General features: G+C 38.2%; 3 protein-coding genes and 1 non-coding gene across 5 annotated transcripts in view; 1 reads left to right on the top strand and 3 right to left on the bottom strand.

The window, feature by feature from the left end:
• Nucleotides 1-6,178: 6,178 nt before the first annotated feature.
• Nucleotides 6,179-6,252, bottom strand: TRNAT-AGU (transfer RNA threonine (anticodon AGU)). Its single transcript has one exon. It is a non-coding gene; the product is annotated as a tRNA-Thr (tRNA).
• A 1,299-nt stretch (nt 6,253-7,551) lies between these two features.
• Nucleotides 7,552-22,466, bottom strand: WDR88 (WD repeat domain 88). Its single transcript, XM_074839696.1, is given in 11 exon segments — nt 7,552-9,157; nt 10,586-10,678; nt 11,066-11,134; nt 13,253-13,335; nt 14,694-14,878; nt 14,968-15,097; nt 16,012-16,150; nt 16,642-16,705; nt 18,562-18,591; nt 18,593-18,645; nt 21,829-22,466. Coding segments are annotated over 11 exon segments (1,203 nt in total). The 5' UTR covers nt 22,048-22,466; the 3' UTR covers nt 7,552-9,019.
• A 299-nt stretch (nt 22,467-22,765) lies between these two features.
• Nucleotides 22,766-39,060, bottom strand: GPATCH1 (G-patch domain containing 1). Its single transcript, XM_074839478.1, has 20 exons — nt 38,922-39,060; nt 37,754-37,888; nt 37,378-37,463; nt 36,791-36,951; nt 36,343-36,440; nt 36,121-36,179; nt 35,534-35,779; nt 34,587-34,734; nt 33,752-33,831; nt 32,511-32,715; nt 31,621-31,908; nt 29,606-29,787; nt 29,206-29,333; nt 28,811-28,944; nt 28,334-28,503; nt 27,454-27,658; nt 26,307-26,417; nt 25,736-25,860; nt 25,063-25,208; nt 22,766-23,859 (listed from the first exon to the last, which is right to left on the bottom strand). The coding sequence occupies exons 1-20, from the start codon at nt 38,998-39,000 to the stop codon at nt 23,838-23,840; spliced, it is 2,808 nt and encodes a 935-aa protein (XP_074695579.1). The 5' UTR covers nt 39,001-39,060; the 3' UTR covers nt 22,766-23,837.
• Nucleotides 39,061-45,778: 6,718 nt separating this feature from the next.
• Nucleotides 45,779-72,089, top strand: part of RHPN2 (rhophilin Rho GTPase binding protein 2) — a 30,228-nt gene continuing 3,917 nt past the window's right edge. Inside the window, exons 1-12 of one of the 2 annotated variants that reach the window (XM_074839840.1) lie at nt 45,779-45,872; nt 56,387-56,502; nt 59,754-59,882; nt 62,832-62,907; nt 63,908-63,985; nt 64,651-64,775; nt 65,711-65,877; nt 68,153-68,340; nt 69,651-69,807; nt 70,277-70,396; nt 70,494-70,688; nt 71,444-71,520. In XM_074839840.1, coding sequence (XP_074695941.1) covers nt 45,804-45,872; nt 56,387-56,502; nt 59,754-59,882; nt 62,832-62,907; nt 63,908-63,985; nt 64,651-64,775; nt 65,711-65,877; nt 68,153-68,340; nt 69,651-69,807; nt 70,277-70,396; nt 70,494-70,688; nt 71,444-71,520 — 1,497 coding nt within the window. In that variant the 5' untranslated portion in view covers nt 45,779-45,803. Of the gene's footprint in view, nt 45,873-46,481; nt 46,487-56,386; nt 56,503-59,753; nt 59,883-62,831; nt 62,908-63,907; nt 63,986-64,650; nt 64,776-65,710; nt 65,878-68,152; nt 68,341-69,650; nt 69,808-70,276; nt 70,397-70,493; nt 70,689-71,443; nt 71,521-72,089 lie in introns of those variants that run through there. The other variant, XM_074839841.1, reaches the window with a different exon arrangement.

Raw genomic sequence — 72,089 nt, forward strand, 5'->3', positions numbered from 1 at the left:
GATCAGGTCTGTATGCAAGAGTTCAAGACCCTGAGCTGGAAATCACCAGAGGCTGGTATTCTGGCAAAATATCACTGCATGTTTGCCCTATGCTTAGTTCTGCCCTAGCCATGTGCTATTACCTATGGTTATACAGAGGACACTAGGCTAGATGTACCTTTGGTCCAATTCGAGTATAGTTATTTTCTTATGTTAAGTGATACTTAACATACTCAACTTCATTAAGTCAGCTGCGCAGAGTCACCATGACTGTGTAAGTTCTGGATACAATTTTACAGAACAAGCTGGTTATGAAACTCCTAAGAAAATTATTAGTCACAACAGCACAGGAGTTAAAGATCTTCTGGAGCAATTCCTGCCACTTTGAGAATTCTTTAACATGTCAGACACTGGCTTTTTATTTCACCATTTCACATTATTTTTATATAAATGCCAAGCTGCTGAGATATTACTTCACATGTTACTCTTCTATAGCACCTTGATAGAATCTCAGCAGCTGATTCTCAAGAACAGGTTAGTTTTGTGCTCCTAATTCAGTTATAAATAAATAACAGGTACAAATTACGGAGTTTTTGGCAACTGCCTAAGGTAAAAGCTTATTAAAAATACGCTTAGCAGGATAACTTAAATTTATTACCCTACAGCTCCTTAGAGGTACTGTATATCCTGTAGTTAAGTCAAATAAAGTATGCCAATATATAATTTTTTTCCACCACTGGTGTACACCTTACACATGCAAGTCAAATATCAAGTGTTCAAATTATGTCAGTCAGATACCAACAGAGAGAACCTGCAGCAGCAGCTGAGAATAAAGCTAGAATCTAAGCTGACACCTCTCAAAATGTAGTTCCTGGGCTTTAAAAGTCACTTGGCCCAATCCAAAGTTCTATAAAGCAGTGTTATTTCAGTAGTTTAGTCTTCTATTTAAAAAATAAATATTCTCATTAGAACACATTTTCCAGTGATGTAGCTGCTGTTAGAAAACAGAAGGAAACACACTGAATTTGTGAATACACAGGCAGTCAGAGTCCTTGTTTCTCTCTTTCTCACCTCAGTAAATTCACCACCACTGGGATAAAGCATGAAAAGCTGCTAGGACACAAAATTATCTTCCAATTACATACATAAAAAGATATTTTATTTATTCATCCAAAGTTAGTTTTTAAGGCTTTCATAAAAGCCTGGAACTATGGTCCTTTCTATTCTGGATGGAAAGTGTTTTATTAGACTAGTTCAAGCCAACGTTTTACTTCCAACTCAAAACATATAAGAATGTCATGTGAAAACCATTAAGCAGGTTCAGGCCAGAGCACTGGTATACCTAGTTCATGCTGGAGTCACCTGACCCAAGATCTTTTGGCTTGTATTTTGCAGATTTTGCATTTAAACCATACAAGAGCAAGTCAAAGGCAGGTGTCATATAAACAGCCAATGAATATACAAAGGCAACATATTTAATTATAAAAATTCTGCCTTTCTAAACTGAAAATCTTTTTGCTAAGATTGAGACTGCACTGTACGACTTACATGGGGCTTTGGTCACAGAATACACATGAACAATACAGAGCCTCCTGACCTGTTCATGAATCCACAACTCACATATTTTGTCCTTGCCTCTACACACTAGAAAATTAAGGTAAACATGAGTAATGACTAAGGAAACACAGTGAATTTTAGGAACCATTAGAGAAAATCATGGTTAAATTACCTATATGTAATGTCCACAGAGAGGACCCGAACAGTTACTGCTCAAGAATTTATACTGTTTACTTCGTCCCAAATTTTCAAAGGCAGGGAGTTTTCTCTTCCAGTTTAAATAATTAAACAGTATACTTGCTTTTGGCAATTAAATTATTCTTCAGTTCCACCTTAATATGATTTCAGAGATTCATTACAGCTCTCAAACTGCTGAACACTGTATGGTCTGTGGATAAAAGGACCAGAGCACAATTAACAATTCTAGGGATTTATGTCTATTGCATGAATTGGTCAGGGTCGTATGTGAGCTCCTATAATACGCATTTACAAAAGGTTGTAGTTTATCATACTTAACTTGCAAGTATTCCCTGTCTTCACCAGGTGTTAATTTGTTCCATCTGAAGGAGGCAGCCATTATGGGAACAGGTCATAAGAAATATGGTATGCATCCTCCTTTCTTACACAGTGTGGTTATTTGGTTTAGGCTTGGCTTTTTTTACAATTAGAGAGATGTTAAAGTCTTTTCTGAATACTCATCATAAGACACCTCTTCTCAGACAATATCAATCATATATTGACATAATAATGACACACCTTCATGTAAAATATTGCAATATTTTGAGAGATTAAAATTGGAAAAGTATCTTGACAGAAAAATACTAGCTTGTAAAAACATGTATTACGTATATTTCTGTAGGTAAGCATAAAATAACCTGAACAGCTAATAAGCACCTTTAACAAGAACATTAAAACAGTCCTACACACTAAATTTTCAAGGAACACCTTTATTTAAAACCTTCAGAAGTTTTATTTGCAAGTTGGTTTTCTACCCCATCAATGAGATGAAGTCAGTCAGGCCCCTTTTCCCAGAAACAATCCAAATGCATCTGTGAACTTTGCCAGCACTATTGAAGAGGCTTAGTACCAGCATGACCTAACTGAAGAAAGACTGAGCTCACTGAGAAGAAATAATAAAAACATGGCTTTAATAATATTGATTTTATCCAAAAGCTCAAAGTGCTTCATACAACATTAACTAACTCTCCCAGCAACCCTGTGAGCTCAGTATTATTGTAATTTTGCAGATGGCAAAAGAGATCAAAAGTTAAGAGCAGTGTGTCCAAAGACAAACAGCAGCTGAGGAGCACTGAACAGGTCTCTTGATGCACAAGGCCCGTCTGACCAGACACTCTCTCTCTTGTTGGGAATTAACAGATCACGCTTGACTGTATGTGTATTTTAAAATATAAAACTGAAAATACTAGTAGCATAAAGGCCAGGGGTCGATAAGCACCACTTGCTGTATTTCAGAACAGTTGATTACATGATTATATACAGAGTACAACTGCTTTACTTCGCTGGTTATTGATGTAATGGTGTAACATTTGGTGAGGAGTGGGAGAAGGAAGTTTATTCAGCTCACATTAAAACTAAAAATGCAAATATTTATGCAAAGACAGCTGTTACTACCTGCTACCTGGCAAACCACGTATAAGCTTTAATGCAGTTTTAACATTATTAACAAATCTGTAACTACAATCTTACTTTAGATGTAAGTGGACTTCATCTGGCCTATTCCCACATGTAAATATAAAGACAAAGAAAAAACAAAACCAAAAAACCACGCACACTCAACATGCACATTCAGTTTAAGTGTTAGTGATTTGTCTAGTTGTTTTAAACTACTTCAGAAACCTTTGTAGAATCTCACATGATAAATAATACAGAATCTTTTTGGCATGACTAGTATTCTGACATTTTAACAGAGGTTTTTTTACCACATGTATTAAAACACAATCCCACTGATAAGTATGCTTTCTCACTCTACCTCCCAATCGTTGGATTTCTTATTAATGTTGTTACCTAAATAAGAAATACAGCAAATAGTTCAGCACAGCAGGTCCTTCACCCATACTCTCTGGGCAGTCAGTGAAAGGTCAGCGCTCAGATGAAGGGATTTCCTGAACACATATTTGAAACATGCAAGTATGAGCCAAAACAAGCAACCTATATGATGTATTTATATATCATTAAATCTATGCCAAAAAAAGTCCACAGTTCACTCGATTTGCTTAAATATTGCCTTAAAATATTACTTCCCGCATAAGTATGCGGATCACCCTAGAAATCTGTTACAGAAGCCACGGCTCCATGTTTGTGACTAATACATAAAAATACAGAGTCACTCTTACAGAATCCAGATGAATCAAGTCTGTGCTTATGAATCGATTATGATTCTGATTTTGTCCTTCCTCAGATGTTTTGAGGCTTTTTTTTAGGGTGCCCATGTTGAAGTACAGAGTGACCAACCCACTTCGGTGCCATCCTGGCTGGCTCATTGTGCCATTCCTGATGATGCATCAAAAAAGTGTTTAACAATTTTGATACAAACACCTAGATACTCACTAACATTGGGGTTCTCATCCACAAGCTAAAGAACAGAAACTAGATGAAAACTATCAGAGTAACAGCACATACAAATATCCAGAAGAACCCCTAAGTCATCTCTCTCTACTGTGCAAGAGCTGAGAACAAGCCTGTTTGGTTCCAAACAGCATGTGCAAAACTACCAGAGTATTTGTTTTTCTCTGTTCTTCATTTAAGGCACTACTCTCCTAATACACAAAAAAGCTGCAAGTGGAGGAAGCGGGGCCCTAACAGGGAAGAGAGAGGTGTCCAGAGAGCGCTATCCCAAGAGCCAAATCCAGAGGAGACTCTGGGGGTTCCACGCACAGGTAGGCAGGGAGGACATGACATGCCTTTCCCTTATACACCACCCAGCGCAGCAGCAGGTGCCCCAGCCAACCCCTTCCTCCAGATGGGAGTTTGGTTCCTTGGTGTCACTGTTCACAACTGCAGGATTTATTTGACACTAAATCACTGGTTTTTCTTGATACTAAAATTTCACAGGTGCATCGACTCTGCACTTCACCTGTGGCTCAAAATCAGTGCTAGAAGGTACATGATTTTGTACCAGCTACAAAGGTCAGAGGAACAGAAACATCCTCACAAGATTTTTATTTTCAAAATTCTTGTTTCCTGCAGGATTCAAACTGCCGCTGGCTGAGGAGCAGTAGGGGACGTGGCTGACATTTGCTGCAGCTTCTTTCCTCCAAATCTTCCTTAATTTGCACGTTCCAATTGTTTTAAACTCTAGTTATTTTTGTTTTCTTTTACACAATGCCAATCTATGGGAGGTTAATCCCAAGATACTCCTAATTTTTAACAAACATCTTGCAATTTGCAATTACAGTTTACTTTTATTTATCACATATCAAATACTATCTATGTTGCATTTTTACAGTAAATACTACTCAAAGATTCCTGCAGGTAACTGTTGTAACCAAAGATGGTCATCCTGGACATTAAGACTTATACACTGCATTTAGGGCTACTGTCAGCTGTGATTTGGCCGCAGATCTGAGTTCTGAAAACCTGACCTTCCAAATATGCCATTTACTCCCATCACGGCTGTGTGGGCCAAAAAAAATGCCTGAAGATATGGCTGCTAGACTGGGACTTGTATTAATGGGTTTTAAGACTTTTATCTTTGGATCTGAGGGCCGATTCTGCCTTTGTTTACAGTAACACAAATTTGGAATAATTTCATTGAACCTCATTCACAAGGCTAATGGGGCAGGATTTCGCCTTTGATCTTTAAAGATGTCCAGGAAAACCGGTCCCTCTGCTGTGTCACTAATTACCTGGAGAACAGCACAGAGCACTTACTATGACTTTCACTTGGAAAAGCCAGACTTTATGTACCACGAGGAAGTAATGAGAGGTGAAAGCTAGGTCTTGGTACTGTTGGGTGACAAAGGCCTCAGCAGCAGACACCTAGTCAACATGCACTCAAACTGTAAGAGGAAAAAAAAAAACCAAAACGAAAGAGTAGCTCCATTTACCGTACTGAGAAGCTATTGAAGATCTGGAGACAAGAAAAAAAATAACTTTGAGAGGCATTTTCTTGGCTCTATATGAATGACAGTCGGGGGGCGGGGCTGTAACCTCGGCTGTGAGGCGCGGAGGGGGTGCTGAGCCCGGGGCGTGCACTGTGCATGGTCCGAATTGAGACGTCTTGATTTAATGGCTTTAAACTTCAACAGGGGAGGTTCAGACTGGACATTAGGAAAAAAAATTTCTCAGAAAGAGTGGTCAGACAGTGGAACAGGCTGCCCAGGGAGGTGGTGGAGTCACCATCCCTGGATGTGTTTAAGGGTCGTTTAGGTGAGATGCTGGGGGATACGGTGTAGGGGAGAACTTTGTAGAGCGGGTTGGATGGACTCGATGATCCCAACGGTTTTCCCAACGTGAATGATTCTATGATTATATATATATACACCCCGGATTTTTTCGTCCTAATCGCAGCGGAGCTGCGGCCCGGCGCCCCCTCCCGTCGCGGCGACATGGGCGGCCCCGTCCCGTCCGCGCCGTCGATAAAACAGCGCCCGCGGAGCAAAAGGCGAGCTCTACCCCTCGCAGGCACCGCTGGGATTCGAACCCAGGATCTCCTGTTTACTAGACAGGCGCTTTAACCAACTAAGCCACGGCGCCGGGCGATAGGCTTAGCTTGCGCGCGGCCCCAACACAGCGGCCCGGCCCCGCGCGGCCGCGCTCGCGCTGACCCGGTGCCTCAGGCAGCGCTGCGGCCCGGCCCGGCCCGGCTCAGCCCACGCCCGCTGCCCGCGGCGCTGCCCGCGCAGGCCGGCAGGATCGCTCAGCTCCTGCCGAGGCTCTGACAGGCGGCGGCGGCTCGGGGGGGGGGGCGCGGACGGCGCCTGGTGCCGCAGCTGTGAGCAGGCGGGACAAGAAGGGCAGCGAGCGCCCTGCCGGACTGGGCGGCTCGGGGCGCCACTGGGAACTGCACGCGCGCGTTAGCGTTTGTTTCGGCACAACACGTGGAGAGACCGAGGGGAAACACGTAAATGGCAGCATTTCTAAAAAATACTTGCTTACGGTTAGGCTCCAGTCCCGCCGTAGCCCACAGCGTCTCGATTGCCCCGGGCTCACAGCAGAAGATACCACGGGAAGCTCGGACCCCGATTACATGCTGCAATCATCTATAATGATGCAAAAAATGGAACTGCAACATCACATGCACACACTGCTTATGTGCTTTATGATCTGTGCACACACTGAACACTAGGCTGCCTGACCAAACCCGCACACGTTCACACAAGCTTAATAACTAGAAAAAGTGAAGTGGGTAGTTTTCTACAGAGCTACTTCGAATTCTTAACACAGAACTGATGCCACCAGTAAAACGCCCTCCCTCAGGGCCCCGGCCCTTCACCCCGTACCTGTGCAGGGCAGAGAACGAGGGTGCGCCAGGCCAAGAAACGGACAGTGCTACCGGGCAGGAACGAGCCACGAGCGAACACGGAGCCTGGCCCACAAGCCAAGGGTAGCGGGAAGGATCAGCTCAGCAACAGGCCTCATTACAGGCCTGGAGCGTAATCAGAATCTGCAAAGCACAGAAATGGCTTTGGCAATTTAACAGGCATCTGAGGCATATTTACAATCAAATTATAGATGTTACTCTTCAAACAACCCCTACGGAAGGGCAGCCACGCTGACTTGGTCTAAAACAGTTTTACAACTTTCTCATCAAGTTAGAACAGGGACTGAGTGAATTAGTCAAACTACTGGGGGTACAAGATCCAGAAAAAATGCAGATAAATCTCCATCTTATGAATTGTCTGTAACTATCCCATTCTCCACAAAACCTATACTGCATACAAATACAAGCCTACAGCTGCAGGTGAGATCAGGTCAGGGCTGAGGACAAGCTGACTCATGTGGCACTAAGCACTAAACAGGTGATGATAATGGACAGAAAAGAGCAATAAGTAATAAAACTTACTGATTTTATTAAAGCCAGAATGCAAGAATTATTTTTTTCCTTGTTTTTCTCCATTTGTGAAATAAAAGATTCATTCAGAAGAAAATTTCCAACCTATTCACATTACTAATGCAAAATGAACCAAGCCTCTACAGAGCAACTGCTTTTTTTTCCTGTTTCAGCAGAAAAAATTGGAGCTTTGATTTTTCCAGCTGAAAAGGATAAAGAAAGAAACAAATAACACCTTCAATTCTAATATAACATTAATTCTTCTAGGACTAATCTTTTCTAACATAGAGAAATTAGATCAGTATTACTAACTACATTAAAGCCAAATTAATTCAGCTATAAACCATGCGTATTTTATGTGATCTGTTTAAAAAAACAAACAAACAAACAAACATGAGGAGCATAGACACAGCATTTTGTTTTAGCTCCCGTAACAAAACAGTAGTATTTAATTAAGGAGTAAAGAGGGGGAAAGAATGCTGGAAAATAATACAATTTATCACCTAATAATTCAAAGCTATAAATCTGTACAAAACATCCTATTCCCTAGAAATATTTTTCATTTAACCTTGGATTCAAGTGTAATTGTTGCTACACAATTCACATAATTTAAACAAGAGAAAAAAATCTACCTACTTAGATTTCTTTGTGTTCTACAGCTTGACTGCATTCCAGGCTGTCACATGCCCTGTCCCACCTATTTTCCCCACTTTAAGTTCCTTTTAGAAAGACATGTTGAATAGGTTGAAAACACTATTTTTAGGAATAAGGCTTCCAAACATTTTGAAACAGTTAATCTTTTATTAATTGACATTTTCACATATACTGAATAGATATAATCCTCTCAGGGTTGCTCCTAAGAGAGGGTAGAAAAAAATACCGTGTTTCTTGCTGGAGGAAGCCTTTATTATACAGAACTAATTTGTGCTGGAACATGTCAGACATGAAACACAACTTACTCTCGATGCCTGAAAGCTCCTTTACAAAACTGTTCTAAGTGGTATGGCAACAAGTTAGAAAAAAGTTCACGGTCTCATTCAAAAACCTTTTTCTGATGTCCACTGACAGCAAAGATTTTTTGCTTGCCATGGTAAAGAAGAATGGTTTATCTAAAGAATGGAAAGAAACCTCTCAATAATTTACATATCCATATATTTTCTTTAGTAAATTGAACTTGGAACGAGTATATTCATTTAAAATTGTTTAAAATTTTCCAAAGGACAAGTAATTTTATTATCTAGTACCGTGCAGCATAAATATAGTTTCTACTCCTGGGGATTTTTATTCTTTACTTGATATGTCACAGCTATTTAATGGATTAGAACAGTGTATTTTATTATTCTTCATACACAATACTATAGTAGAGCAAGGTTAGATGAAAGTCTTAGCTTTATATGTGTATTACATAAAGATGAACAGACACTCCATTTATACTTAAATGTGTTAACATCCCAGGACTGCTAGATTAATTTAAAGGTCAGGAGGAACAGAAGGTGGCAATGGCAAAATTTTTCTCACTGGAGAAGACAGACAACAGAATACACACTTGGTTATCACTTCTGAGTCACTACACTGCAGGCGTAAGAAAGGTTTTTCACATTCTTCACACTGGCGTAAATATAATAAAAATGGCATTTCAGTTAATCATCTGGGACAGATGTGCATTATTTCACTCATGAAGGTACAGCTCTGTATACACACATGTATCTTGCCTGATTTTTGGGATGCACTGAGTGCATATAGCTGTCATAAACTTGACACAGATAGTGCTGCTCAAAATTCATTCCTGTAATGGAGTTTTTTCCTGAATAAAACTGTATTTTATGTGAACTTTTGATTTTTTTTTTTTTTCAAATAATACAGTATCATACTTTTTGGGTGGCTTGATGGGTATCCAGTTTTTAGCTGTTCTGTCTTGATGATAATCACTATGTGGTTTCTGGCTTTTTTTGTTTACTTTTTTTTTTTACCTGATCATTGTCTGACTAAAGGAGAAATGTAGAAAGAAAAATTTTAAAAAGAAAGGAAAACTGATACATAACAATGATTTCAGATGAAATATTAACACACTGTAGTCAGTACAAAGAAGTTTTTCTGCTCGCTACACTCATACTCTTGAAGTTTAATCCACTGCTATCAGAGTCAGCATAACATGGATTCCCAATTCACTACTTGTGAAACTATTTACAAAAAATTTGAGACATTTTTCTAATTGTTTGGTATGCTTTAAGTATTGCTAAAATGCACCAAAAGATCCTTTCCTGTACCAATTTTAACCAAATTCTCAAACTTCTGTTAATTGATACTTTAGGAATGTACACATTTTTACTGCTGGCACATTTATAAAACTTATTTAAAAGCTTAAAAGCTGCACACTGCTTTTGAATAACTGCTATTCAACAAGAAAGTCTGATAAATATTACAGAAATAGTAAAAAAAGTTAGTCTTTTTCATGCAGTTTCACTTAATGGTTATTAACAATGAGAAAAATATATACAAGGTCTTGCAAATCCACCACCAAAACAAATTGAAGGACTGTAACAAAAAGCATGTTTCAATAGCATTAAGCTTGTCAGTGTTCTTCTTTCTTATCTTTTTATAATTCATGTTTTAGAAGTCAGAATACTTACAGTCTCAGCTTTGAAAAGACATTCCTCAGAATTCATATAAGCTGATTTATGTCCAGGAGCACATGAGTATTACCTGCCTTGGTTTGGTAATACTCCTATATAAGCAGCCAATTACTCTGCAGAAGCATTAGGTATAGAAAACCAAAACATATTTCATTTTAGAAGTACACATAGGAGGCTTTGTTTTCTAAAACCAAAAATGCACTTGCATATGAAAACTGGTGTCCTTACCAAAATCAGTTTTAAAAAGAACTGTTATTACTACATCCAACTCACAAGAAACAACTTGACAATCTTTGCAATCAGTTTGTGTTTTTAGCGTAGATATCTGACAGCTCTCCTTTAACATTCAATTTTTCTTTCTGAATAAAGTATGAGGTGTAATTAAAAAACAAAGTGATAGAACCTGAGCAATTTTTGAACCTCTTGATTTTCTACTTTCTATCACTGAAGGAATATGATCCATTTTTTCAATATTCCACAATCTCAAAGTAGAATCCTGAGAAAAAGATACAATTATTTTGATGTATTTGCATATTAGCAAAACAGTGATTTCCAAAGGGATGAAATCTCATCTCATTAGAGGAACCCTCTCAATTTGAGAGCTAAACTCTCTCACATTTAAGTATCATGTCTTTGGAAACAATCTTTATCAATCTTAAAACTGCCTGCACATTTTTAAATAACCAAAAATAAACATACTTATCAAATTCTTTTAAAGATTTTCTCTAATTACTGCTGGTAAATACTGACTACAACTTAGCACTTTTATGAACAACTACACCATTGTTAAATTTAAGCCAAAAAAAAGCTGAAAATAACAGATGAAGTCTTCACATCCATTTGTAAGTTAGCTCCTGAAACCACATCAGGAATTAGTGATTACCTTTGAGGCTGAAAGAATCCATTTCTTGTTTTTGCTAATTGCAACATCTGTCACCCAGTCCCAATGACCCTACAGTAAAGCAAAATGTAACTATAACACATGAAAAAAACTTTATTATTTTTATTATAATAAAAAAACCTATTTGTACCATAAATCCATTTTGAAATGCAGTAAGAAAATTCTTATTTAGACTGCCTCATGTCCAGTCAAGAAAAGAAGTTGTTATGAAGTTCATCCTTTCCTACGTATACCTGAAAATGGTGACCATTACTATCTCTGGTAACCAGACCACCAGTTGTAGCACTTCGAACAATGACAGCTACACAGTTACCATGGGTTTAAGCTCCATTTAAGCACAGGTCTTTTCTATTTTTTAAACAGTTTAATAAAGAATTGTGAAGAGAGAGTTGACTTCTAATACTTATTACCTAAAAAAATCTTGAGGCTGTTTATCATGTGGTAATGGAGGGGCAGAGCTGTGGGAACAGGCAGCAGCTTCTCCCCATTTAAGGGAAGGAAACCAATTCTGAAAGCAGGCCAAGTCAAGCAGCTGTATTGGATATCCTTGTTCTGACAACAGCAGCACAGCTGATTTGAGGTTAACAACATTGAGTTGGCATAAGAATAGAAACAGGTTAAAATCTAAAATTATTTATTCCAGCTAGGGAGGTTATTCAAACATGAATGCTATTGACAGATAAAATTCCTAGAGTTTAGGAAGGCATGGTGTCGTTTTGATAGACAAATGACACATCTGAGAAATACAATAAAAAGATGAACATATATTTTTCCAGCACAGAGTAGTCATCAAACATGCATACATAAAATGTGGTTTTTATAGCAGAATCTTTAAAACATGTTTTTAAATTTCGTTATGAGCCCAGAATATAATTATACCAAAGCACACATACTGAACTGGAATTCTCCATAGTTACAAAGACATTAGCATTTAAACAGATGCCTTCTTTTTTATGGGAAACTGAGTTACTTACAGTGATTGTTGTGAACTGGGAAATTTGCAGTAGCTGCATTATGTAAAGCACTGATGCTAGTGGAGAATGTGTACTGTTAGGGCTCAGAAGGTTTGATCGGTACAATTCCGGTTCCAGAGGGTAGGTAAGCTTACATTTAAGGTAACAAGTGTGAGGCACAGGCTTCTGATCTCTGGTTTAACTAAGCCTTGAATAGTGTATGCAGTAAGTAAAAAAAAAAAAAGTCCATTAAAATCATAAAATTCATAAGATAGGAAAGTCCATAAAATTCGTAAGACAGGAAGGAACCACAGTTGCAGATCTGAACTCTGACAAAGCAAAACGCATGCACGTAACTTTATGAATCCTGTTAATCCTTTTCTTTGATCCACATGTCTGAACATTAGTTCAAGTCTTGTGCATCGTTTCCACTAAAATAAGAAATGAATGAAAGGTATCGTAATACAATATGGTATGTTTGCAAAAAATAAAGTCATGATGGCACAAAAAAACCTGGTGAGAGTTGGACCTTTTTTAAATTTTATGCAGGTATTACTTACTGCCTCAAATTTTGGGCAGTATTACCATGGATATGGAAGAAAAGAGGAGGCCTAGCTCTAAGCAGGGATAGCTAAATACTGAACAGCTACCTCATTTACAGAATTGTCCATCCTAAAAAATATTGTAAGATGGTGGACCACATCCCTGTCACTATAAGCAGTAACGTAAACTATGTAACCTAGGGACTGACCTAAGCTTGACAACCTCAACACTGGTATTTACATTTTTTTGAATGCATCCCTTTTAAATGTACTGTTTTCTGTGGACATAAGCAAGCATGTAAACATACAGATATACAGGAGTGTGATGTTTCAAAATGAATATACGCAATATGCAGGCCCTTGTTACTTGCTGGAAGAAACTCTCTCCTAAAACATAGGCATAACTCCATCTAATGTAATCCTTAAATGAGCTTGTTCATAAAAAGATAAATGTAATAGTTTATTAACAACTGACTTGACAAAGGTACTATCTTTGTAGCTAACTGTATAAGAATATACTGTTCTAGGAAATTAAATTGCACAAGTCCTGGATATATTCCTGCCTGTATCTAAAAAGGATGGGCAAGAGTATTTGTCAGATAATATACAATGCTTTTAAACTACCAATACATTTGACACCTTCTCATCAAACTAGTGACCAAGTAAGAGGTCACCTTTAAGCTTAGCTTTTTATAGCCTGCATCTGTATCCCATACAGCTATAGTTTCGTCATATCCGCCAGACACAACAAGTGATGCTGAAATATAAAATCAGAATATATTTTATCTTTGCTTTGTCATACACACTAATAAAAGAGGCTCTTTCTAACAGTGAGTCAGACTTTATAAAAAATTTTAAATAATGTGGTATTAGTCATGCCTTAACAAGATAGTAGAAGTTCATTTAGGCTACCTGTTGATAATGTTCTTAATTTTGTAAATATTAATGCATAAATTTAGCAAACAGTGGAAAAAACCATACATGACAATTCTGTTGACTTAGAAAATTAAGGAGATAACTTGTTTAAAAATTAAAACATAGAGAATACTTCCAGAATTATTAGGTCAACTGTGAATAAAACTGTGGAAAGCATACTTTCAGATTCCAATATTCACAGGCTTATCTGCATCTGCACATCTTGATGCCACAGACACCTTTTTCCCCATAGAGCTGCTATTTATTTATTTGAGTTGCCTAAGTCAAAAGGCACTGTTTGGGTATGACTGCAGATTAACCCACTGTCAGCAGTTCAGGAGTAATTTTTACTGGAGTATTCAAATGTGAAATTGCATAAGAAAAACAGCCAATTAGATTACAAAGTACAGAAATTCATATTAGTCTGTTGCAGTGAAGAGAAGACAAGCTGTTTCAGTGCAGCAGCAGTTTGAAGTAACACCAGTTTCATGTTGTGGAGGGACTCAGAGTTGTCTATGATCTAGTGAAAATAACGGAACTAGGGTGGTAAGAAACAGCTCCCCACTACCTCCACTCAGATACAGGTAAACTGGGGAGTCTGTTTCTTCCTCCTATTCATCCAAGCATCAAGGAGACATTGAGTTCCAGGTGCCAGATTGTCTTGCTGTAAGTCATAGATATCATCTACTTTGAACATGGTAGTTTATGTGCTCCATCAGGGTAGCTGAGAACATCCATGAAGTTTTTCAGAAGTACATTACTAGCATATGTTATTTGGGCTGTGAAGTAACATTACTGTTGGGGGTACTAAGAGAGACACACACATTTTCCTAATTATTACAGATCAGTACTGTATTTACTGAACATGTTTTTTCAACTAATGTTAGGAGAATATCCACAAGTGCTAAGTTAATCTTTTAACATAGTATTGTGCTTTTACTCCATTATGATCTTTTCATTGTACCTCTGGATGGGTATATCAATTAAGCAAATGTTCCAGTTGCCTGGTTAAGACAGAACACAGGCCATCAACTTCAATTTAGTTATTTACATGGACATCATTTTCTCATAATTAAACGCGTTATCTCAGAAACAATGAATTCATTACCTACATGATTAGATTGGTCACTCATGGTTTATCTGAGATGTCCTATACATAGGCATTGAGACACGTCATGCACTAGTATTAAGATAACTCACCATCCTGGCTAAAAAGGCAGGAACTAACAGAACCCTCATGTCCTTGATCCAAGGAAACTGGTTCATGACACTGAAATTGTTCTACCTTTATATCCCATATTTTTAAGCTTTTGTCCCAGGACGCTGTGCACAAGTAATGACCATCAGAGGTAAAGCAGCAATCTGAGATAGCATTGCTGTGTCCCCTGAAACACAGACAAAAACACAGGAAGTGTGATAATTGTGGAAGATGCAAATGCTGCCATGGATAATTAACTATAGTATTGTTTCTTACTCATTAATTGCAATTGAGGCAGATCATGTTATCATATCCCATAGCTTTATGGTCTTATCATGTGATACAGAAGTCACTCTTTGGTTATCAGGGTCAAGACAACATCTTGTGATTGTACTTTTATGATGACCTATACAAAAAACATCAAGTGAGACTATTAGTAATTTTGAATAATTACATCTGGAGCTCAGAACACAGATCTGAAAGGCAGAACTACCCATAGCATCTATGCATCAGTCTATTTCCAAACCACAGTAATTTCAAAATTGCTATTTCATTGGCTAGGACACCTCCTCACCTACCTCTCCATGAAGAGAGGCCTCAGAGTTACTGCAGTCAGTATGAAATACGAACCTGTACCCAGGCACTCAACATAAATTCACATGCTGCCCTGTAGTAACTTATTTCTCTGCTCCATTTCTGAAAATAAGTCCAGAAGCGTGGCCCCATAATGCCAATGACAGTTAACTGCTCAGACTCTTAGGAAGCACTTAAGCAGGTAATTATACTTTAAGAATGCAAATAACTCCATTAAATTAATGTAAACAAAATATGTCTTGATAGTGTCACCTAACAGAGACAGTTCTAATAAAAGTTACATCCATTCGTTGCACTTTTTATTTTTAAATCTAAATGATTTTACCATCAGGCTCTGGTTCACAGGAGCACATTAACCAGATGCTAATTTAACATTTGTAAGACTGCTCATATCTTTTGAAGCTGATTCTGCAGGACTGGCAGACTCCCTGACCTGCAGTCCTGAGTGGAAGCCTCATGGGACTGAGGTATCACTAGTGAAATTACCTTCAAAGGGAAATTATCATTCAGAAAAGAATCACTGTTCGTCTAATTTGGGCTATTATCTCTTTTTCATAAGCCTATTCTGAAAAATATTGGGTTCAGTGTCTTACAGATAAGTTTCTTTTGCCTTTCTCAAGTAAGGATATTTGAACTGAACTGAATTAATTAATCTTCTCCAATTTCATAAGAAATAAAAAAAATTCAAGAGCTGCATAAACAAGATGTAAAAGTCTTAAGTCTTACCTTGGATATGTGCCACAACTGCTGCACTTATTGAATCAAAAATATATATGGCATTTTCTTTGTCTGAACCAGATACCACATATCTGCCATCACAAGAAATATTACATGAAGTTACAATGCCTTCATGTTCTACTGTCCACTAAAGAGAAAATAAAAGGTTTTAGAAGCATGCTTGAGGGTTAGAGAGAATTTTACAGCAGACTTTCTGTAATCTGTAAGCAGATTCAGAAAGAAGGCTTTTGATATTACTTTGTTTAGGTAAAAGCTGAAAGATGTCATTATATCCAATTTTTCTATTTTTGCATTAGCAATAAACTTAAAATTAGACAAGGCCACCCTGTTCAAATCCTAAAATGTTAATTTGATCAATCTTAAATGTATCTTCTGAGACAGGTTGTTATCATACCCATTATCTGAAATAACTAAGACATGTTCATTGAAAAACTTCATGAACCCAAGATGAAGCAATTATCAGTACCAGAACTAGGACTAAAAATCAAGCCCACCTACCCTAACTATATTGCATTGTGCTAACAAAGAATGCTGTGTTTTCTTATTTATCAATAACAAAGCAATAAATCTGAATTTTGCAGTTATACTTTTGCAAGATGCATTCTAAAGGATACATACAAGTATTTTTCCTGTTTCCATATCCCAAGCCTTGACAGTGTTATCATATGATGATGTTACCACTCTAAAAATGATGTTAATGAAAACAGCAATCAATGTTTTCACTTAAAAGAAGGTATTTAAAAAATAAATGACAACATTTAAATCTGACAATGATTGACATCTTCACACCCACTAATTCAAAATAGATTTTAAAAGGCTACAGCAAAAATTATTGCATAGCTTAGTTGAAAAAAGGATTGTTTATATTTCAGAGATAAACTAATAATAAAAAAGTCACATATGCAATTTTCAGCGCAAGCACTCAATTTAATTTCATCCATTACAAGATATTTAATTATTTCTAACGTTAGAATAATTTTAAAGCCATTATGATGTCTTTTCTTTAATGAATGTGAAGTGCTCTTGTCAGTAGGGGTTTTTTTGATTTTTTAGTGGTTATGTTGCTGGGTAACCCTCTACCACAAACGCTGCTCTGCACAAACAAAGTCACATTAGACAACAAAGCTATTCAATAAAGTTTAGTAAAACTGGCAGGTTTCCATTAAATAGGCGGTCAAAAATGTTCACTCACACAGTTTTGTTAAATATTCCCACATATTTATGTAATATTTATATTGAAATGTTTTTAGTAGCATTGTGGCTTTTTATTTTGATAAAGTTCATAAACTGTCACTTTTATACATTTCGCCCAAGAAAGTCAATGCATTAACATTCTAACAACTACAATTATACTACAATTATACATATACATTCTAACAACAATTACACAATTATATTATTAAAATATTTTTATCTTCTCCGTATGTGTATACTTCCTGCAACCAACACAATCTCTGCTCCTAAACAGAAACACATAAAGCAAATGACGACATGAAGTTTATGAACTGGCAGCATTTTTAATTGAAAAGTGGTTTCTAGGGCTGGACACAATGGTATTTTACTTGCTGTTTAACAATTTTCAAAGATACACACAACTGCAATAGGCAGTGTAGCACATGTACTATTCAGTGATCAAAAACCTAATCAGTCAACTCTACAGTCTGATAAAAATTGATTTAAAGTATGACTTAAAGATAAAATATGCCAGAAATAGTACCCCTGGAGGCATTGTGTGACCTACTTAGCTGAATGTTAATGTATGCTGCAGTTGTTTTAATTATTATGTCCACAGATTGACACTGGATTAAGGTGCATTTCCTCTTTAATTGACAAGACAGGCTTAATAGAAAGGCTACAGAATATTAATAAACAATACAGACAGACAAGAACTTTTATGAAGGTATAAATCTCTGACAGATGAACCCCTGAACCTTGGCTAATTCAATGCTGTTCTCTTATACAAGTGATATATATTTATATACCCCTTTCAGAACATATAGCAAAGACAGTCTTCCAGCCCTGTATAGCTCAGAAACAGAATGAGACAAGTCCTTTGCCCTAAAAGAGCCCATAATCTATCAGACTATTCCAACATGCATTTAAGATAATAAAAAGATTCCTGTTTAATTCAGCAAACATCATATGCAAAACAGAAAATATTAAGAGCTCCTGTACAAATTGTAGGTGAGAACAAGGTGAGATTTATGGTAGTTCATGGGAATGAAGGAGTCTGGCAGTAAACACTCTGCTAGCAGAGTATGGGCAGCACAAGTGAAAGTGCAAGGATGAAGAGGGAAGAGTATATGGAGGAAGGGAGATGCAAACCAAAATTATAACAGCATGATTTATGAAGCACAAAAGTAAGCAAAAGAAGTTTGACTTCAATGTAGTACAAGTTAGGAAACCATAGGAAGGATTGAAAAAGTAACTTACTTGTCCTACATTTTGTAATAAGTGTTTCCACATGCACTGAAATTGAACCTTGAAATCACAAAACCCATCACTTTTTTAAAATAAATTAAGATAGAAATTGGCCACCTTCTGTCATCAGGAGTCAAGTTACACTCAAATTGGGGCAGTATGTTCTTCAAAAACTTGAATAGGAAAACCTTTCTCAACAACCTTGAATAAATCCAAATGAGTTTGATTATGAAGTGCTTTGCTAAATTGTAAAAAAATACAAAGCATCACAAAAGAAAACAAAAGTTGTGATAATCACTAAAGTTAGTCTTACTTTAGTTACTCTTACAATCTCAGACTCTCTACTCCTTTTCAAGACTGACTGAGTAGTTCATCTATCACACCCAGACTTCTATTTACCTCCTTCCCATCACAATAGTTTTCACCAGAAATTTCTTGAAGAGAGTTCTCCTTAGACTCTCACATCTATGTACCTAAATTCTGGCAAGTCTTTCGTCATAAATTAATATATGGCTTTCCATTTTCATTCACGTAGTTAAAACACTCTCTCAAGGCCTGCCATCCCTGTATCAATTACTGCAACACAATTTTCTTTACAAATGCAGTCTCCCCTGCTTGTACTCATGCGCAATGATCTTCCACACATTTCCCTTTACTGTCTGTATTATGTCTTTCCCTCTGTGTTTCTTCATTTATTCCTCATTCTCAGCCACAAATACAAGCCTCTTGTCTTCAAATACAAAGCTCTGTGTGATTTATCCCCAGACATCATCTCCCTTCTGCCCTACCTCTGATGCCAGCCTTTGTCACTTGGTTATTACATTTCCAAAATTTATGAGTTCCCCTTTGCTGTCCTTCATGTTTTGAAGGAGTCACCTATAAATAACTGGAAATCTCTCTCCTAATACAAAATCCCACTTAAATGTCTGGTTTGTGATTTCTGCAACAGCAATCAACAGATTGTTGAATTGCTGAGATGTTGACCCATACTGCATTATTGGTTCATTTATCATAGAATCATTTAGGTTGGAAAAGACCTTCAAGATCATTGACTCAAACCAAAAACCTAACACTGCCAAGTCCACTGCTAAACTGTGTCCCTAAGTGCCACATCTACAGTCTTTTAAATACCTCCAGGAATGGTGACTCAACCACTTCCCTGGGCAGCCTGTTCCAATGCTTGACAACCCTTTCAGTAAAGTAATTTTTCCTAATATCCAATCTAAACCTCCCTTGGCACAGCTTGAGGCTGTTACATTTCTCTGTCATCTTCTATCTACTTAGTCTGTTACACAGAGTTTTAAGTGATTTCAGGAAGGGACTACCTTTTAGTCATACACATATAATGTTCAAAGCATAGTGCAGTCCTAACCCCTCAGTAAAGCCTTGAACTTCTTTAGTAATACAAATAAAAATATGAATCAAGTTTTACAAATGGATCACGGTGCCTGACTGTAAACATCAAAACAAAAAAACCCAGGACTGTTGACATGCAAAGGAATTCACAGATCAAAGTATCACAGGATCAGTCATCATACCTTCATCTAGGTAAATAATCTTCTATTTCCATGATTAACCCAATTACTTCAATTAGACTTTTGTTTGCATAAGCACCAAGAGGTTTCAGAATCAGTCTGGAAGCAGGCAACATAAACTCCCTTCATTGTGTTCTTTCAGTTGTCTTCACTATGAGAGTAAAACCTTGCACCTCTGACTACTGACTACTACTCCCCTTTTTAACATCAACTGTCAAGTCTCAGATCTAGAGCTGCTTCCTTACAAGGCCTTGAAGGAGCTATCCTGCTAACTTGGCAGCTCTCGGTAACAGACAAAACTGGAGTGAAAGTAAATTTATTTTTCACTTTTTCACTTATTTTCTGAACATGCATCAGTGCACTACAGGACTAACAACTGACACTAGAATCATTAGGAATGTCTCTAAGACCAAGGGAAAAAAAAAATATCAAAGTTACCATATGTTCTTCTATTTTTCTGAGTCAAAAACCTTGCAGTCACAACTGCCCTTCTAGGCTTATCTAGTCTTTGTCTGCTGTGTGCCCTATTAATCTTTGTTTTCCAAAAGATGTGTGGACTGTCAGTGAGACACTGTCTGTTCTCAAGAGGAACTTCAAATACTTTCTCAGTACACTCAATCATTTGATATCTATGCTTTCAAAGGAAAAAAAAAAAATAGAACCTCGAAGTGAAATTATCAGGGCTGGCCTAGCCCTCTGCGACCAAGTCCTCCATACTCTCCTGAATTCTAATTGCTTCTGCTGTTCCTGCAGAAGAGGAAATTAGGCCTGTCCAGACAAAATTAATCTTATCAAAATAAATGAACATAATTTCTCCTATCTACAATATTTGCTTAAGATCTCCATGTGTTTATTTAGTTTGGAACTGATCATTAAGACGGGACTTTTTTTTATTCTAGACTTCCTGATTTCTTGGATATAGCCATCCACAGCTCTTGGATAACATAATAGTGCTAACCTGAAAATTGCCTGGACTTTTTACATTTTTGGGGTTCTTGGGCTTTTTCAGTATGTCTGAAAGAAGGTTTGGATTATGGTAGGAAACTAGTACCACATTGGTAAGAAGTCAACACTTTAGATTCATTATCAAATTATTTCATCTGTATTTATATCATATTAAGGCACTACTATAACTCATTACCAATTCTTGATCAAGTCATGACTGTTTTAATATATGCCAGATCTCAATGCCTGCATTCTATTTAGCACAGCTACATTGTCATTTGTCTGCATAAAATTCAAGGGCTCACGTAACTATATGTCTCCCAGCTAATTTTTAGACTAAATTTATACTTCATCACCCAGAATCCGTACACTTCCCCACTTCAGATCTCACCACTGCCCTGCCCAGGGTGGCTGGAGTTTTAGGGAAATTCCAGCTAACTACATAAAACTTGGAGGAGCAAGAAAATCAAGGGTGCAAATCAAGACTTAAACAAAAGGAAAAAATCAATCATCAAGTATGAAAATACCATGGCCATGCTGATAACAACTGTGTGATCCCTAACTCCTACTTCTCCACAAACAGCCACATACAAGTCAGAAAAATAAACTTTCAGGAGAAAAAAGAATAAGCTTTGTGTATGTAAGCTTTATGATTCAGTGTATGCTACATATGCTTACAACAGTCACCCTTCAATGTCAAAAAATGCATTCAAAGTATGAAATGAGTTTTGTTATTTATCTGTAACTGCAAAAACATTTACAGTTGCTATTTTTAAACTTCAGTAAAATATCTTCAGAAGGCTCTCTGATAATTCATTCAATCTTCATGCCCGTATAACATTCCTTGTTTGATTTCAGCTTTTATGTTTGTTTTTAATTTGTTGCTGTTGCATTCATAACATACCCAGAGCTTCACTGTTCTATCATAAGAACATGAAAGGATTTTTGTGTCTTCAAAGCAAAAATGGCAGGAGCTCACAGTATCACTGTGTCCTCTCAGAATTTTAGATTGGATCTGTAAAGGAACAGAGCAAAATTTAGGAATATTTGAAATTATTTTTGACAGTTCAGTCCACAAGGGGGAGTATGAAATCAAGAACCGGCAGAGAACATTAAGTTCCATTTGTCTGAGAAGAGTTCACATCCTTTCCTTGGTACTAGCTTGGTGCGGATTTACCAAATCAGGTTGAGAAAGAAAGGTGGATGGATGTGGATTTTATTTTTCTGAAAGGGAAGGAGGTTCGGTTTGGCTTCCCAATTCTTCTTCCTCTCATGAGAAGTAATATTTATCTTTTAAACCTCAGACAGTCTCTCTCAGGGCTTTCAAACACTTGCTTCCTTGCTTCTGGCCCACAAAGGGCAGCACATCAAGCTCTTAGGCCACACATTTTAGCCAAGACCATTACAAACTCTGTAAAGATACCCTGAAAAGGCTTTTCTTCAGTCACTTGGCAGTCCAGCATGCACGTGTGTGAACACAGCTTAACAAAAACCCAGCGGCCAGGAGCATCAGCGTGGCACAAAGTGACAGAGCTTCCCAACCCTCAGCCTCCAGCAGCCCCCGACCGCCCCCGGGCACGGAGCCCTGCCCGCCCCTGCCCTCCCTCCCTGCCCTCCCTCCCTGCTCCGTCAGCTCACGGTGGCCCCCGCGACCCTCAGCCGGGGAAGGCAGGGCCAGGGGGTCCCCAGGACTGCTCCCCGCCGCCATCGCCCGCCCCGCTCCCCTCAGGCAGCGGCGGCCGGCAGCGGAAGGGGCGCGCGCACGGGGTCGGTCCTGCGGCCGCTGCGTTACGGCTCCCGCCGAAACACCTTGGAAGCGTTAACGGGACAAACTCCCAGCAAACACCACACAACGCAGTTGCTGGGTTTATTGTTTTCCTGTAACAGAAACAACTTCAAGGCCAAATTTCTTATTTCTCCTTCCATCACTCAAGTTTTCTTGTTGACTTTACATTTAAAAACCGCCCAATCAGTGTGTCAACACGAGACTATTATATCTCTTTGCTTTCATCAAGAGCTGTCACAGAGCTGTGGATACCGGAAAATACATTAAATCAGGCGCCAGAGAACTGCCATAGACAACAGTGAATTTCAGTTAATGCTCTTGTTCATCGTTTTAAGCAGGAATATTCTTTTAGTTTCCCTGTGCACCTGGAAAGACAAGCTCTGAGGGTCTATTTTAATAGCCTGATCATTCAAAAAGCAGCTCAGTATTATTTCATACTCTATATTAAAATAATTCTACAACATGACAATTGCTTTTTAAATGTACTGCATGAAAAAAAGAAACATGTTATAAACAGTTTTTGTTGTAACTACATAATCTACTACTAATCTTTTAATACTTTAGCCTCAATAATTTGTGTCAAAATGACAGTTTATTGGCTTAGATCTGCTATAGTAAATGCTATATACAATTTGGAGATGTAAAAATAACTCCAAGTATAGCCAGATACTGCAAAACTGCAATGCGAAATTCAGCATTAGACTCGTTAAAAATACCTGCACCCAATACAAATTTTACATTGCTTTAGTTTTTAAACTTCCTAATTTAATTCAGACTGAAACTTACTCTCCAGCACTGTAGAGGTCCTAGGCAATGACTTACTGTACAAAAATGATTTTTAATACTTAGGTTTATTAAAATATCTTGTTTCATGTTAATTAAAACAAGAGCCTCCAGTATTTCAGATTATGCTGCCCAGAAGGGGGTCTTTTCAACATTCCATAATTCATACATTTTGAACATATGAAGCATCACAAAATAAACATATACACATTTACTTTCAAACAAATTCAATATGAATACAGTATCTAGAGTGCTTCAAAGTATACATGATTGATCTACCATCATGGAGGAGATCAAAAGTTTCAGATCAATTCACACAGCACTGAAGAAAGCAAGCTACCTCTTCAATACTGAAGTTGTTTTAATCTAAAAGGGAGAAAGAAAAAGAAAGAGGTCAGGCTGAACAGTAACACGCAACATGAGGAACATTTAATTACTTAAGCAGTTTCTTAAACCTTAGTTTGAGAGATCTGAGTTACGTGAGAGTAAAACATTTTCTCAGTGATGTAAAGAGAAATGCAAATGCAAAGACTTCCAAAATAACTGCTTGTACAAAGAAGTCTGTTTTGTGCAAAATGCATAAAACCATATTTTAGCTGTTTAGAAATCAAAGAAGTAGTTCAGTTTTTTAATAAAACACCAACACATAACTGAAGCTCAGTTCCAAAGGCATGGAAGGCAGAGTCCTTTCGAACACCAGCCTTTCCACTGGTACATGTCTATTCTGCTGAACACCTTGACGCCCACCATTCTGCCATTAGGCCAGCTGGATGTGGTACTTCAGCACACACCTTCAGATCTCTCCTTCAGCTAAGAAGAGACACTAAACAGAAGCCAACACAGTGACTGTTCCACATGGGATGCACTTGAAGTTGACTATAATCTGAACTAGAGACAGACGGTTTTGTTTGTACTTCACGTGTGTGAGCAAAATGAAATTGCTAACCATTCTTTTTTGATCTTCTTATTTCTGTTGGCACTATGTTCAAGTTTCTCTAGTTTATAAAAATGTAACAGCACAGTCTAAATTTAGCAGTCACATACATGACTCAAATACAGTTCTGCCTGCTTCACTGCTCCTTGCTAAAGCACGGAATTATCTTAAGCATCAATGCCACACAAGGGATCTATTTGAATCAGATCTTTTGCTATTATCAACAAACTGAAGCAGACAATGTTGCTTCCAATGTTTTCAAGTGAAAAGAAGTAGACAAAGTAATGGAAATATGAATCACCACCTGCACTTGTTCAATTTTTAATTCCCATTCAAAATACCTTCCAGAAATATCAGTCATCTTTAACTATAACCTCCATTAACTAGCAGAGTTGTGTATTTAGTGCCCTTTACCTTAAGAGGCTTCTATCCTAAAATTACCCACCCTCTAGATTAAGATACCTAATATTCATAATCCTTCCTCACTTTAATAAAAAAACTGAGCAGTGTTTTACATTCATAAAGAGACTGGCTGATCCATGTTTCCTTGCAAATAGGTTCACTAGAATGGCACTCATAAACTGAGGTTTTGTTATTCACTGCAAATTTTGCAAGTGTTTAAACTTTCCGTTTACCTTCTTAGAAGTTCTTTGGGTGACAACCCTGTGGTATCTGTATCACTAAGGCTGTCACTGCTATCTGAAGTATCTGAGCTGCTGTCTTTTTCTGATTTTTTACTCTTGTGTTTTCCTTTGTTTTTCTGTTTCTTATGTTTCTTTTTCTGTAAAAATAAGAGAAATAATCCCTTATGTCATTGTGAAAGACTTGGGTTTTTTCTGAAAGGCAACAACAGCAAAAAGTTTATTTCAGTGTAGACTCCAAGCTTAACTGAAACAGAACAGTTAACAATGACTGTTGCCACTACTCAGACTGAACTAAAAAAAACATATACCAAAATCACCCATTCCATCCCAAACACTCAACCACACACAAAATAGAAATTTCATTATTATTATTATTTGTATAAAGCCATGAATTATATGCAGTCCCCAGAACACGCCTGACATCTTCAGCATACCACATTAAACTACCCACAGTATTGTATCTGTAGTCACATTGTATATATGGAAAAAGCAGCACCCTAGTTGGATGATTTTCTGTTCTGAAGTTCAGGTTTCAAGACACCTCAGAACTCAGTTGCTTAAGATCTAGTCCCTGTATATCTGTTTTCTACAACCTAGCATAAATAATAAAAAATTCTGCCTGGCAGAACAGAGAATCAGTAAACTGTTTATTTAAATTAAATACCTTTTCCTTTTTGTGTTTGTGTTCTCTCTTAGTCTTGTGTTTCTCTCTGTTCTTCCTATGTTTTTCTTTCCTACTAGGCCCAGGAAAACTTGCTTGCACCATTGGTTCTTGTTGCCAGGTAGGGCCTAAAGCGCAAAGCAAACGCAGAAACAAACAAAAAGACAGAAAAAGCTAATTTTATTATTAAATTCTATATTACTTTTAATCTAATAGGATAGCTTAAAAAAAAAACCCTACGCTTTTAAATGGAAATAAAATGTCTGAAACTCCTAACTGCAACCTGCCTACTGTAATTAAATGCCTTTTCAATCTGTTATTAAAAGAAATTGCAAGGCTGGTCCTCTATTTTCACTACAATTTTTTATCATTGCCTCTATAGAGCTACAGCAAAATTGGTACACAGGCAAAGAGGTTCCTGCTAGTGGATCGTAGCATGGTAACAAAGCATTTGCTGCTGCCAGTTTGAAATAACACAGGCATTTAAGAGGTAAAGTGCCTATTCACAAATGTTTTTTAAAGAGAAATATCATATATCTTACATATATTTACACTGGAAGCCTGCAGAACCTACCAGAAGTAAAAGCTGGAGGCAACTTTGGTCCAAATTCTTCTGCTGCATCCAGTTCCTGCGTTGAAGCAGGCAACAAAGAAACACCAGGATCAGCTGCAGCAGCCACATTCTCTATGAAAAAAACAACAACAACAAAAAAATCTTTATTTGAAAGGAAAATAAGGTAATGCTTTTTCCAAGAAGAGCTGAAGAAGGTTAAAGGAGGCTTTTCTAAAAAGCTCTAAGTATGCAAATCTATCAGCATCCTGTATCTCTGGACTGCTTTGGCCAACTGCATAGCTCACATTCTGAAACTTGTCAACATACCATTTTTTGGACTTTTTTTTGTTTTGTTTTAATCAAAATTGACCACTACACAATTACTAATTAAATTAATATCAGTGCATGTCTTTGCTTTCATTTAGTAACACAGTACTACTTTTACACTACTAAGAATGCATAAAAGACTCCACAAGATTATAAAATTAATAAACACTAAAAGTTAAATGTTAACAGAACCCACTGTGACAGTTAGTGAACAAAGTATTTCCTCTGTAAGCTAAGTATATTGTACATTTTGTTATTTTAATGACATCCTGAAAATATGGGAACTTTTTACAGCTCATTTATTAAATTTTGCTGTGAGATAGAGTAAAAGATTGGTCTTCTCCCTCTCTTGTGGAAGTTTTCTGGGAACTTCTATAACTAGAATACAAATAAAATGCAACTTTTTGATGTCTTCGTAAAATTATTTCAACATTATTTTTTACTGGAATGTCAGTTTTAGAGAGTGAATTTAATTATCAAATAAATGCAAGTTGTTTATTTCCGAATTTGTCAAATATCCACAACAGTCATAATTTATCAATCTATCTTACAATTTATCATAGATATAAAAGTTTCCCTGTATTTTCCAGTGAAGTATGCTCTAACATTAGATGTTTTGTTCCCTTTCACCATTTAACAAGACACATGGCAATATAAATAACGCTATAACATGCAAGCCTTATTCAGTGCTGTATTATTCGCATTTTCTACGAGCCCAGCTCCACCAATGCCAGATGATCTGCACGAGAGCACAGCACTGTCCTAGCAGTCCTGGAGTATTTGATTCATAAGTGAGGCTTTTACAAGGTATTTCTAAAAATGAACATCCATTAAGTACTACCTTGTACATTAGATGAAGAACTGACTGGTAGATCAACTTGCTTGGTGGTTTCTGTATCTATTACTGAAGCAGTTGGTTGCTGTTCGTCATCACTCTCTTCTTCAGAGGAAGATGATTTTTCATCTGACGAACTCACAAAGATAGCCTTAAATAAGTCCATGGATGGTCTGCTTTCTTCTTCCTGATCCTTATCTTCATTAGCTGCCTGCAAAACAGCATCATAGCAAACTGTATTTAAACACTAAAGATGCTAACAATCTCTCTCTGATAAGTAATAACTTCAAACATGCTGACATGCATTTACAAAACAACTCAAACATCACAACAGCTGTGATCTTAGGAGCTAGTCCAACCAAGTAAAACTCTGAAACGCTGCTAAACTAAGTGAATGTCCTCTAAAGGGTAGTGCAATCTGTGCTACACTGACAGTTGAAGACAGATTCCCAGGTATTACAAATTCTAATTCATTAGTTCAAACTGCAATTATACACTACTACATTTAAGCAAAAGGAAAATGTCACCTTTCTCCCCAAAGTATGCACCCTCCTCCATTCAAAGCAGAAAATATATTCTGTGCTTCTGAGCAAGGTGGGTGTAATGGACTGAATTTAACTCCCAGACTGTTGAGCTACATTTTTTTCTTCTTTTAAGCTGCTACTTCAAGTACAGTCATACTTGCTGTCCTTGTATGCTGTATACGTTTTACATCTCAGAGTTATAACCTCAAAATTTTTCAAACAACTATCTCACGCCTTTGCTTATCCTGAGTTGGCTCTTCTGCAAATTGATCTGTATTAAATCAATATTACCGAACCTTATTTCAGGGTTGTGAAGGTTTACAGCTATTCCCCTTTAAGTTCAAACACCATTGTAAACTCACCTCAGTGGGAAGAGTTTCACTCGGCCCAGTTCCACATTCTTCTGTTACTGGCACCGGTGGCTGCTGCTGAACATCAGCTTTTGATCTAGCAAGACTAATGAATTCACTGATAGAATCTTTTTTCTCCTTCTCTTTATCTGAGACATCCCATCTTGAAGGTTTCTTTGGTTCTAAAAACATCCCAAACATTCAAATCAGTTGCATGCAAAATTATCCTGTATTTCATTTTAAAACATCTGACATTTTAAAAATCTTTCTAATGAATATCTGACCTATAAAAGGTCTTCTAGGTAGGAATTGGCATAGTATCACTGACTTCAGTTTTTACGTCACTGAATTTATTTTCAATTTCTTTCTCTGGGTATTTTTTAATTTAAAAAAAAAAATCAGGTGGATAAGTTCTCCATGACAAAGATATGCTTTTTCTATACTAATATCCCACTTATAGCTAAATGAATAAAGTAACAACAAACTTACTGTTGAGACTGCTATTCTGTTGGATTTTTTCATTTGTTGCTTGAGTTACAGATGTGGTGGGCTCAGGCAGAGTTAAGAAATTAAACACAGAATACTTGTCTCGTTTCACTTTCGGTAACCCAACAATGGAAGAACTAGAGGGAAATAAAAGCGTTTGCTGATTATTGTTTTCAACACAGAAAAGGCCTCAAATTATTTACAAGCTGAAACACCTATAGCAGTCCTTACAATGCATACTATCTGTCAGAAGTCACCATGGTCACCAGGCAAATCAAAACATTAGGCAGTTCTATATTACATCTATTATGACACAAAAAGAAAACATCAAGCCAGATTTTCCACAAGCAAATGAAAAACACAGAATTTAAAAAAAAAGCTAAAAGCAATCATCTTACTCAGGATATGGATCAGGAACATTAAATCTTTTACACAACAGCTTTTCAGGATGCCATTCAAACTTGTCTCTTGTGAGTTTGCCAAACATCTTCATCTTCACAGCAGTTTCCTTATCATCAATATCATTCTGAAAAAGTCAAACATTTATAACTGCTGAATAAGTAACAACTTACCAAATCAGCTATTACTGTTGTAAGACTTTCTTAAGGACAGAAACATAAATATTTAAGTGTAGTTTAACAAATTGCTGCTTTGTATGTGGTGAGTGTTTTCAAGAGTTTGCTAAACAGAAAGGCAACAAGACACTGACATCTACAAAACAGTTTCAAAGAAAAAGAATTTTGAAAGTCAGGGTTAAGGCAGCAACTACAGCTCCAATGTACTGTGAACATCATATACCTCTTGGTCCCGAGGAACTTCGACTTTGTCAATATCATCTTCATATTTGGCCCGAGTAAACCTGGATGACAGTGTTGAATTTGAGGATTTGTAGAACATTGCTGCACGGAAGAACTCCTCTTGTTCTCTTCCTCGCTCCCATTCTGTCATACTTGGGTCTAAATAATGCTCCAATGTATCTACTATAAAGATAAGGAGAGAAGTGCTTAGCAGAAATTACAGTTTACTTATGTCCAACACTTTTCAAACAAAAAAAAAAGATAATAAGCAAACATCCTTACAAATATTTAATGAATATTTAGTTTAAGGACCATATTAATCTCAACTGTGTTATTCCTTGATAAGGGGAGGCAGTTTTTAAAGATAGCAAGAATGATAGCATTTGTCAAATGCAAGATAAAACATTTTAAATAATTTTACTTGTAATGCTGACTCATTGCTGCACTCATTGCCCTCTAAGGAATGTTCAAAATACTTAATGTATTTAATAGGTGTTTAAAACAAAGAGTATAATCCAAAGCTTTACCAGATAATTAAAACACAGAACAAAAAAGTTAACCAGAGAGTAAGTCTGGCCAGGCTTCAGTAACTTCAAGGGGCTTTCTGGTATACAAAGCGCCCACTGATAAATAAAGAATTTGGCACAGGTTTTTTTAAACAATACAGACCCTGTTTAAAGCAACAGGTTCAGATTCTTTCTATTCAGAAGGAATAGAAAATAACAGCAGCCAAGCAAAGACACTCTTACAGAATCTTAATCATTCAAGTTATTTAAATATTTCTGCATTTTCATCATTATGACTAAGGAAGCACTTACAGTCATAAGAGGATGCTCGATTTTACATCAGGAAAAACCTAATCCTGAATGGAGGAACAACGGGTTCCAAGCTCAAGTGCTCTGTCCCAATGAGGTAACCAGAAGAGGCTACTGACCAGGAAATTTTTTTTCATATAGTGAAAAAGATTGTTTTAAAAAATCCTAAAATAACAACACCAGGTTTTCTAACTGACATTATACACTTTCCTCTGCAAAACTTTGCTGGTGCCCTTTTTCTTCCTCCCCAATAGCCCCTTTGTACTTTAAAATTTAAAACAAGCCAACTTTTTTTTTTTTTTATTTTAAGACAATCTAGATTCACCTGCTGCTGCTGATCTCTCTAGATCACATTTCAGCTTTTTATGTCTTACAGAAAAATCACAGTACTGGGGAACTCACCACAAGGCATCGTAAGTACCTGGTTCAATGTAAGATACACCACAGTATCATTTAATAGCAAGAACCTAAACAAAATGCAAGGAGACTGAAACAGCATGAAATGAGCAGATGAAGGGGGTTGGGTTTTTTTGGTTTTGAGTAAAAGCTCCACGTGTATGCTACGATTTTACAGCCACAAATTTTTCTAAGAAGAACGTAAGTGACAGTGGCATTTTGAGTACCCAAAGGAAATATAATACAAGCTCTGACAAGTGTGAACTACTTCATTCACTTCAGAGCCCTTATCTCCTCTGGAAGTGTAGGGTATGGATTTTCTTTTGATTCTTCCTATCATTCTACTGTGATCTGATAATCCTTCTGTCTTTATAGGATCTATAGTTTTACTAAAGGATCTAAAGTTTTACTACTCAGAGAGAAACAGACTAAATGAAAATGCTTGTTCCATGCATAGTTTATGGTACTGACCAAAGCTGAAGTCTACTTTGGCAAATAAAAGAAGGAAAACACAGGTAATTAAGTAGAACTTCTGCTACAGCATAGAAGTATGAAATGTAATGTCTAAAATCAAGTCTTGCTGACACTTAAATTACTGACCAGTTTTCCTGAAGTCAACACAATTAAATATCAGTAAAAATTTCTTTTAATATTGGCCTTAAAAAGAAGTAGAGGGAGAAATGCCATGGACGTCAGGAAGAGAACTCCTAGTGAACATAAAGTGCATCAGGACAAAAAATGGGAAGAAGGAAAAAAAAAAATTTCAGAGAAAAAGTAACACATCAGGATTAGTATCTTCAGTTACCTTTTTCTCCTTCTTTAAGGCTTTTCACAAAACTTTCATATCTTTTTTGTTTTTCTGGATTTCTTGCAAACGGCTTGAAGTCACTAGAACCAGCATTTGCTAACTGCCCCCCCAACAACATTTGCCATTTGTGAGAAGCATCACGTGAGGAGGCTGGCTGAAATCTGCTATTTTGTGACTGCTGAGGCAATATTTTTGCTTTCATTTGTTGTTCAGATGCTTGTTTCACTTCTTTGAGTCTTTCTCTATCTTTCTCAGACAGATATTCCAAAACGGAAGGAGCTGGACCTAAAAAACAAAAAAAAAGCAGTAAGAGATAAATAGAAATGAAAAATTACTACAACTGTTTCTGTCACTTTAGTGGAGGAAAAAAGCTTACCACTATGCACATATATTCAGAGAAAATGCTCTTAAGCAGCAATAAACAGTATAATGGCAGAGATGGCAGACAAAAAACTGGCCACTATTCTATCTTATAGCGTATTTACCACATATTTACGTATTACTTTGGAAACCTTACTGTTGTAGATAGAAATGTGAACCACACTTACAAATTACCTTTTCAGTGAATTTACATTTATTTCAGGGAAACCTCATTTTACAGGCAAAAGAAACCCTTACAGCATACTATATTCTGAAGTCTTAAGGCCACAAAAAGAAAAAACAAAATCACAACAAAACACAATCCCACACATAGTTTTTGTCTTTAAAATACAGTCAGATTTCATCTGTTGAGATGAAACTGAACAATGATAAGGTATTCTAGTTAAGCAAACTAGAATTAATGTGTTTATATTAGAAAACAGTGTTCAAGTTTAGCCCAAATGTTTACTGTTACATAAAGAGGGGACCTGAAACACAAGCGAAGCTGTGGTCACATATATCAATACCTTTTAGACCAGTCTCTCCTAGTCGTTCCCTCCTCTGAGACGCATTCAAAGCATGCCTGCTTTGCTGTGCCGTATCACTCTCAAGTTTTCCAGCTGATTCCTCTAATGCCTTCTGTAAACGGTAGTTTTCATTCCCAGCTGTGATCACAGGTCGAAAGTAATGGACTGGTCTGTAATTTCGTGGCAGGTCAGGTGGTGGATAAATCTTGGCGGGGGGATGACAAAACAAAAATCCACTAAGAGAGAGATACAACTTTGTATTTAACACTTACAAATGTGTTTCAGAAAAAGTAATCTCAACATTCCTCAGTTTATATTTTAGCAGTAGAAACAGATGTTACAAGCTACTGATTCTTTTAGACCCTACTCATTAAGTGGCATCATAATACAAACTTTGTTACATATTAACAATATAACAGTTTGTTAACAGTGATGAAAAATAGGAAAACATGCACATCAAGCCACAGCAAAAGTAACAATAGTCTTAATATGCGCTGCTATTGAGGAAATGCTCTTAGTATTGCTTAATTTGTTGGGTTTTTTTTTAAAACATAAGTCACATGATTTAATTAATTAACTGGACTACTGAGTACTTCTGTGCTTACTGTATTTTAACATCTTTCAAAGCCCTTTTCCCCTACGTTCTTCATTCAAGTTGTTACTTCAAAGGTTATCCCTGTGCCTCCTATATGATGCAACTTTATATACCATGCAAATGTTCTTCCTTTCTCTTTATTAGAAAGAGGACCATGTCACTTAATTATGTTTGCCATTCTAATTTATGCAAATATATATGGTATAAATGACACAAACCTGAGAACAGTGCTAACATATTTTCACTAAAATAGGGAAGTGGATGAAGCACGGGGCCTGATTTTTACAAAAAAACTTAATGTTATACCTGAAAGATCTAGAAGCAAAAGATGTACATTTTTTTTATTTCAAAGTTGAATCAAACCATTCCTCCAACTTTACGCCAAATAACAGTGGATAGCGTGGAAGGCATTTGTTCAAAGCCGGTACATAAGCAAAGTTTAAATTCATCCAAGAGTCTCACAAATTTTAGGTGTGTAACGAATAGCCTCCAATGCTGTAATTTTGCTCATTCAGCAATCTTCATTGCTGACCAGAACTTTTATTTCTAAGAACATAACAAACATTGAGCAACAGTAAAGTCCATACAGCTTACATGTCGATTTGCTGATGTTATTCTTAATACAAAAATATCAGTATCTGCTTACCTTGCTTGGAGCTGATGATTTTGATGCCAAGGAAAAACCATCCAAGATTTTGCCTATATATTTAACTTCTCTTTCTGACCCTACAAAATGACCATAGAGTTGGTCAATATTTAAAACATGTATGTTTGGCAAATAGCATTTTTTCTGAATATTTTCTATTTTTCAATGTATTTTTATGGAGCATAATTGTAGTTCTTCGTCTTCGCTGCCTTTCATTTAAAATTAAAGGTTCTGAACCTGGATTAGTATTATATAGCTAAAAAACTACTTCCAGAGAGATTGCTATAAGATGAACATGGCTAATAGTGAGGTGACAGTACCACTACTGTGCACAGCTAACATCACGAGTGCCATTAATTATGCACAATTAACATCAACAGGTACTCTAGAAATCACTACAATATTTCATGCACTTAAATACTGCACTAAAAGTAAAGTGTTATCAAGATAAAATTTACAAATATTATTTGAACGTACACAAGTATATCTAAAAAAATCTTTGCAAGTATTGGGTCATATTTTGTAGCCATGGTTCACAATCATTTGTTTTCTTCAGTGGAATTGAATGCTGTATCTCACAAAGCAGCACATATTGTCCTTTTAAAAATATAATTTGGGGGTTTAATCTACATTGGGATTAGTGGAGGACTTTGGAAATTATTTCCAGAGTTGGACACTTCAATATAAAAGGAAGACTAGATGAAGTTTCAGATATCATAGAAGATACCAGTACACTGAAAATTAAAATATTTGGAAAATAGAGACTAGACTTATGTAATTTTTTTCCCCCAAATACAAATTACACTAGCTCTTTAGGTAGAACTACAGTTCTTACTTTTTTTTGATTTATACTGCTTAGGTGCTGTCCAGCCATACAAGCCATCTCCAGGTTCCTCATCTTTTAGAACTGTATCATATTTTGACAGTGTTTCAGTTGCATAAATGTCATCATCTTCCTCCTCTAAAGCTCCTACACCAAAAGCCTAAAATATATTTTAAATAATGAGAATACAAAAGTGTAAAAATAATACTTAAATCACATGTCAGAACACATCTACATGTTTATCTATCCATCTATATTATATAACATGTCCAGTAAACTTATATATACTGTGAAAAATGTACAGCTTCACAAAAAAAATGGTACCAACTAGTGAAAAAATAAAAAAACCCCTCACTAAACACAAAAGCAAACATATTCCACTCCCTTGGCAGGGAGGGACAGTGAGTTTGGTCTGTACAGGAAGAGGACAGCAGCCTAATTCCACAAGGTGACATCTGCAGTCTGACTAAGAGCACATTAAGTTCTCAGAAGGAAAAAAGTTAAGTTGGTATGAAAATTAAACAAGTATAATTCCCAGAAATATAAATTGGCAATGCTTCTATATAAGAACTACAAATACTGTGGAGGGAAGCAGAACCTCTCTAGCTGACAGATTAAACATTACTGAAAGGATTCAGCAAAACTGACAAAAAAATATAAGCTAAAAACATATTATCAACTTTCTCTAATCAAAGTAACACAAGAATTGTCTCCACCCAACTATTCAGAATGAGGTATTTTATAGTTCTCTTTAACAATATCGATAAGTGAAGGCATTTACGACTTCTAAGGATTTACTCACATCTTAAGTAACAACCAAAATAAATCCTGTTCTCAAACCACACTTAAAGATTTCTTACAATAACTCTACAAAGACTACACATCTTCCACAGAAGAATAATCACAATTTTTTAAATTTTACTGCGCTAATAATAAAAAGCATTTAAAAGTGTCCTTACCTGACCTGTAATACCTAGTTTTCTTCCTTTACTATGCCTCAGATCACCAAGTAAATTGCTTGTGTCTTCAGAACCACTCATGAAAAGATTCAGATGTTCTCTTCCGGACACACCAAACAAAGCTTGTGAGGGGTCCAAACCCTTATAGCCAAGTCCATGGACATTCTCTTTCGGAGTCAAATCTACAGGCATTATATCTTTTGGCGCAAATGTCACATTCTCTGGCTGGTATTCATCCTCTTCATCCTTGTACAAAATAAAAGTATGTAACAGCAAGTATTGCTAAAAGTTCTGTCTGTTGAGCTTTTACAACATTTAGTTAACACAAGACTAGGCAAGTTTGCATTTCCTAAATTATATATGAAAATATGTATGAACTACACCTGCTTAGGTAGCAAAAGAGTAAATTTAGTTACATTAAAACCTTTTTTCACAATAATCTTAATAAATATTTATTAATACTTTTAACAAAACTTGAAACTGCATGTTAAAATACTGCATGTTCAAAGACATCAAAGAAGTTTTTTTAAAGTGTGTTAGCACACATTCTTACATAAGTCAGCAAACAAGTTTTGCATGTTCAATACCTCAGAACCCTCAGACAGTCCAGGTGGTAATGCACAACCATATATTTTCACTGCAGGATCTGTCAGAGACATAACAGCATCACATTAAATTACAGTTCTTTAATCTTAGAGAAATTTAATAAAGAATCAGACCAAATAAAAGGAGGCTTTAAAATAAACATTCTAATCAGCCTGTGAATGCTAACTTTCTATTAATGAGTTCGGGAACTTCACTGAACTTACCAGGTTTTTGCCTGCGTGGCTTTCTTTTCACTCGTGGTCCAATTCCTTGTCCTTCTTTCCAGCCCATTTTTCGTAACAGTTCAACCCCAACTGTTATTCTAAGAAGAAAACAAAAGGAAAAAAAATACCTCAAACCACAACTTTAATATTTCTTGAGAAATAATATACATATATACCATTCAAAATTATGTTTTTATACCCTACTTTAAAATCAGATCCACATGTATCAATATTTGTATACACACTACATCCCAGTTTGTAAATGTTGACCTGGTACAACACTGCACAGACAAAACAAAAATCCAGATGGAGGTCACTTAGAAAGTGAAACACTGCAGATCTTCCAGTCCCTTTCACGGATTACTGTGGTCAAACATTACTTTTCTAACCAATACAACACTTTTCAGTGAAAGGAACATTTGGTTAACTTTTATTTGAATTTACTTACTTTGATGGTCCTATTAAATCATCAAATGCGGTGGTTCCTGGAATGGCAGCAACTACTCCTGCGATCTGTCTAGCCTTCTCTTTTATTCTGTCTTTAGCTTTGGATGCAAAATCATCTGTAGTTGTAATATCTTTTGGTGCTATCCCAAATTCACTAAGATCCTTGAAAATATAGACAAAATGGAAAAATTTAGATTAAAAATACATTTCCCTCAAATGCTCACTTACTGTAATGGTGGAATAAAGAAAACGGGATATGATGGGATATGGTCAAATTTTTCAAGACATTTATACAGTTGCTTTTTCAATAACTTGAATGGTCATATTTTAAACAGCTTCAAAAGTATCTGTATTTTCTGATAAAGTGAAAGGGTTGAGTTCTGGGTTTTTTTAAATATTGAGATTACAGGAGATCCCTAAGTGAATCTACAAAACATCCTATAGACCTAGCAATATAACACCGTATACAAGTAATTTTAAAGTTACTTCCACTTTTGCTATTTAAGTTCTTTAGAAGATTTCACTGCCTGAAAAACCTGCTGTCATGGCAACTACTTCCAAAAGATTTGTATTCCTTTCTACATTTACCTCTTCATCCATGAAGTCTTCTGGTCCAAGAACAGTTCTGTCTGCTCTCTTCTGCCGTGATGATACAAAAGCCGAAGGAGTCCATCCTTTAATGAAAGTAAATATCTAAGGAAGGCACTGTAAACTTCAACACAATATTTGAAAACAATTCAAACATTTCAACCTTATACCTTAAGGATACATCACAAGAACATCTATAAAACTGCAGTCCAAAAAATCAAGGGGAAATAACTTAAACAATATTGTTTCAACTATTTGTGTATAATGAATAGCCAAAAAAAAAAAAAAAAAAGGCTTTATGACAGTTAATTTGTTTTCACTAACATTAAATTATGGTAATCAACTACCCCTCCCAGATGACAGAAAAATATCAAACCTTCCTTTGTGCCAACAGTGTTAAAGTAACCAGCAGAGAAACCACCAGTAAATGCTCCATGGAAACGCTGATATCGTCCCTTTGCATCTTTAACAGTCTGTTCTTGAAGAGGAACTGGCTTTTTAATTCGTTCACCTACAGACAGGTAAATCAGAAACTAAGTCACAACGCTGCATAAAGAGTGGACTCCCCACTTGTTCCAGATGCCACTTCTTCCTTGCAATTAATAACTGGATCAAATAGCTATCATGAAGCGGAAAGCATCAGCAGCTTACATTTATTCCCACCCTATTTTAAATATTTGTATACACTATTGATGTACACTGCTAAAGTAAAACCATTAAGTGTTCAAATACAAATCCTAAATTCTAACAAGTTCCGAGAACTTTTTTTTTCCTGTAGAACACTTTTAGTTGCTTACGCGCGCATGACCCCTGACAGGATTTCATCCCTGAAGTAACTGTCCTGAGAAATTACACAAATGTCCAAAACTGAAACCAAACAAAAGCTATCGACTTTGACACAAACATTTGCACTTTTTCAACAGTATTTCTACGAATTAAGTGGCACAGACTCAGGAGTCACAGCTGTACAGAAATCCTTGGATGATGCTGAGTCCGTCTCTTGAACAGAGGTGCAGAACGTTCACAGTAGTATAACTGCATGCACTATTATATTTGAACTCTACTTTTTTTGAGGCTTGGGGAAAGGACAGAAAGAAAGACAGGCCCCCAGCTCCAACCAGAACAGCGCCGGCACAAACCCTGGGGTACCCCAGGCCCACACCCGGAACGCCGGGGTAGTGCTGAGCGGACCTTTTCACATTCCCGCCGCGGGAAGCCGACCTTCCGCTCCCGGACTGCGTGACCCCCGGGCCCCTCGCCCTGGGCCGGCCCCAGCACCCCTCTCGCAGGGCAGCGCGGCTGCCAGGGCAGCGCCTACGCCCCACGGCAGCAGGAGGGGGAGGCAGACCTGCGCTGGGCCCACCCGCCACATATTTCCCGAAGTGAAGACCATAAGAAGGCGGACAGCAGCCCCGGGCTGGACCGGGCCGGGCCTCCAGACACCCCGGCCCAGCCCCCCCGGCCCGCGCTGCTTCCCAGCGCCCGCCGCAGCGCATGACGGAGATACCGAGGAGGAGCAGGCGAGCTCCCTGCGGGCCCCTTACCCTCCTGCAGTGGCTGCAGCGCGGTCCCATAGTTTACCAGATCCTCCTCCTCGCTCTCGCTGGACTCCGCCGCCGCCATCTTGCCGCGACGGTGGCTCGCAGGGGACAAGGCTGCGCCACAAGAGGGAGGCGGAGCGCCGCCGCCTGCGCTGGGCCGGGGCGGGACCGGCCCCAGCCCCAGCCTCGGCCCCCGCCCGTAGACCCGCCCCTGACCGGAGCGGAGCTTCAGCGCCGCCGCCCGCCCCGGTCCTCCCTCCGGACACCGCCGTTGCGCCCCGCCGTGGCAGCGGGCCTGGCCGCAGAGCCCGGCGCGGGAGCAGGGACCCCTCCCGGGCCCCGGCCCGGAGGGTGGTTCCTGTGGGGAGCTGCGGTGAAGCGGGGCCGGCCCGGCGGGGACCGGAGCCTGCCCTGGCCGCGCGGGGTCCCTCCAGCGCAACCGGCGTCGGCTTAAGAGGTCCCAAAGGCCGGATTTCCAGTGACTCCGGCCAGCCCTTTGGGCCCAGAGAACTCTATGAAGAAACGTGGAAAATGCTACCGCGTGCTGCTCCTAAGCCACCATCCGAAGTGCTGTTTAGTGTCTTTATTAACGCTAGAAAACCTCAAACACTTGATAAGCCACGGCCATCCGATCAGCCACCTCGAAACATCCAGGGCACCGGATCGGGCCCGCTCGCCAAACGCCTCGGGTGTGGGCTAGGAAAAGGGTAGCAAAAGTTCTGTGAAACAGATTTTATCTGAATCAAGGTGTAAAGCGAACTCCACCCTGAATCAATATGACCAGGGAGGTGTGGATCCAACTGAATTACAGACTTTAGCAGATACGTGGCAAAATTTGGTTAACCACGTTGATTTATGCGCTATTAAAAAAAGAAGGTGCACAAATCTCTGCATTCAAAGCTTGACTAAAAGAGCTTTATTCCTCTTCACTTTCAGGTGTATCTGCACCTCTTTGGGGAGTTTTGTATCATGAGAGAAAGTTTTACCGAATGTATTTTATACAAAGACCACATAAGAACCAATAAGTATTCACCAGTAAGTCCCAAGTGTTGAAAATTCGGATTTTAATATTGTGGCTTTCCACGGTATTTTCCTTGAGAAACTCATATGTCGATTTTGATACATTTGATTTCTCAAGCTTACATTTTCCCTCAATACTCAGATTCACCACAGCACAGTATATTAGAAATTTAAAAAACAAATAACCCCTAAACCACCACAAACTCAAACAAGAACCCACAAACTCAAACAAGAACAACTTCATTTTGTGCTGAAAATAGATTCTATCAATCCACGACTTGTAAGCAAGTATCCAGTTTCTTGAAATCCTTGAAAATAAATCACAACACAGTTGAGAGATTCCTGCCCTTAACAGATAAGACTTCTGCACGTTTAGTGGCATATTCTCTAATCCAGTTTTTGTGATTGCTTGTATACACAGAACTGGTTTCTTTCAAAGTTTCATGCGGTTTCCATAGGAAATATTTACACAGTTCCATGCATATAGGGAGTACTCTGTTTAATTTAGGTTTCTAATTCACTTTAAAACAATATAGCAGAAGCCACAGACGTTTATCTACGCGCATTATCTTTTCTCATCATTACTAATTAGTAAGCTGTTAGCTAGAACATACAGTGGCAAAATGAGTTGTTAGCACAGTTGCTGTTTCTCTTTGTTTAGGAAATAATTGTTCCTCAGTAGTCAATTCTATGTGACTTTGATTTAACACACAGGCTTAAATAAACCTTTTTTGCACAATGTTAACAGAAAATCTTTTGAGTGTCTTGTCTGTTATGTTCAAAGAGTTGTAATCAAATATTGAAGTTTTTTTCCCTTGAAGGCTTTTATCAGATTAGAATTACCTTTGCATCCCAATGGTATTTCCTTCTCCATGGTAAACTTTATCTCCTGTTTACAACTGTTAAACCAGGTGACAATTGCTATTTGTATCTGTTAAAGAAGACAGTAATTCCAGTGTCTTTTGATAATTGCAATGAAACTAAAATATTACTAGGTCTAGATAGCTTACATTTAAATTAAATTTGTGCTGTTATTTGGCTGGTGGAAAAAAAAAAAAAAAAAGAAAGCTCACATACTTGCCAGTACATATAAGGCTGAAATCGTGCCCTTAAGCCATAGATGGACTTCAGGTTTAGTTTTCCAGTACATTTTCAACATCTGTTTGAATTAGTGCATCAAGAAGGTTGACCATAAAAGTGTCTTCCTACATCTTTTGTTATATTATTTAAGACCAGTTCCTCAAATAGATAACTTCTTGTTGGTTAGTTTTAAGTTATGTGAGTCACTGGAACTTCAGACTAAAAGCAGCATAATTGATATATAAAAGAAGGAAGCAAAAATCTGATTCATTTACAGGGGTGTTAAAAGCATGTTAAAGAAAAAAGGAATATGTAAGTACAGTAAGTAGGAAAAAACAATATTAAATACACTACCTTTTTTTTTTTTTTTTCAAAACACAGCAAAAAGAGACAAACAGCTTGACTTCACCTCTGCCTTATCTTGCGTTCAATGGGAATATTCCCCCAAATACTCTTCCTGTCAACACATGGCTACTGTACCAGTTGACAAAACAGACACATGAAGTACAGACCCTGAGGCATTGTTTTAGCTTTTACAAAGTGCTAACTTTAATTTTTTAAAATAATGAACAACAACAACAACAACAAAAGAGATAATGAATATTGTCCTGAAGTACACAGATTTTTATCTATGGATCTCAGCTAAAGGCAAAGGCTTATCTGGGAAAAGTGGTGATGATTTTGCCCATGTTTGGCCTTACATTCTTAATTCGCACTGAAACTGCTACATCTTGTTTCCAAGATGATCTCACAGTAGAATAGGCAAAGCATTATTAGCTAGTCAATAGTAAATGGTATTTTTTTCCAATTAAGATAAAGCTGCAGTTAACACGTGCCCCACACTGTTAACCTGAAGAAGCAGCAGTGAAATGCTGCACCTATGGCCAAACATATCATGGCCATCCAAAGCCCTTATACTGAGTTTATTTACTATTTTTATACTATTTCGTTATCACTCAGTAGATTTCTTGGTAAGGAAACCTTCTACTGGCACTTCTTACTTGCAGTTCCTGTCTGGTCACTTTTCAATCCATTTGTCATAAAATGCAAAAGAGCTTCTTTTGTTTATGAGAACACCTTCCCAGTCTTTACTCTCAAACTTTTCTAACGTGAAAATATCCTACATCTTGTAAACTTACAACAGTCTCAAAGAGATTCACATCACTATTGCTACTGTGCCCCCATGCCCTGCTTTTGCCATTCTCAATCTCTCTTTTTTTTCTCCTAAACAGGTATTTCAAAAGAGGTGAGAGTGGGGAAAAAAAATCCACCTAAAATCCCTTTTCCTCTCTCCTCACCTAAAACTTCCCTACGGTAGCCAGACATTTGCTCATTAAGAACTGCAATCTTCAGAAATAAAGGATGATACTAACTCGACTAACTCACTGCAGTTGAATTCATCAACTGCAAAGCTACAGGCTGTCCAGTTTACTGACAAAATCTTATTGTCTCTCTGCTCAGAATAGAAGATTAATATTCAAAGCCACCAACAATAGGAGGAGAAATAAGTAACTGTGTGTCAGGTTCAGAATTCAAGAATCTACCTTGAGAAACAGCAGGAGTTCATGCATACTTCTCCCTTCACACAGTATCATTCTTATGTGCTTTTGCTGATAAGCCCCTGTGTCTGTCTGAGACAAAAGCTGTCTTTGAGGCACCTGTTAGCATTCTGTAGCTGCAACGTCTGTAAAATCACAAAAAAGAAACATTCTCTTTCCAGAGAGCAGCACCTGTCCTTACTAAGTCAAAGCAAATTCCTATCTTTAGTATGTAACAGACATCCCAACAGGAAATTAATTTCCCAAACTGAGACCACTTCCTAGTGGCCAAAGAGAGGACTAAAGATGGAATTTCATATATTCACATATTTTTCAAGATGGGGGAGGGAGACTGACTGAGCAAGTGGAGTGATACCAGCATGACAGATACATGGCACATAATGTGCACATGTACATATATGTCACATACGATCATGTGTCTGTGGTAAGGCTGTCCAAATTCTGGTCCCTCTTACCTTTACTATTGTGGGACACAATCTGGGACAAATCAAGCTCTGCTATTCTGTGCCTGTTTTCAGCATGGTCATTGTTTGGATCACCTGCCTGGTTTATCTCTGAAGATGCACAAAGCCAGATAGCACCAAGTTCTGTAAAACAAAGAGATTTGATGCAGAGATAAGATTAATTGCTTCAGTTTCAGTACTTTAGGCACAACATACTGGTCTTCTTTGGATGCAAATTCTTAAGCATTTGATGCTTTCTTAGAGGTAGTGCCATGTCCAGTGCAATAGATCACTGAATTTACTCTCTTCTAATATTAAATATCAACCAAACATCTGAATCTATACACCCCTTTTTCTGAGTGAATATGTTCCAGATTCCTAGCCTATTATTACTTAGTATTACAACGCAGTAAACCAAACCCTCTGATTAATATAATCGTGTGAAACTGAGAAAGTCTGTGGTATGAACCCACCTCTATTTAGGATTCTAATAGGAGCCAAAAAGCTACTGGAGACAAGATGTTTAACCAACTGTTGAGAAGAGCAGGGACATGGTATTTTGAGGGTAAACCAGGTTTTGGAATGCTCTAAACTGCAATTTACATTCCAGGGTCAGAGAACACTCCTACCCAGTCATTACACGGCTCAGCCCTAGCTATTGAGACCATAAAATCAGCATGTGCCTTTTGCAAAAAAGCATATTCACCATATGCAGATAAAACTTACAGTGACTTACTTAAGAAATATGGTATCAGTCCTAATGCAGTCATGATGAAGAGAGGGGAAGGCACAGTCTAATCTGGCAGTTGTGAGAGTGTTGGGTGATATACCCAGGACACTAAAGATGGGGGAGGAAGCCTGTAAGAGCTATCTTGAACTCCCCTGAATTTGCTGTAGAAGTGTGTAGCACTGCTGACTTTGTTTTATTCAAAGAATCCACCAGCAACGAAGAAAGGCTGCATTTTGTCAGCAAGGTATGTTAGAAGTTATCTTTGGTATCGCACTGTGCAGAAACTTCTGCAAATTTGTGTGTGTTTTACACATAACCATGATAATAGTCACTCGTCCTGTTGTTACCCGTCTGACTCTTTGGCCTGGCCACAAACTCTCAGGACTTTATCTGGAGTAATAGCTGTAGCCTTTCAGTGATTTTCAATAAATCCAGTGAAGCAGTGCACACTCCCGAGATGGTCACATTAATACTGCTGTAATTGCCAGATTGTATCAGCATGGCCTATGCTGGCAAATTACTAATTTATCTCTCATTTATATTAACTTAAACTAATGTATATGTATTGCATTGGAGTTTCACACAGATTTTGCAAGATTTAAATTTTAGAATCCTTTTTGACAGGCAAGTACACTAACACCATAAAAAATAATTTAAAACATTTTTTACACCTTCTAAATAGAAATTGGAGAAAGTTAAAACTACTTTCCCACTGTTACCCATTTCTATTTAACTTATAATTGAATACATTCATCCAGTATCTTTAGAATTATTGAAAAAAAGTACTGGGGCGAGAGTAAACAAAATGAGAAAGAGCAAAATTCAGCTGACTTCAAGATCTCAATTTCTGAGTTGCTGACTCCAGTCTTCTTCCTTAAAAACAGGCAGTAGACACAGTTTATCTGGACTGCTTTGCATAACTCTCTGGAGACACCGGTGTTTTCAAAGAAAGTTTCAGTAAAGGATGTAATTCCAAAGATATTTTTCCTTTGATAAAGAAACGTTGTTGCTGCAGATTTTTCCCTAACACAACACTGCCATACTTCTAAGAAAGATGAAAAAAGAGAAAACAAGGGAGATGGGGAAGACAAGTTTGGTAATATTAAGTATTTTGCTGTATTGCATCTTAGAATGCTAAATGCCCACACAAGTCCGTAGGTTAGACCCTAGCTAGTAACAGGAACCAATATTGGCAATTCCCTTACACGAGCATCCAGCAACATTTGCAAAAACGGTTACACATGGAATATTTCGAAGAAGGAGGTTTATCGGTGCGAACAGTGCAGATTTTTGCAACGTTGAGGTCGATCCCACCGCAGTTTCCCGGAGCCGGGGCCAGCCCTGCCTTTCACCGAGATGCTGCTGCCCTCACCGGGGGCCAGGGCCGGAGCCCCTCCGGCTCCCCGGGCTCCCTCCCCGCGGGCCAGCCCAGCCCTGCGAGCCGTGCCGGCCGCCCCACGCGCTCCCGAAGCCCATTGCCGAGGCGCAGCATGGCTGCGCGGGCACCGGGAACTGGCTCCGGTAAACGCTCCCCGCTGCGAGGGGCACACCCCACCCCCCCCCCCCCGGGTCTGGGGGGCACCCTCCGGAGGAATGAGCCCGCGCTGAGCGACGGCCACCCGCGGGAAACCTTCCCCCTGGAGGCGGGCAGCGTGCCCGGGGAAAGCTGGCGGCGGCCCCACGGTGCCGCGGGCTGTCGCCAGGCTCGGCGGCGGCGGGAGGCGGCAAGAGGCGAGCGGTCCCCGCGGGGCGGCCGGCCAGGCCCCGCCACGCTGCAGCAGACCGCAACCGCAGGAGCGGGCTGAGCTGCCCCGCCATGCCGGGGGCTGCCGGGCCGCGGGGTCCCACGGGCAGCGGCCTGAGCGTGGCTGCGAGGACCGTCCGGGGCGGTGGAGGGGCGGCGGGGCGGGGCGGGGCGGGGCAGCTCCTCCCCGCCGCGACCGGAGGCGGAGCCGGGCGGCGCCGTGGGGCAGCGCCGACATTTCCCGCGGGGTCGCGGCTCCCCACAGCAGTAGCAGCAGCGGCGGCGGAGGGACGGCTGGCTCGCCCGGAGATGACGGACGCCCTGCCGCCCCGCGGCTGCCAGGCGGCGGAGCCGGCGGAGGACGGCTACTTTCGGAAGGTGGGAGGGGTGGGGCTTTGGGGGGTCCCCCCCGCACCTGGGCTTTGGGGGCTTCCCCCCCATACCTGGGCTTTGGCGATCCTCCGGCCGCTTTCTCCAGGCGGACCGTCGAGAGCTCCGTCCCGCGGCAGCCCGCGGCGCGGGGAGCTGCTCCTGGGGAGGGAAGGGGGGCGAGGTGGGGACCTGGGCTCCGGCCGAGCGCCTCTGCCGGGCCGGGCCCCGGTTGCGCGGTTCGCGTTGCGCGGGTGGGGCTCTCCGCGGGGTCCCGGGCGACCGAGGCCGGACCGCCACCGGCACGACCCTCCGCTGTCCCTGGGCCAGGCTTCGCCTTGCAGGACAGGAGCACTCATACCTCTGCGAAATAAGTGAAATCTCCCTTCTTTCCCCTCTCCACCCCGCGCGCTTTCCTGTTCGCTCCTCGCCGCGTCCCCTCGCTAGCTCTCCAGTAAATTGCCTTGTGTACCTGTAAGAAAACGTACTGGAGTAAGGCAGTGAAGTTAACAGACTTGTTAGGAAGTTTTTAATGAACATCTGCCCTAATTACTTTTCAGACTGAGTGGGCGGCTTTTGCCACAACCTGCACCCGAGTTCTTTTCTGCACAACAGTAATTACAGTTAAGTGCCGCCTGTAATGCAGCCCTGTGGGCTTCTGTGAACTTCACTGGAGGTGAAGGGCAGTAAGTGCCGTTCTCGGGGAGCTTTGATTCAGGCTTTCCTCGATGTTTTTAAGTTCCCCGCGCCTGTAACTTTTGGTGATGGGCTACAAATAGGGGTGTAGGTACACGATGTAGATTCTGGATCCGAGATCACAAACTGTTTATTCTATGGAGGAAAAAAAAAAGCGCGTTACACATCAGGTTGTTGCTGCTCACCTCTGCACAAAAAATATCCGTACAATGCACTTCAGCTACCGCCGGGATTGCGTGGTAGGGAGGCACATACTCTTGCTCTGTTGCCCTAGCTGTTTGGTTTTTTGCCCCCAGTAGTCAAAATTCATAAGCCTCCAGGAGCTTAAGCAACAATATTGCCCTTTAGCAGAGGAATTGTTTGCAGCTGAAAAGAGCAAAGTTTTACCTGTGCCAACCATGCTGCAAGGAAGCAGTAGTGCTGTATAAATAACTAGACAGACTGAAACAAAACTTCGACCAAATCTTGTCTGGTTTCTTCACTGAGTAATCCTACTATCATATTTGGTGAGTAATAACTTCTTTCTTAGTAGTCCGTAGCAGGAAATCACGAAGTGTGGCAAAGTTGTAATTATTTAGCATTTTCACAGCTATGTGTTCTATAGTATGGGATGCTTGTAGGCTGCCTTGAGGCACGTTAGTAAAAAAGTTGACTTTTCATGAACTTGTCAGGGTCGTTAAATTAGATAAACCAACTCTTCCACCTATTTGTTTTCATTGATGGGGACTAACTGAAGTTTAATAGCCAAGTTGTGCTGCGTAAGTCATGAGAGGAGTATATCTTCTGCACTCAGACTTGCTAAAGGACTGAATTTATTTTCAATTAAATTGTTGTGTGTTAGGGTTAAGTTCACTGAAACAGTAATAGATCAGTGTAAACCCCATACGCCGAACAGGAATGAAGTTTTTCTTGTATATGAAAATACTGTAAGATCAATTTTATACCTAATCATGAGCATCTTTCCCACTTTTGCATTACTTATATCTTAAAGCAGTAGAAAATAGATATGAATCTGATATTAAATCTGGGTGAGCCAGTGTTGCAGTGGAACATTCTTCCCTCTGTTCACTCAGACCTTTGATAGGTTCATCCAGCTCATAAGTGTCTTTATTAAAGTTGTAAACTTCAGATCAGTCTAGATCCTCAAAGCCTTCTGTCCCTATAAGTTAGATGTAAGCAGGAAACCAGTATTCCTTGTTATACATTAGTTGAATGGTCTCAAAGATCAGAGCTTTCATTCTGACTCAGTAGTTCTATGAGAAGGGAGGAGGAAAAAAAGCCCAAACAAACCAAAAACCCAAACCACTTCTGGAATCTTGAACAGATACAAGCTGTGAACCCAAGGAGATGCTTTGCACATAGCATCTTTGGGTCCTACGTGTTCATCTGAATGGTGTGCTAGGTGGTATCATGTAACTGAAACTAGTGACTGAGCTGTTCGTGTGTGTCCGTGGGTCTCCACCCCACTGCCCCTGCCCCAAATTCCTTTGTATTGCTTTTCCCTCTCCTTTTAAATCACACTACTTTTTGTTCTCCTGAAAGGATTTGAGGGTTGGCTTACCAGTTTTGTTGGTGCAGATTCACATCAATTTCCAAGGCTAATCCTCGTGGTTTTAGATCAAAAGACATTTACTTAATTGACTTTTTTACTCTGTAAGCTGTGGAGCAAGGTGAAAACACTTGCTTTGTATCACAAAAAGGGCTTCCAAGCACTATTTACACAATGAGGTTGCCTTCCATACTTTTCAAGAATATTGTGCACAATGAAATTTTATAACTGAGAAAAATTGAGCAGTTCATACAATGTCCATTTGTTTTAGACTTTTGATATTTTCTTTTGATGAATGGATTACTGTGGGAAGCATGCTCAAAGTTTGTATAGTGCCCTTTTGTGTATTATGCTTTTTGAAGTCTTAAATACAGCATACCAGAAAACAACCATCAGTATCCCCAAGATGCAATATGTAAACCAACTTATTTACTTAATTCTTGTTTAGTGATTTTTTTTTCCTGTAGGGAGGAGGCCCTGTAAAACTATGACTGGCTCTATGTAAAGGGCCATGACCAGAAATGGGGAAACAGATGCACAGCCCTGTTTCCTGCTTTGACTTCTGCCACTCTAGAAAGTTAGGCTTGCTGTGACACTGCCTGGTGAGTTGTGGATGTGATGAGTGGCAGCTACTGCAGTCCACTTGCACCATTCCTCAGACTCCCTCTCTCCATTCCCTTCCAGTGATGTCAGAGCTGCTCTGTAGGGAGCTTTTCCTGTTTCCCTTACCCCATCTCTGTGTGTTATCTCCTTTTTCCCCAAGGCAAAGGCCTGTCATAATTATATAGGCAAAATTAAATTTTCCTTAAACCTATAAGATGCTTTGAGCTAGCTCAAATGCCTTTTTCATTCCTTTTTTTTTTTTTTTTTTAAAAATATCTAGTTTTAAGGAAATTACCTGTGTGGACACACCGGGTGTATGCAACTCTGTCAATGTTGACCCTATTCCCTTCCCCTTATATCTCCCCTCCAAAACAATCTTCTTTAACCATTTGATTAGCTGCAACCAAACTTGTGAGAATGATTTTAGTTTTAAAACCAAAATGAACAACAACAAAATCCTTGCTCGTGTCCTGAACAGGATATGGCAAAGTGGAAAAAGCACCTCACTTTTCATCAAAAAGAAGATGGAACTTCTGTCTACAACTTTTTTCTTTCTGGGAAGATAACACACCAGGGAACTGGTTCTGCTACTGTTTTGTTTATCTCAACTGTCACATGTGGATAGCTTAGTTCACTATATTCTATGGTACGTTGCCAAGGCAAACTGTACCTGTACTTCTGGGTGGTGTGAGTACTCTTGGACCGTCAGGCTCATGCCTCGACCTCTTTACAGGAGTTTCACATTCTTTCATTATTACTGGCAGCAACCTGTGAATCAGCCATGCATAGCCGGCACATCCATCTGAATCCTGCTCCCAGTCTTTCTTCCCTATGAAAGAGGCTGCGGTCAGCAGAAAATAATGACAAAACTAATGATAAGAGCAAAGAACAATTTGTTTTAAAAGTAGAGCAAGGCATTTAAACAGGAAGATTTTTTCAGCAATCTATCCTCCTGTGCCGCTTTGCTTATGCGAGATGCTTCTCCCACCTCTGGGGAATTTATTCTTTAATCCTGCCATGATTCTGTGATTGCTTGGCCTCTTGGACCTCTTCCTGTATTTTTAGTTACTTTTGAACTCTTGTGGAAGAAACAGCTTTCTTTTTCAAGCTGTTCTCCTCTGTTTTTTTTCTTATTACAGCACACCACCCCACTTAACCAGTAAGCTTTTGCAAAGTAAATATATCCCCAAAATGGGTCAATATACAGAACTCAGGATATCTATAAAGTAATACTCATCCAGTCACAGGATCCAATACTTGCATGGTAATCTATTAGTAGAGCTATGCCTGCCCTGTTGGTTTTTTTTGTTTGTTTGTTTGGGTGGGTAGGAGCAGAGCAAGAAACCTGGCAAGTTCTTTCTACTGTATCTTTCCCATTTGGTTTACTGATTTGTAACACCTTATGCAGACTGTAACTTTTCAAATTCCCTAATCAGTCAGGAAGTTGCAATAAATGATAAGAAAAAGCCATAGTTCATTTTCCAAGGTTACCCCTCCTGTAGTTCTTCACGCAGCTGCTGGTACAGCACTAAACATCCCATTTTCAATTTGGTGGTTTTGTATAGCAGTCCATTGTGCTACATAGAGGCAGAGCAGTAGGACAGCTAGCTTAATGAATCTTTAGATTCTGATCAGTTTAATGAAGATGCTCATCTTCTCTTCCCTTTCTTAAAGCATTGGTTCTGTCTGTGAGGCTAGATACTTATCATATAGACCAAGCTGATGATTCAGAAAGAAAGACAGTATATATTAGTCCTTCCTGTCAGGGTAAAAGGCTAAAAACAGAAACCAAGCAGTTCCATAAATGAAGCACCAGGCTGAAAATGATGATAGGTATGGTAACCAGCTTGTGAATCAGCACTTCCCTAATTAACTCTCTCTCTCAGCTTTTTGGAGTTTCTTTTGCAGGGCTTCCCCCAACTGTGGTTAATGTATCAGTTTACCAACCTGCTACACCTGTGCTTCCACTGGGGTTTACCTGTGGTTCTTTTTAGTCATTAGTAGCCAGGCAACCATCAACATTAGCATTGACACAGGAATATTTATTTGCCTATTTGTTCTCTTTCCACTGGTCTGGCAGGACAGAAACAATGTTGCTGTGATTCATACCCCTGTCATGCCATATCCACTCATTATATACAAATTAATAAAACCTAAAACTGAAAGTAGGCCTTCATGTGAAACCAAGAATCATCTGAAACTTCGTTAGTCAAGAGACAACATCTCTGATGAAATACTAATTTTCATTTTGCTTAGTGAGTGGTGTGGCAAGATGCAATATTGTATAGGAAATACATATTTGGAATTTAATGCAATAATTAGTTCTAAAACTTTATATTAATTTCTGGGGCCAGGCACTTAGAACTGTAAAATACTTGTCTACACAAGTAACTAGGTTCTGAGAGACCAGATCTTCCTCCTTTTTTTTTTTTTTTTCAAACTCAGATAAAACTTCTACTATTGAAAGACTTACAGTATATAGCTAAAATTTCAAAACTGAACTAGCAGAAACATGCAAAGAGAAACTTTAATTATAGTAGTGGAAGAAGGTAAGGAAATAAACATAATAATTTAGCAGGACTTAGGATCACTTCTAGAAATACTGCTGTGAATCATGCTGTTTACTACAATTGCTATTACAGCCAAAGAAGTTATGTGCATAAGTTAAATTACACACACGTTTAAATATCTGGAGGATATGGCCATTTGCGTACACTGTTGGGCTTGACGAGCAGTACAGGTTGCACTGGCTGGAAAGGAATGTTTTATTTTAAGTAAGAGGGCACACCCAGTTTCAACTCTGTGTCACCTTCAGACAGCGTATGGCTCACCTGAAAAGTTCAAACCACTACTTCATAAATCATATTTATGTTAATTTCAAATGTTTTCTGTGATTACTCATTGTCTAGCAAACAGTTGTGATTTCTGTGTCCATCACAACTGGATTTCTGATATTAAAAAATACTTCTGTCTTGAAAGAACTGCCTGGCATCCTAATTAAATACAAGTGCTTCTTTATTTGGGGCCCATACTTTTGACAGCTATCTTCCTTCTGTGGTAGGTAATTTCTCAAGGCCTAGAGCCTAAACTTGGAAAAACCAAAAGATACTGCCTATACTCCTTGGACTGGGAAATTTTAAGGCTCCTTCAGTAAGCACTGGTGCCTTGTACAGAGGCAAGATACTGTCCATCCATAGTTAACCTGACTACAGGTTTGCCTAGCTACCTTCTCTGGCCATGTGATCTGTAGAATAAAATCTCCCCCAAAATCCCACGTTGAGCCCTGAACAGTCAGTCAGCCATTTCCTAGCTCTGCTTGAGCTCCTGCTGTTGAGCTGGCTGTGCCTGGTCTGACAGAGACGGTGTCACACTGAGATCCCACAGGCATTCGTAATACAACTGTTTGTCAAATATGTGTGTGGGATAATGTTTGTAAACTTAAAAATAAAACCTGGGGGATATCCTGCCACCTAAACTCAGGCATTAGCTATAACAAGAGATGAGCAGCGATCCCATTGGAATCTGTCAGCACACTCCATTAATGAGTCAGAGGGTTGCTAGCAAACATGCAGGCCCTGCACAGGCTAGCCTTCATCAGGTGCATGTTTATTTGTCTAACATCAGTGTCTGTTTCTGTTACCTGAATAGGTACACAAATAGCACATGGCAAGAATCTGTAACTTGTGCAGGTCTTGCCTCTGATACCAATATATTAAAAACATACCAGGTTCCTGATTCTGCAGTTCAACAATGCTATTCAACCAAGCAGGAAGAAATAAAGTAACTAGCTAACTGAATTTAGGTTTTAACAAGCTTTTATTGGTTCAGGAGCTAAGGATAATAATATTTAACCACTTTAAGCACTTCTTTAAGAAGTGCAGCTATGCTCTGAGGGGAAAAAGGCTCTAAAACTGATAGCTGAATTTACTATTTGGATTGTCTTCACAGCAAAGTTACTCAGTTTACTAGTCGTTCCCCCCCCCCCAAATGCATGCAATGAAAGCTTAAATCATACTCCATTCTTGGTCATTTTTGCAACTTCCTTAGTAATAACCATTCTTTTGTTGCTATTTAATTAATAATTTTACCACTAGTGTATTTAATAATTTTACCCACAGTGTAAAATCCAGTTCACTCTTCCAAGTTGTCTTGGCTTGGCAAAGAAATAAACAGTAATTAAACGAAGCATCTAGCATCCTGTTGATGAGAAATGAAACAGTAGGTGTGGAAACCGCTGGGAAGTTTGGCTGCCAGATACTGTAATGAACTAAACATTAACATTCTTGGGATTGTCCAAATGTGAACCAAGTGCAAATGCTGTCTGGGAAAGGGATCTTCTACATGGAGGAAAACAAAATTAAGCACTTTCTTGGACCTGTCTGCTAAACAACTTTTAGTACACAAAATTTGTGCTTTACATAAGGGGAAATCTTCCCCAGGTTGTATATTTCCCATGTTTTTTTGCAGATATTGGTTATTTTCACTGTCCTCTATGCAGACTCCTACCCATGAGTTTTCTGGCAGCTTGATTACAATAAAGAGTTTAAGCCTGCAAATGAACACAAACTGGCTGAGTGTCCCCATCCCCTGTCCAGGACTTGTAAAAAGGAATGTTTTCCAAAAGGTAAAATACGAGTTCCTTACAGGCCTTAAGAATTAAATGGGAGGTATGTGCTTGCAGCAGGTGATCCTGAAAACAGACTCCTCTATCCATGAGAAGCCTTTCAACAAGGAGACAAAAGTGCAGTGCTTCCAGGCACACTGGAGGTGATACAGATACTTCAGTCTTCAGTGCCTTGTCCTCTTAGGCCCCAGGGCTGTTTTTGCATTAAAGCTTCCTACAGAGTTTAGTGGCTGGTCCTGAAATGCAGGGAAACATCTCTGCCACTTTTTCTTTGCACAGTTTAAGATCATTGCAGTTTTGCATTCATTGTTCAATGGGAGCTTGTTTGATTTCTGGGCTGGAGCTTGATCAAAGGTGCACTGAAATAAACATACCACTTCTACAGAGCTTCATGGACTTAGGAATCAGGCAGTTATCTTCCTGAAAAATTTCCCAGAAATAGAGCTGTAAAGAAGTATTTGAATGGTGTCATGAAACTTGTTTGGCACACAGGAAGGGCAGGGAGTTCTGGAAAGAAGCTGCAGCTTTACAGGGAAAATTGAAGACAAGGGCAGGGCAAGGATATGTTTAGGAAGGATGATTGGACTAAGTTGTTGAGAAAGAAGTAGGAAGAAAGCATCACAGACCTATATAGGGATATAGAAATGACAGGCCCAAGATGAGAATCAAGTATTCAAACTGAATGTGAAAAACAAGAGGAAATAATTGGCAAGGTTCAAATGAAAAATGGCTTGGACAGAATGGAAGAAGACTTTCAATACCCGTAGTAGAGAAAGATTATATAACACAATGAAGAAAAAGCAAAGTAGGAAAAACAGTGGCAGCCCAGAAAGAGAAACAGGCTAAGAGCAGAAAGTAACTTGTGGATACAAGACCATGTTGTACCTTTAAGTGTGTCATGCTTATGTCTCTGCATAAACATGTGTAAAGGAGCATAAGGTATTTGGTAGTTAAAGGACTACTTTTAATCTGAGATGAATGAATGAGTTTGCTACGTGTGCGTGTCCTCTCCAGTAAGAAGTTAATTTTCTGTGTATTGTGCTTGCTGCTAGTGCTTTCTCATGCAGAGAGTATATACTCCACACCCAAGTTTTGGGCTTCTGCTGTAATTGGTATTTCAATGCAGAAACATTTCTACAATAAGAGTAATTTAATGCAGCATGTTTTTTTCAAGTTATCTGGCAAATGGTGCTTCTGAAGATGTTTGCACAAGCTTCCTGTCATTTTACCTGTTTATTACAAACTTTTCAACTAGAGATTTAAAATTAACAATATTGGGCTATGTGCTTTCTCATCTGAACTAGTGTAATCTGAATTGATCAGCTCGTTTCTCTACTCTCAAGTGAATTTGCTTTCACCTGCCAACCCAGATAAGAACTGAACTTCAAACAGGTGACTAGAACTTGATGTTCTATTTAAATACTTGCTTTTGTTGTGCTGGTATGTCATTGCCTGACCACTCATAATTAGAGCTTGTTGAGAGACTTTTAAATGCTGTTATATCAAAACCAAATTTTTCTAGTTAAAACTAAGAGGGAGAGGTACAAAATAGCACATAATTTAGTGGCTGGAGTACTTGAGGGAAGACTTGTATCAGACAGATCTGAGCCTCCTTCTTGTGTAATGCACGATCCAGTAGGATGCTGATAAGCTTTGTAATGATACCTGACAAGGCCACTCAAAAGGACATGCTTTATTTCAGGGTAAGCCTTAAAACAAAGTGGTCTTGCTTGCTTCAGAATCAGTAGTTAAGACTGCAGGGATGTGCTGGTTGGCTATAAATGAGTATTAGTATTTAAAGACACACTCGATACTTTAAAAAAGGGGGGGGGGCAGGGGCAAATAATAAAGTGGAAGTGAAACTTCTAACCTATTTAAAAAAGGTGTTAACCTTGTGTTTGTGTTTCCCTAAAAAACCAGAAAAAGACAAACATGCAGTCCTATTCATCTATAACAGTTTTAGCTTACCAGAATACAATGGCTCAGTCCTGCTCAAACACAGGTTGCAGTAGTTTGAGTCTTGTGCTTGTGTAAGGAATGCACGTACACAGGAATTGTGAATTCTGGAATTTTTGCTTTACTTTTTAAGGGCTTGATTTGATGACTATCTGAAGGTATAATCATCATCTTACCCTGGCAAGCTCTATATTCCATATCCCATTTTATCTTATCCCATCTCATATTATTCCATTTCCCATCTTAGCTGATATTGAGCTATCAATATATAATTTTTGTTTGGCCAACAGGTAACAAGAAAAACTAATGGGTGTATAAATCATTGCATCTGGCACTGTGAACATATACAGATGAAATAACTTGTAAGGCTTATTCATATTTCACATTTCTGTTGCAGTATGCAAAGGTGCTGTTGGGTTAGGTCAGGGTAGACTTAAAAGATCCAAGAGTATTTCCTGGGTGTGAAGAAGAGCTGTTCAGATAAGCAGTATTGTGCCAAAAATAAGTTTGAGATGGAAAGAAAGGAACCTGGGGAAGGAGGGGTAGGAGGAACTGTACTGAACGTCTGAGTACCAGAAGGAACAAGAGTAGAGATCCTTAGAAAGGCTCTTAAAACTGTGAGCAGTGGTGCTGCCAAAGCCTGGTTTTGATAAAGTTGTATTTCAAGGCTGCGTATATTTAAGTATGGAACTCTGATATTTTGCAAAGGTTAAGCAGAAGCTTTGCTAGGAGTTACTGCCTTGCCAGATACTGTTTTTTATGAAACCCGTAGAAACTTAACACTGTCAAATCTGGTTGTAATTAGAAAATAGCTCCAAAAGATTTGTAGGGGAAAACAGACTGGCTCACACATGTACTTAAACTTTAAAACAAATACTTTCTGCCTGGATTTTAATGTCAAATTGGTCGTGGAGTCTCTTTTGCTTTTAATGACCAAGTTTGAGAAAAGAAACACTGTCATTCATCATTGATGTCAATGTAGTTAATTTGTATTCATACAGAACCCATGCCCGTTAAAGTTCATTCAAATTCAGTGTTACTTCCTTTTCAGTCTCTTCTAACAGTAACAAAAAACCCTTGTTTCCTTAATTCTAGGGGTGTAATCCTCTTGCTGAGACTGGTCGAAGCAAACTGCAAAATCAAAGAGCTGTCCTAAACCAACAGATCTTAAGAGCAGTAAGAATGAGAGCTGGTGCTGAAAATCTTTTAAGGTATGTGTCATGACTTCCTAGTTCTTTTGCCTGAGCAACAAAATTATTTTTTTGATTATTTAAAAGCCTCTTAGCTATTGCTTTTTCCCAGTGTGCCTAACCACTCCTCTAACATGCTGCATAAATTACTGCTGGATGCTTTGTGAATCTCCCTCAAGTTTTTTTAATGCTGTAGCTCTATAGAGTCACTGCCTGCTATAAGGTGCACTTCCAAAGCTGCTATGTTGTAGCAAATGAGCTGAATGTTAGACTATCTTGTGTTGCTCTGTTTCATCAGCTTTATTGGTAGTGATAATGGCAAGTGAACCTTGCTGAATATTGTAACGAATCCTTTTTACACCTTAAATCAAATAAAGGTATTGTCACTATGCTGTTGCTTTTTCCAATATCATTTAGATCTGCGCTCCACAGTGGAAAGGACCATCAGTAGCCTTATTTATTCCATGTAGTAGTGATATAGGAATAGCAGGGTAGCACACATCTAATTGGAGCTGGGCTACAGTTGCCACCAAATTCTCCTACAATTTGAAGCAAACTGGAAGAGACTTTGACCTTTACATATTATGTTTTGTCCTCCAATTTTTTTTTAAAGACAGTTTCTTATGTGGCTGTTCCCACAGGAGTAGCCTTGTGTTGACCCTGTCTTGAGTCTATTAGATCCCATGATTAACTGCTTGGCAAACAGTCCTGTAGCTTTCCAACAATCCATCGCTCTGTTACACAGAAGAACTGAAAATTTCCCCGATACTCATCTGCAATAGTCTCCTATAGTGTCTGTTTCTCTGCAACTGGAGCAACAATGGAACTCCAAGAACAAAAATCTAGCCAATACAATTCCCTTAGAGAGTGAAAAATGCTTGGATAAATTCACTTCTCTTAAACTTGCCATTAATTGATAGGTTGCCCTTTGCCTGTGACCTGCCTTTATCTCCACTTCTGGCAAGAGAGGTGATAGGTTCAAAGCTTATGTAGTTTTAGCCTCTGTGCCTGACTTAATTTTGCTTTGTTTTCTGGTAATTGACTTAAGGAGTAAGCCTTAGGGTCTCTTGCTACTTTTTGTATGCATAGCAAAATTATTATATTGGCTTTCAAAATGGAACATTGTTCATTCAGTAGATGTTTCTGTGTGCTGACATAGGAGTGTTTTGGAAAGGCCAGATGAGTAATATCTAATGTGAACACTGGTTACTCTAACGTTCAACCTAAGGATGTCCTAAAATTTGGCTCCTGATACCAATATTAACTGCTGAAATATTGAAGTTGCTATTGACAAGAGTGGGAACTAAGCCTATTTGAAGAGTAGAGGATCAAACTTATTTCTAAGTTATTAAAAATCTAAAATGAATTTACACTTGTTAGACTATTAAAACTTGCTAGTTCTCTGAAAGAAGCAATTTTAAAATTAACCTGGCCACTAGATAGTTCACATGGCTAGATGTATTTACAGGCTCCTAGGGTAAAACATAAATAAATGAGCTTTGTGTTTTCAGATTCTATTTGCATTTCATCAAGTTCTAAAAGAAGCAAACCAATAGCTGTTCACAAGGAGCCTCCTCTAATAGGATTTGAGAAAAAAACTGGAAATGCAGGTTTCTTTACTTTTGGCTGAAAGTAAACGCTAGGCTTGAAACAAATGATCCATATAGTGCAAAGACTTTTGGTTTTAGAACTTCTGAAAGTTGCCCTCTCCTTTTTGTTGTCTTTTGTTCTGGAAGTCTGAGTTAAAACTGAATTTAGAGTAGTTATGTGGATTTCAAGGATATCACTTTGCCCCTGTTGCTGTCTTTTGTTGTTTGTCATTACAAAGTATATCTACAGAGCAAAAACATGAAAAGGTAATCAAAGTAACTCTAAATTGGCATGGACATTGAGAGCAATATAGCCATATTAGAGAAGTTCACCTGGATGGAGCACTGAGGTCTCTGAAGAAGATATTAGAATCCCTTCTATGGAGGACAGTAAGCGAGACCAAACATGGAGCCTTAATAACATCCTAACTGAATTGCTGCTAGCATCAAAGCTCACCCGGTTATCTGTGTGGTGCTGCCTTTATCAAGGAAGATTCACTCCACCCTATATTTGTGTCCAGTTTGGTTTATTCAGGCAACAGATGTTAACATTGCTTAATTTAAGCAATCTTGGGTATTCAGTAGAGTACAGTATGGAAAATTCAGATAACACACACAATATGAAGTACACGCTTAGAATTTTAGCCTTGGAATAACTAGTTCTTCACCAAGGTGCTCCATAAAACTGGAGGATTGTTCCAAGTGGAGCCTAGATGTATGAGAGGGTTGTTCATAAGTATTTTGAAGGTGAATTTATCTTAAAATAAAGGTAAATGCAAAATGCTGCAAACTTATTTTAAGTTTGTTATTCTCTAATGATTTGGACTCTAATATAGGGGTACAATATCTTAAGCCTGGATATGAACCAAGGCCTTTTATCTTAAACTCATACCTGTGGTTATAGTCTCTTGAAAACAGTAATACTGTACAGAGAATCAGGTTAGAAATAGTGATACAATATCCTGAAATACACAAATAAGAAATCACAGAGAAATGCTCTGGGAGGTTAGACACTAACATTCACTGTGCTAGCAGTTCAAAATGTTGTCATGTAAATATATAAATGGCAAAGGAAATAAGCAAACAAAAAAATCCTATTTGCATCCGACAAAAAAAGAAATGGAGAAAATTGTATTGTGTTAAAAAGAAATATCTTTTTACCTGTATATTTGGTTGTAAAACATTCTGTACTAACAGTTTTATGGAAAAGTTGTTTTCTCTTATTCTTAAGATCAGAAGTCTCAACAGATCATTATTCAATTTATAAAGTGGGGAAGCCTCTTTTGGAAAAAATGTCTCCTGACTCCCCCCACCTCCACCCTCATATCTTCTTTTAGGAAAAGATCACATAATCTGAAAATAGACTAGTGATTTTGTTTAAGATGCTTTAGTTTTGTTGATTAATGTATCTGAAAATAAGCCTGACCCTTAATCACACAAAAAATTTAGCACATAGCAAACCTTCTATGGGTCTGCATGCTGTTATCTGGAAACCATCCCAGGCGCTCTCTTGACAGAAAAACCTAATAAATTCTGAAACATGAGGTCGTGTATCATCTCTTAAGGAGATAAAAAAAAAAATCTTAAAAATGCTGAGAATGCTAGCAAGGGGGTCAACCAAGCTTACGTACAAAACCTTTTCCTCAGCAATAAAAAAAATTATATGTCTCTTTCTTTCTGCAGAGCAACCAACAACAACAAAGTACGAGAGCAGGTACTACTGGAACTGAGTTTTGTAAACTCAGACCTGCAGATCTTAAAGGAGGAATTGGAAGGACTTAATATCTCAGTAGAAGTTTATCAAAATACAGAGTAAGTATAAATCTAAGTTACTCAGTTATTAACATATGTTTACCCTTGGATACAAAATTGTTTCTAGGTGAATGTGAATGCTGGCCAATAACTACATGAAAAAACAGAGAGCTTGATAGGAAGAGAACATACTTGACGGTAGATTTGTTGACTAAGGGTTAGTCTGTGTATTTGTCTTTCACTTGGGAAAGGTATGTACCACTAATTCTTAGATACGGAGTTCCTTTGTGGAGGAGAGTATTGCGAGAATTGAAAGCTCTTGGGGCTATATGGGGAGACACATGACACCTAGCAGAATTTCCAGTGCTAGAATGGCTAATTGGTTCAGTGTGTTCTGGAGTGAGCAAACTTAGTGATATAATATCTGTTCTCAAATGCAGTGCATGCAACAGTCCTAGCTGAAGAATAGAAGCACAACACTGATTTGGAGTTTAAAGCAGACTTGAAGTAATCTTTAAGGTGTGCACTTCAATAATGGAAATCCATAAATCAGCTGGCTAAAACAGAAGTTTTAGTAGATGAAGTTGGAATTTTTCCAAGATATTTTTCCAACTTTAAAGAGCACACTAAACTTCAAATTGCAATGATTCCTCCAAGATAAAACTTCAAAGTTGAAGATTCTTCATTGCCTGAATACTGCAATGATTGCTGTATCAGTTAGATGTCTTGTTGCTCTTAAAACTAAACGTTTACTATTTGATTAACATTAGCAGCTCAAGACACAAATTGAAGCCCTTCATATGAGGGGGGTATAATTTTGGGTCCCTCTTAGAACTGTTCTCAGTTGGGTGTTAACTTCCAGGTGGACTACAAGGAATTCTTAATCTAGAGGGACTAGCACCTTTCCAGTGGGGTATCTTTCAACTGAATGCTGACCTGATGCAAAATATCTTTCAAAATATGTTTCGTTTTTCTCGAAAAGAAACTTGTGCTGAAGTTTCTGCCCTCCACCCCCATAGCAAAATTTGACAACTATTTGATGCAAAAATGGTTTCTGTTCAAGATTTTATCAGTCTTCATAGATGCATGTGAGCACAGAGAGCAGCGTGAAAGTTATGGCTGTGGAAATGAGAGCAAGACTCCAGAAGTACTATTCCTTCTTCTAGCTAAAGAATATTTGAAATACTTGATTTCTCAATGAAGGGTGAGCAGTAGGTCAGGCCCCAAGGCAGGTAGAAGCCTTGTGGCTGGACAGTAGTATGTTTTTTTTATTCTTTCCTGATCCTACTTCCCCAATCTGTTTTGAATGGTGTTTTACCTTTCTGATGCTGTTCATTCTAAGCTCTAAATGCTTTTTATGTTCCATCAGCTAAAATAATTCATTTCCTTTGTAACTGCTCTCTAGCCTTTAAAAGCAAGTAGTTATTAATAGTTGCTCTCTGAATCTATTGTGCATATAGTCATCAACATGAAGTCACACTCATATTTCTGGGTTATACTGTATTGTGTTACAGCTATCTGGGTTGGCCTTTCCAGTACTTTGCACACAGCTCAGCTGGATTGAGAAGCATGATGCTATTTCTACTCAGTTCTGGAAATCCAGGATCACCTCCCTAACTATTCAATGTCCCCATGATGTTGACTCCATGGGTGTGGTACCTTAGAAACTTAAAAAATAGAAATTCAGTTCCTTTGAATGACAAATGCTGGTGCCTACAGAGAATGTGGGTGGTACTAGATTTCATTAAATCAGTAAGTTAGGATTTCTTTTTCATGTCTCACTTCCTTTTGGGGAAAAAGTCTTGATATAATTTGTTGTAAAAGTGTTGTGGTTTCTTCTAAAAGCCTCATCAGAAATCAAATCATTGGCATCACCTGCAGTGGTGTTTTGGTGCTGTATCCTGGAGGTCCTTCTCAAGCTAGCAGAGCCACTTTCTGGATCATGCCAACCAGTTTAAGGACCCTTTCTCTGCTGAGGAAGCTGCATTCCTACTCCCACCTTGGTGGGATGGAATTTTCACCATTAGTAAAGTGATTTTGCTGACTTTGCTGATAAGACCATAAATGAATCACACCTGTGGGATTTTGTAGTTGATGATGGAACACTCTAAACAATGATTAGACAGTCAATCAGTTGTTTTCAGGGAAAAAAAAAAGTTGGATAAACCTTATAATTGCCCAATACTGATCCATTAAACCTACTCAACAAACTATGTATCTGGAAGCTATTCTGATCTTTCCTTTTTTATAATTGGGTAATATGCTTAGTAGAAGAGCAATATATGTAGCTTTTGAGGGATAAATGGTGCTCTTTAATTCCTAATAGTCTTATTAGCTAGTGTTGTTTACTAACATGATCCAGGTTTAAGTCTGTGATACAGATGTGTATTGTCTTGAGGATCTGATTTTTTAAGTCACAGTTCTCATCCTTACTGCTCTTTGATATTTTAGAGGTTAACATCTAGCACTGTCTAAAACTTAAGTAGTTCTCAGACTTCTTACTCTTAGACCTTTCGCTGTTAAAGTTGGTATACTTTGGCCCTGCTTTTTCCTATGTTAGACACATCACTTCCACATACTAAACCATTGGTAGCGTGTAAAAAAGCTGATGATACCTGTTGATACTTACCATAGCTCTTACCATGGCAGATCTCCCAGCAGCTATGGAGCTGTTTTCTGTCCATATAACTTGTGCAGGTGTATGAAGTTTGAGCTAAATTGCAGTAAGCCAGCCTTTGGAGAGTCTCCTTTCTTTTCCTTGAAGGAAAAATAGCTTCAACTGAAGAAAAAAAAAAAAAAGGACATATGCAAGTAGCTTTCTTCACTCTCTTGAGGAGTCACAGGCCATTAAACAGACTTTCTTGGGCAGGAAGGAACTGTTATAAACTATGTGCCTTTTACCTGAACACCCATCAGCATACAAACTTCCTGTCATCAAATGAAACAAAAGTAATTATCAACAGACAAATGAAACCCAAGTATTTCTGAATCTCTTTGCTTTTTCCATAGAGAGACTTTCAGCATTCCCCTGGTACCTCTTGGCCTGAAGGAAACTAAAGAAGTAGACTTTACACTCCCTCTCAAGGTAAATTTCAGAGACGCATTTCAGAATGAATAGTTAACAGAAATAACTTCCATTTCAGATTTGTTTAAAGAAGCAGAAGTAATTTATGTACAAATTAATTTTTATTTGCCCTAAAACTGAGAACACAATGTTTTAAAAATTAACCACCAATTATTTGGGTTGTTGCTCATATCTAACTAGGACAAGGAGTCAGAAGATGTTATAAGAAATCCAACTTTGGAGACAGAAGAGTTAAACCAAAGAGCATAAAAATTCCTTCTACAGTTTTTGGTTCAAATAAGACTATTGATTATTACTCTAAGTGTGAAAGGAAGTAGTAATGAAGGTTTTACTCAGGGTAACACAGTGATTCTCCAACTTGCAGTAACCAGGCTAGCTCAGCTGCGAAGCAGTGTTGCAGCATTAACACTGCTTGTTTGTTGGCTAATACACTTTGCTGGCTATTTGAGCCACCTTCTGTATTTTTTGGACTACTGTGTATTGTGCAATGTAGATTTTATCTCATGGTAAAACATCTTATATCACTGTAGCATCTGTCTCTGCTTTTACTTCTGTAGGTTAATGTCCAAGGTCAGATTATGGCACTGCTTTATGCCATTGCAGTTTTGTTAATTTAAGTGGAATTGCCCTAATATAACTGACAAGAATTTGGCAGACTCTGTTAACAAGTTTTTATGGTCACTTGATTCCCTTGTTATTTTAGCTAACGGGGTTCATTTGTCCCTTTCAAAACCACTAAGTGTTGTTGTTTTAAAACCCAGTGGGTTTGATGTAATAGGTGTTTGGTTCCTTTACATCAGACTGAAATTTCTTGCCTCAGATATCAAATCAAATTATTAGTTCTGTTGTCTTTTTGTAGTTTTATTGCTATATGTTACTGTACTATTGACTGTAAGGGAGTAAACACCATGCAAATCACAACTAAATCTATTTTGTGCTGTTTGCAACTGCACAAAAATAAATGGTTTTAGATATTCCGTTTTTTAACCTTTTTTTTTAGGACTTTATTCTGGAACATTATAGTGAAGACAGTTCTGAGTATGAAGATGAAATAGCAGATCTCATGGATCTGAGACAAGTAAGTTTGAGTATGGCGTACCATGAGGTCTTTTAATCTACAGTTGTAAATAACAACATTTGTATGGAATTAGAATATGCCACAATTATTCTTTACCATATTGTTGTTGACTCAATTTCTGAGATATGGAACATGAATCTCCATTGTACAAGAGCTTTACAGTCTGAGTAAAGAAAAAGTGAAGAAAAGGATGAAGTTATGCAAAGTGATTGAGCTATTGACACAACTTTGTAAATCTAAGATTTCTTATCTACTTTTTTTTTACTTTAAAGTATTTTAAATTTAGCAGGAGGAGTGTTGAAGTGATTTCATCTGGCAAAATTTTGTAGTAGAATGGTGGTTATTTCTAACTATTGTTTGTTTCCTGTATTATACTAGAAACAAACTTTCTTTGTAGCTTTCATAAAATACCTACAATCTTTATTTAATTAACTCTGAGACTTGCCAAACAGATCCTCTTTGCTTCCTTAAAGGTTATGTGCTACTTCTGTGCAGCTGAAAAACTCTTATTTGGAATGCATCCATATGGCCTTAAGCTTAATGTTCTCAGATTCCACACATTTCTATGATATGCAGAAGTCCAAAAGAAGCAGAGCTTTATCCTTGGTGTTTCAGTATTCATCCTGTAACTCAACAGAATACACTTTATTTTAATCTATTTTAAGGCCTGCCGCACTCCTAGCCGAGATGAAGCTGGCATTGAGATGTTGATAAGCTATTTCCTTCAACTTGGTTATGTAGAAAACAGATTTTTCCCACCCACCAGACACATGGGAGTTTTATTTACATGGTAAGTATGTAGCTCATGTTTGTCTTTTTGGCTTTTTTTTTTTCCAGAACACTGTTAATGATTAAATGTCTTCTGTTTAATTTGAAGCATGTTGGTGTGTTTCTCCCCCACCCTGCAGTGTGTGTTGTCTTTTTTTTTTTTTTTTTTTTAGTGTTAAGAGTAAACCTGAATACAACCTTTTCATGCTTAGAATGAAGCCATTGGATAGATTGTGATTTGGGCTACAGGTTAGCACAGAGGAAGAAGAGAGAAAATAGTCTTCATTTTGGACAGCTTCAGATGTTTCCTGGACTCTGAACCTTGGTACATGAAGCAGATAGGGAATGGGTCAGACCTTAATTCCCCTCCTTCAATTTAAGAAGAGCATTTGGGCCAGAAGAGAGGAGAAGCAACTTTATTATAGTGGAGTGTTTACTACATCTGTGAGCAAAGTTTGACCCTGAACTCAGAATTCTTGTTTTTATGATGAAAAAAGATGACTACCATGCAGCCAAGAGGAACTGTTAAATATTTCGTCATAGCTGCAAGAAGAAACTTTAAAGTACAAGCTATAGAGGATCTGACAATGCCAATAGTTGATCTTTGAACTATTTAGCAACATCTAAGTGCGAGAACATAGCAGCACATATAGATACTTCCCCAGTATACTCTCAGCCTCTGTGATGTTTTACAGGCACTTTTGAGTTAGATACAATATGTTTATGGAGGCACTGTTGTAAAGCCTGCTGAAAACTAAGCCTCAAATAAAGCCATTCTCCGGCTTGCAACTCTTAAATTGTCCTCACAGTACATAATAGTATTTCTATTCACCTTCATTTTCACTGTAGCAGAAATATTAAGAATCTGACTCTCTTTTGGAAAAATGGAGTGAAAATACTTGTTGTTTCAATGGACTCTGCTAATCTTAATGCTCCTTCTCATATTTGTTTCCCAAGGTACGATTCCTTCACAGGTGTCCCAGTGTGTCAACAAAATCTGTTGCTTGAAAAAGCTAGTATTTTATTCAACATTGGAGCCCTCTACACCCAGATTGGAACAAGATGCAATCGTCAGACCCAGGCTGGACTTGAGAATGCTGTTGATGCTTTTCAGAGAGCTGCAGGTACAAATTTAAAAACATGGGGAAGGTCTTTATGCAAATGTTCCTAATTTCATCTTGACATCCTGCAGATTTCGGCATTTCCCACTGACTTCATTACACAAAAAAGGATGAATAGGGAAATTCAAGAAGCCTAGTAAAGAGCCAAGATGAAGCTTTAATTCAAAACCTGGAACTGTAGTCTGAACATGCAGATAAAGACAGTGAATACTGTGGTTAATGATTAATGAACTGCAGTTCAAAGGTCTGAGTAATAGCCCTAACGTTAACTGCTTCATTGTTCATTCTTTGTTTCACCAGCATAGCTGCTTTTACCTCTGTGATATTGTGTAAAATCTGTACAGGAAACAATTTAAAGAGAGGATAAAGGGCTTAAAACCTAGTTTTCCATATGATCTCTTCAGAATTAATCTTACTGTGTTCTCTGGTGAAATTTGTAATTCATCATAAGTTGACAACGTATCTTCCATAGATTCTAAAGGCAAACGGGTTCAAAATACTCAATCTCTGTTGCAAGCATAGAAAAATACAAATTCTAATAAAGGGAATCATGTCCCTTGAACTAACATGTTATTGAAGCTTTTGGTCTGTTTTTTTCCAAGTTGATTTTCTAATTTTTTTGTAAATGTCATCTGTGCTATAGATAATGCTTAAAGACATGATCTGTGTAATTAATACGTACTGTAAGATTTGTCTGCACTAACAATCTGTGGCTATTGGTCTCCACTGTATGGGTAGCTTTATCAGCTACAAACTGTGAACCACAGCGTTGGATTGTTGCAAACCCCCTCTTTTGAATACACAGCTATCAAAAAAAAATGGTAGTATTTCTTCATGCATTTACTAAATGGTGAAAAACTATTTGTATATTACCTTTGTATAAATCTCTGTATTTCATCTAAAAAATTACAATACTTGAGAAATTTCTCCACTTTGCTGCTGCTGCTCCTGCCATTTTGCAAATAAAAAAAATCACTGCCTTTCACTTTAGTGTATTTGCAGAACAGAATTAATTCATAAATTTAAATGCATGATTTGCTACCACAGTACCTTTGCAGGGCCCCAAAGCAATGCGTTCAGGAGGCGTTTCATTGTACCTGTGCATGGCTCCGTAACGCTGTTCGTTGTGTTGGTAGAGACATGATATAGAGCATGTATTAACTGCTTCTCTGTGCTGAACAGAAAATGTTGCACAGAGTTTATCCTCAACAAAGCTCTCATAAGCAGAAATATGTTGAGAACATTTTTTTTTTTTTCCCCTTGTACTTTCAGTTCCTTTCAGTAGGGCACTCCATCAGTACTTGGGATGTGCCTGGCAAGTTCGGGTTTTTTGGTGCAAAAAGGCAGAGATGGCCATAATTCAAATTTGTGTAGGGGCATAGTAATAAGTTAAAAGATACAAGTGTAACACAGAAAATGAAAAATCTCAGGAATTTGTAGTAGGAAAATACAGCACAGCATGGCCAGAACTGAATGTAGTGGCAAGAAGTAAGAGTACAGAAGCTGGGACACTCAAAAAGCAGAGGTCTTTGTAGTATTATCAGCAATTAGCAGGCTAGTAGAACTCACTAAACCAGTTGGATGACATGCGTGCTGAAGTTTATGCTTCCATCTGTGAAACTGTTACTTAATATTTGCACTACAGTTAGTGTTTGTTTTTAATTTGATAAATGATAGAAACGATTCATATATTGGTGGAACCAAATGTCTAGAGCAGAATCAAATTTTACCCTGTTAAATACACTGTTCTAGTTTACTTGCAGGGATGGAACTGAGCTTTCACTGGGACACACAATGCATTTAGCAGCATCTGAAAAGGAGATTCATAATTAAGTTTATTATATGTTTGTGTTTTTTCCTTCCATCCACGGGTTCTACTGTCACCTCCTTTCAGTTGTGTAGATTTCTTTTTCTTTCTTGTCCTTTCTATAAGGCCTAGCCTACTACTGCCATATACAAGTCACATTCAGTTCAGCACAGCTTTATCGGCAATCACGAGAACTGTTATAAGCAAATCTGAAGGTATTGCCCTTAAAACTTGCAGCTTCTGTTGCTCCTCTGAATTGTAATTTTGAGAACTGTGCCTGGAGATGTCTGATGGGAATGCAAAGCGAAACCTGTAGGTCAGTTTAATTTCATGTATACTAAGAATCCCTTCAAATTGCATAGTGCAATACTAGAAAGTATGCTTTCAATCTTAATTATTATGGTACATGCTAGAATTAAGCTCACTTGTTTCTCTCTTTGTAATGCTGACAAAACCATTTTGTAATTTCAGGAGTCCTAAGCTACTTAAAGGAGACCTTTACTCACACACCAAGTTATGATATGAGCCCAGCTATGCTGAATGTACTGGTAAAAATGATGCTTGCACAAGCTCAAGAGTGTGTTTTTGAGCAGATTGGTCTTCCTGGAATACGCAATGAGTTTTTCACACTAGTGAAAATGACACAGGAAGTTGCCAAGGTAAAATATGAGAGTTAAAACTTAGTTGCTAAAATAACTGTTTCTAGTGCTGTATTACTAGCTGTAGCCTCTAGTAATATTAACAGAATTTATTAAACCTAAATGTTAAGAACCATTACTGAAAACCAAACGTAACAGCTTGCGAGCTACAATGAGAATCACAACCTTTCAGAAGATTAAAACGCAAATAGCTGCAATTTAAATATCACTATTTTAGAACGGTTATGATTTGGTTTTTTAATTCATAATCCATGAAGTTTAATAGAAACATGCTGGAACACTTGGGCAGTAAACTTGCAAAAGGTTTTTTACCAGCTATTTATCATATTGCTCTTTCAAACAGTACAGATCTTGTCCACAGAACAACACACAAAAGGACAGGGTGGTTTGTATAATTTTCTGTTAAGTATTGAACACAACCTGTCTGTTATTTCCCAGCAGCTGGAGGTTATGCAAACCTAAAAAACTTGAGTCTAAAAGAATGACTAAATTGTAACTGGGGGGAGGACCCTGATGAGCAGTCAGACTGGTAGTTGTGGAGCTGTCTTGGGTGGAATCTGCCTGAAAAATGGGGAGGCAGACTGTGCCCCAGAAGCTAGTGTTTGTACTTGATTAAGGTTGTTGACATCAAAAACTGGGTATGCCAACAAGCTATGAATATGCTTTCTAAGCTGTTTCAGAGTAGCAGATGTATGTTTGGTTCCATACTAGATAAATGGGCAAAGCCTTTCCTACCAACCCTGTAAAGCCACCCTGACTTATATGTAGGATTGATCAGCTGCAGGGGAAAGATTTTTTGATTCTGTCAGGTGGTGGTGTTTGATCCATTAAAGCAGCATTCACTGCTTGAAAAGCTATTTTCTTTCCTCTGCATAAAGGATAGTAGCCCCGTTTTAACTAAACCATACAAACTTAAGGCTAGATATGAGTCCACAGTTTCAGAAGTGAAGCACAAACCTACTGTATAATATGCTTCACCCTTTTTCTTAGCTGAGTTAACACAATGAGATGTATTTGTAAGTTAAAAACCATTTATTATATGGTGTTTTTATTGAACTCCAAAGCCACGTAGATTGACTTAGCCCATCAGTTGTACAAAACTGATTTACTTTTCTTGTAAGGGAAAAAACAGATGAAATTTCAGATTTTCTCAAAACTTGTTTCCAACCCTTTTTAACAATCTTTTTTTTTTTTTCCCTCCCCTCTCTTTGATGTGATACCCATGAAATTATCTGAATATAATATCCCTTACTTGAGCTCCTAATAACTAATGTTAAATTCTCATACTTCAATTCTGTGCTTTATTCTAGGTGGGAGAGGTTTACATGCTGGTTAACACTGCAATGAATCAGGAACCAGTGAAAGAGAATATCCCCTATTCCTGGTCTAAACTAGCACAAATAAAATCAGACCATTACAAAGCTCTGGCGCATTACTTCATTGCTACCATTCTGTGTGACCACGAATGTAAGAATCATATATTTTCTCTATATTCATATAAATAACAGTAAAAAACTCATAAACAGTTAAATTTGGTCTATGAATAAGACTAGGAGCCAAGAACTTTGGGGTTTCAATTTATGTTAATTTGTGGCCATTTTCCCATTCGGATATGAGGCCATGTTTTTCTGTCCTTTCCAGAAGAATGTGAAAGTTCAATAAACTAATGTTTGCAGAAACAAAAGAAATGTTATATCCGTTATATGGTACTAAATTGTTCAGTTCTCCTCAATATGTTCTGGCATATTGGTATTACTTGCATATTGCAGATGATAAAACTGATAAAGTCTTAAAAACTTGAAATTCCCATCAATATATATGTGGAAGAATATCTGACTGCATTTGGAGAGAAAGTAGTAATAACTACACAGCAATACACCTAGAAGAACAGGGCATCAAGAGATGTGTCTATGTTAATGTCCTATATCAATTATAGTGCAGTCTGGCGATGACGAAGATCAGCAGGAGAAAGCCTTGTCCCAGCTGTATGACTACATGCCTGAAGGACTGATGGTTCTCACCGTTTTAAAAGACAAAGTTCAGAGAAAACAATTAGGTAACTGCCAGTTTCACCCAGTTACTAGGTACAAGTTAAAAATTACCTTGTATTTATTGTCTGTGGGGGACAACCAACAGTTTCTAATTTTTTTCAGGGAAAGCACATTTGCGCAAAGCCATTGTTTACCACGAAGAAGCTCTAAGAGTCTGTGGTCTGTGCAAAAAGCTTCGAAACATTGATGTTCTTCAGGAGGTTCTGACAGCGGCACATAAGCGCTCACTTCTCAAGTATGCTCAGCAGGAGACAGAAGATGACTTTCTCAGCCTAATCCAGGCTCCAGATATCCTTCGTAAGTATACACAGCTAGAAATAAAGGGTATCTAAGCATACATGTATATGCTTTCATGGGGATATGCCTTTATATACATATAATATGTATCCATACATAATATAAATAATGCACAACTTATAGACTGTGCATTTGAGTTCAGATTCCTTACATGTTTCCTCAATCACAGATGAATGAATTTTGTTACAGCTGCTTTACAGTGGTTTTGTCTCTGGCCACATCATTTTCTGGGGTAGATAACAATGGTTATTGTTTAGAATTCAGCTTTTTTTGGTGACTATCTTGTGAGATAGAAAAAATGGGGAAACTTTAAGAGCTAAAATAGTAAAGGAGAAAACTAAAAACTCTTTCCTGTAGCACAATTCATACTGGTCTGAGTTAACTCAATTTGACTGCTATTGGTTCTTCCTACCTTAGTCCAGCTCATCCAAGTCTTTCCTCTTTGGAAGCAGTGGGAAAGAATAAGGGCTAGTTTGGTTTTTTTTTTTAAAGAAAAATACATTAAAGAGTAGAATAGCATATTTTTGTTTGGATGGATTGTTTTAGTTTTCTGTATTGATACTATGAGCTCTGAAAATATTTTTAAGGCAGTTCAGATATTTGTCTTACACACTTCCACAAAAAAGAGTTTTTTCTATAGCCTGGTAAGAATTCAGGAGAAGTTTCTGTCTAGCTTGGAATGCAAGAAAAATAAATTTGTATGTCTTTTAACTAATACTTGAGAGAAAATGAATTTGTTTTTCTTTCTGTTTTAGCTAAAACGGAGCACAGAATAGAAACAATCACTCCTCAGTTTTCCAAGGTGAAAGTTAAAGACTTCTTTCACAGGCTGGTACGTAACATGCTAATGCCAACCAACTTCTGTCATTTTGCTAGCAAGTATAAATTCACTCTAATGTGAGGGAAAGGACACAAGTATTGTAGCCTGAAAAAATGATCCTGTAGTAACTGGGTTTTTTTCAGAAGTTATTGGAAAGAACACTCCTTAGTTTCAGAGATGTGTCAACTTGAGACTAGCAAATAAGAAAACTGCCATTATAAGGCCTTGCACAGCATTCATTCTTTATAACCTTCATAAAAGTCCCATGAAGTTTCAATGGATAATTGCATACAACTTAAAGGCAGGGAGAAACATGTAGTACATGGGGATGGGCATGCAGATCGTGTAATGTTGCAAGCTGCAAAGCCAGTCTTTCAGGTGGCTCTGTGTTTATTGGGGGGCAAAGAGAATTGGGAGTTGCAGTTAGGATCAGAATATACAGTGATTCGTGAATCAGTTTATCTCCTCCAAAATGGGGTAATAGAGGACCGTAGAGCCTGCTGCAGCTAAAAGATTTATGCACACCTTAACAGAGATCTCAGAATAACTTGGCAGTTGCTGTCATCCCCCTCTGTCTGAAG

Source organism: Strix aluco, chromosome 14 (assembly GCF_031877795.1).
Source record: "Strix aluco isolate bStrAlu1 chromosome 14, bStrAlu1.hap1, whole genome shotgun sequence".
Lineage (NCBI taxonomy): Eukaryota > Metazoa > Chordata > Aves > Strigiformes > Strigidae > Strix > Strix aluco.

What these genes read in the sequence shown, in the direction of transcription:
- GPATCH1 (XM_074839478.1), bottom strand. Translation starts at nt 39,000, where the DNA reads ATGGCGGCGGCGGAGTCCAGCGAGAGCGAGGAGGAGGATCTGGTAAAC. An exon ending in CACTGTTGGCACAAAGGAAG is followed by an intron (nt 37,464 to 37,753) that starts GTTTGATATTTT and finishes CTTTCATTAAAG; the next exon opens with GATGGACTCCTTCGGCTTTT. An exon ending in GTGAAACTCTTCCCACTGAG is followed by an intron (nt 27,659 to 28,333) that starts GTGAGTTTACAA and finishes GCTGTTTTGCAG; the next exon opens with GCAGCTAATGAAGATAAGGA.